The following is a 72,089-nucleotide window of genomic DNA, read 5'->3' as shown; positions in this document are numbered from 1 at the left end:
TCTTTTCTCTCTTTTCAATGATATTCAATGTTTCCTCCAAAAAATGATATTTTTTCATTCAAATCCTCTTGATCTTTCTTCCCAATTGATTCTTTAGCTTTCTATAATCTTTAAAGTGGCTGGAGAAAGAGTTTTGATCGTTGGAGCCCTTGAAATAGCTATTAGATCCAAAAACTAATTGTTAAAAAAGTATAGAAAAATTAGTCGTTATAGCCTGTCCTATATCACGAGTCAACTCGATTTTTTTCGAAATCGACTCGATTTCATTTTAAGTTGGCTCGATCTCAGACATGCAGAATTTAGCTTTCTGCTCTACAAATGAAGTCGGCTCAAATTTTTTTCGAGTCGGTTCGAACCCATGCTAGTCTTCTTCCAACATGCCAGAGTCGACTCCAATCTTCCTAAGGTCAACTCCAATCTTTTGAAACTTAAAATATATTATTTTAATGCCTATTTCAGTGAAGGGGTCAGCTTCTTTTGCTCTAGGATCGACTCTACTAAGTTTGAATTTGAATTTTTCTTCTTTGAAGATCTTGATTTAGTAAATTTTGTAAAGAACTTTTTTAAAGATTATTTTTTCAATTTTAACACTTGAAAAGACCTACATATATTTGTGAAATACATGATTAGTATCATTTATACTTAATATTTTGAAATCATCAAAATCAATCATAGGGTCAATAATTTTTTCTTTTTTGATGATGATAAAACTTTGAGTATATGCGTAATAAAAATAAATAATATATTTTAATATATTTTATCAAAATATATCATGAAGTACTAGATTAAATATATAAATGCACGGTTCATGAATGTTCTCAATTAATCTTTAGTTCATTGCACATATTTCATATACTCATTTTAAATTAATATCTCAATTCAAATCAATGAGTATTAATATTTTATTTTAAATATTAATTTATTGAGTTTCTTAAATATTAATCTTTTAAGCATATACTCAACAATCCTCTCCTCTTTTTTGATAGCATCAAAAAGTTCATGGGAAGGATAAAAAAATATCATCAAAATCAACAAGATATAAGAATGCATCAAAATAAGAGGTGCATCAAATTCAGAAAATTAATTCAAATGAATCATCTCCCCTTTAAAAAACTTATATTTTGATTTAAAATATTCTTAAAACATCGCTTCCTTTTCAAAAATTAGCTTGAATTCAAATACTAAAGGCTCTCCCCCTTTTTGAATAAATATGACTCTTTAATTCGATTTTCAAATAAGTACTCTTAAATTTTAGGAGGAATAGATCTTTTCAAAGATTTGAGCGGAGAAATCAAGCATAACATACATATCAATATTCATTCTTTTTTTTTTCTTAATGAATTTCAGCTAATTAAGTTCGAAAAAGATATGTATCGAAAATATATCGAATAAGTTAAAAATAGTATCAAAGCAAATGAAAGTCACTTTTTCAAATTCATTTTTTGAATATAAATTAGTTTGAGACAAATGACATTATAAAGATTTTTCAAGGCACATCAAAAATTCTATATTATATTCAAATTTTCAAATGAGTTTCAAAATTAGAAGTATGTATCAAAATTAAATTTTTTGGAGTAAGAATATATTTTAAATTCACTTTAACTCCAATTGATGGTTAAAAATGATTAATCAATCAAATCATATAAATCAAATGGGATAAGCATATGAAAGCTCAAATTGAAAAAAATTATAAAGCAATTGATTGAGAATTTAAGGATACAATTTATTTTACTTAACTTGAATTAATTAGTATTTTTAATCAAATCAAGATAATATGCAGCAAACACCTCTCCTCCTGTTTTGAGATTAAATACTAGAAAAATAATTTTTTTAATATTTCAACAATATATTCTTCTCCTATTTTTCATAATTAATGCTAGATAAACTCGCTTTTAACTTTTCTCCTCTTTTTTCATTCAAATTAAGCATATTTAAAATAAATTTAACTTTTTAAATTTAGATTCTCACCTTCAAATGCATTTTCAATTAACTAATCATTTTTTCTTTTAATGCTTTCTCCCCCTCCATCTTTCCTCGTATTCAACATAAATTTAACATTTAAGTATAGATTCTTTAAATTTTAAATTTAGATTTTTAAATTCAAGAGCATTCTCAATTAAATGATTATTTTTTTTCTTAATGTTTTCTCCCCTTCTGTTTTGCAAGCTAAGCCAATAAAATTAAATATCGTAAAAGTGTAAGTATCAATTGAGTGAGCTAAGCATCAATTAAGCCAAATATCAATCCAACCTAGCATTTACTCAAGTAGACACTAAATTTTTAAAAATTTATTTTTCATTAATTTCAAAGATGTTTACAAAGAGTATTTACAATGATAACAAATATCAAAAATATCAAAAGATGTGAAATATACATCTATCAAAAAGATTTTCTGTTCAAATTCAGATCTTCTTTTTCATAAGAAATATCACTCAATTAAGTTTAAAAAAAGTATGAAATTATTTGAATTTGTCTCAAATGGTATCATATCAAGAATATATCAATGAAAAATAGATTTGAGACAACATATTCAATTCTTTTATCAAAAATAATGTAATAAAATATAAGACAAGAATGATATCATTGATACCAAGAGTAAAAATTTTTTTAGAAAGAAACTTTTTGATACCAATTATGAAAAATTTTTGAAAAAAAAAATTCTCTTGATACTAGTTGTTTTAAGATTCAAATCAATTGACAATTTTCTTAAAAAAATTCTTGATACCAATCAAAGATTTAAAAGGAATATTTATCAAATTTATTTTTTTATAATAATCAAATTCATATTTTAAAGTTAAAATCTTTCAAATTCAACTTGATATCAATTATTTTAGTTTTGAATTGATAAAGATGAATCCATTCAAATCAAATAATTTTGAGGATATAGAATGATAAATTAATTTGAATTGATATCAGCAAATCAGTTAGGGCAAAATCATAAAGAGATTTCAGTTATTCTTCAAAAAGATCATTTCTTCATTTTCTTAAGTGATATCAAGCAATTAGGTTTAGCAAGGGTATGTATTTTTGAATTTTATATATAATCAATATGTTCAATGTTCAGATTAAGAAACATACTCAATGTAAGTAGTAATAAATCATCAAAATTAATTAATTAAATAGAATATATTCAAAAAATATTGATGGTATGATGTAAAGAAAAGTTTAGCTTTTACCAATAACATCACCTATCCATTTTCATTCCCAAGACATCCATCTATAAAAATTTTTCTCTTTTCATTCCATTGGATCCTTGGTATACCTATAAAAATTAGTTTTTAATCTTTGGTACCCAAGTCATCTTGGGTCTATGAGGATTAGAGCATATAGTTTCTTTTGAAATCCAAATTTATTTGATTAATGTGTGGCCAATTTTTTTAGTATTATATTTTGAAATTTTATTGCCAACTTTGTTACATTTAAAGCATTTAATAGAGTGATTTTTAATTGAAACTTTAGTGAACACGTTCTTTATAAATTTTTATTTTTTCAAAAGATTATAGTCAATTCCTGCTTTATTGAAAGCAGTCTTTTGATTGTTTAATATTGTTTGAAGTTTTTGAGATCCATAAGTGAACTTTTCAAGTATAAGCTTCAAATTTTCAATCTTTTTTCTTAATTTTTCATTCTCTTCTACTAAGAACTTTTCAGATTTCAATAATATTTCTTTCTCAGTAGCTAAAGAGTTTTTTCTTTAAAAGATCTTTTTCTAACAAGATTTTGCTCTTTTCACCAGCTAAAAGAAGATTTGATTTTTTAAATTCTTTATTTTTAAGCCCTAGTCTTTTAAATTCATCCATTAATTTATGAATGGCTTTTAATAATTTATCAAAAGAAAAGTTGGAAGAGTTTTCAGAATTTACCTCATCTTCATTGACCATGAGGTAATAATTTACAATACTTTTTTTTTCATTTTTCTCATCTTTGCCTTGCTTCCCCTTAATAATTATATTCTTTCTCCTTTGCTTCTTCTTTTTCTTCTTTTCATCCTTATGGGCCAAGAGACATAAGTTAGGGATGGCTTCCTTATCTTTTTGGAAGCTTGATTCTTTTCTTTATTTTGCTTCCTCAAAAATTATTTTCAATTTCTCTCAAATTTGTTTAACTGAAATACATAAAGAAATTATATTAAACTCATTAATATTTAAAGAATAATAGAGTATATTTATGGCCTGAGCATTAAGTTGGGCCATTTTTTTATCATGCTCGATAAATGTATTTGAGGTGTGTGAGTCATCAATTATAATCTTCCATAAGCTATAATCATGTACTTGTATGAAGATTTCTATCCTAGCTTTTCAATAGATATAATTAGAGCTATTAAAAAGCGATGGTCAATCTATAAAATAGCCTTTAACAAGCAAGGGCTCAAATTGGGTTGCCATGATCTTTTGCTCTAGATCACTAGGTTAACAACCAATGTTAGAGCATGCGCTCTAATACCAATAGTTGCCCAGAAAGGTAGCAACCTAAGAGAGCGGGTGCATTGAATTTTTTTAAAAATTATAGTCAAATTAAACTATAAACAATTATGTACTTCAATTTTAGCTATCTTAAGTGATTGTGAAATATATGCAATAGTATTGCAGTAGAATTGAGATAACAAAAGTAAAGTAAGAATGTAAAGCAATAATTAAAAGCAAGCATACAAAGCACAATGCAAAGATAATGATTTTTTTGTGGTTTGGTGCAATCGCATACCTACATTCATTCTCCAAATTTTTTTAAAAAATTTTACTATAATCAGTCTGATTACAGTCCATTTATTTTTTGAGGCTCACAAATAAATTCAGTTGATTTTTCGAGATCACCAACCAAAATCTTACACCGATTATTTTTCGGACTTACAATCAACCCAGTTGATTTTATGGGCTCACCAACTAAAATCTATAATGTCCAATTTTGAGCTTGGACAGACTTAATCTTCAAATTTTATTTTTCTAAAGAAATTTATAAAGAAAATAAAATACAATGTATGAATTTTAGCACAAACAAAAAATAGAAAAGATGAACTCTTTTAAGTCCGAAGAAGTTGCTGATCAATTGCACAAAAAATATTTCAACTTCTTTTGAATGATGCTTGAGAGGATGTGAAAGATGATGGAGAAGATTGACCTTGAAAGCTTACTGAAATCTGTGCACAAAAATTCTCTCTTTTCTTTCTTTTCAATGATATTCAATATTTTCTCCAAAAAATGATATTTTCTCTTTCAAATCCTCTTGATCTTTTTTCCTAATTGATTTTCTAACTTTTTATAATTTTGAAAATAGCTAGAGAAGGAGTTTTGATCGTTGGAGCTTTTAGAATAGCTATTAGATCTAAAAACTAACCGTTGAAGAAGTACAGAAAAATTAGCCGTTATAGCATGTCCCGTATCACGAGACGACTCGATTTTTTTTTGGAGTCAGCTCGATTTTATTTTGAGTCGGCTCAGTCTTAAGTATACAGTATTCAACTTTCTATCCTGTAAATAGAGTCGGCTCGAATTTTTCTCGAGTTGGCTCGAACCCATGCCAATCTTCTTTCAATATGCCAAAGTCGACTCCAATCTTTCTGAGGCCAACTCCAATTTTTCTAAAACTTAAAATATATCATTTTAATACCTGTTTTAGTGAAGGGGTCAGCTCCTTTTGCTCTGAGGTCGACTCCACTAAGTTTAAATTTGAATTTTTCTTCTTTGAAGATCTTGACTTAGCGAATTTTGTGGAGATATTTTTCAAAAATTATTTCTTCAATTTTAACATCTGAAAAGACCTACATACATTCTTGAAATATATGATTAGTATTATTTATCGTCAATATTTTAAAATCATCAAAATCAATTATAGGATCAACACTTGATCTTTCCAGCTCGAAACTTTGAGCCAAAAAGCAAAAAGAATGGAATACTGAGATTGAAATCTTCAAAAGTCAGCCTCAATGATGAATGACTCCTTGCTCCCAAGACCAAAGAAATCTCCAAATCTCCACACAAGACTCCCCGGCCTATGCGGTTTGGGATCCTGATGCTCGGATCATGAGGCAACCTTGGCGGTGGTCCGAGGATCCTCTTCTGACTCAAACCAGAGAGCAGGTAGTCAAGAACCCCAACCGTCTCGGCAACTTTTGCCTCAATCCTCACCACCAAAAGATATTTTGAAATAGAAGAAAGGGTCGAAGGGAACAAACAAAGAAGAAGACTGGAAAAAGAAAGAAAGGAAATCAACTGAAACTGAGGAAGGGATAAGAAAACCAACCAAAAAAATGGGGGCCTTGACTGAAAAAACATCACTAGCACTAGAGAAAAAGATGGTGCACATGGCAACAGAGATACCTTTGATGGACTTGAAGCTGGGACACTGGGAGCGGACAGCGATCAAAAAAGATGAAAAAAGGTGGGAGAGCAGGCCTTTATATATAATTTGTTGATGGTCCAGATCAGCCCTCGAGCCATCGGATGTCGGCCATGTGGCATAAATCAAGACCATCCAATTAGGCGACTCTTCGATGTACCACTATTCTGATCCATCCACGCAAGTTGATCCACGTGAAAATAGCATTGGGCCAATTGACCTAGGATAGATGGTAGCCTGTGACTAGTCAAACCACAACCATTGATTCTCAACCCTCAAAGTCGAAATAATGATCTACCTCGAGCTATCCATCCCTCATAAATGCTTCAGGATCCACGAAGTGCCAAATCTCTCCAAATAATTAAGGCACGACTCATGAAGTGACTTGCCAAATTGATATCGAATTTCATGAAGCAATGCAATGATTCACCTAGAGACCAGACAACTCGAACTCATTAGTTTAGACACACATTGAGAACATTTTCAAAGACTACTACTTCCTTCATCCGAGACAAATATCTTGGACTTAGAAGTGGGAGGCAAATGTTATGAGATCATACTATCTCAGCTCCTATCCTCAGACATACTCTTCAGATCAACTGAAATATCAAGACAGACTCCAAGAAATTAATAGATATCATCTAAATATCCTAATGATAGAGGGGATAGCTTCATTGGGCTTCATCCTCGGCCATATGCTGAGGATATCGATGTACTGCCATTGACCTTGAAACTGGCCCAATGCCGAAGACTGCAACTGACCAGTTGCCAAGATCGTCATGGATAGCCAGAAGGCAGTAATCCTATCAGCTCCCATCCGACCCCCCAACTCGGATGGCTATCGATCTCAAGGTCGGGATCTTGCCAACCACATAGGATGACTTTTCATGATCGACACCGATGAGGACACATTTAGACCAAAACCTCGGCTGTATACTAACCTTAAGTCACCGACCTATTTAGCCACGTGGTCCACCATAAAAAATTTTTCAATGAACTGTCAGAACATGGCCATTACCTATGATTGGCAACCTCGGACATGCAAATTTTCAATCCTAATGGCCTAGCAGACCATGGCCTAGTAGGACAGCCAACTGGGTTCAGTTACAACAGGTTATGACTCTGTCTTTACATAAAGAGGTAACTTGGAGACCCTCGAGGAAATGACAATACAATACTAAGCTCATACTCTCCCTCTTCTACTATTCTCAAGCTCCGAATGACAAATATCAAAGGGTCCCCAACCGAAGAACCCTCGGTGCGTCTGGACTTCTCTTGCAGGTCTCAGTTGACGACCCAGTGGATGCTGAAGGGTCCCCCTCTTCTATCGTTGCGTCAAGACTCTGGTCGATGCTGGAGTGGTCGAAGATGGTGGCTGGTCTGAGCATCAGAACGTCAACTGTGATTTGCCAAAAATATCCATATGCACCAAGGGTTCTCTGGTGGGGGATCCTCTGATACTTAAGTCAGTCGGAGATTGAGAATAGTAAAAAAGGGAGAGTATGAGCTTAGTATGTATTGCCCTTATCCTAAGGGTCTCCTCATTATCTTTTTATGTAAGCCATTGTGTAGGTCGATAGGCCAGATCATGATCTATTAGGCCATTAAGATAGGGATTTTGCAAATTAAAAATTGTTAGTTGTGAGTAGTGGCCACATTCTAACAAAACTTCTTGGTGGTGGCCTACAGGGCTGGGCAAGCTGGTGACCTGAGATCGGGACACAATCGAGGCCCTGGTTCGGATGTGTCGTCATCGATGTCGGTTGTGAAAAATCATCCCATGTAGTCTGTAAGGTTCCAACTTTATGGTTGGCAAGCATCTGAGTCAGGGGGTCGAACAGGAGCCGATGGCATTATTTCCTTCTAGTTCTCTATGGTGGTCTTGACGAGTCATCGGTTATGGTCTTCGGCGTTTGGCCGGTTTCAAGATCAATAGCAGCATGTCGATATCCTGGACAGGTGGCCTAGGATGAGATGCGATGAAGCTGTTCGCTCTATCACGAGGATATCCAGGTGATGTCTATTGTTTGGTGTCTGCCTCAGTATTTCAATCGATCCAAAGAGTATATTCAAAGATGAAGCACGAGAGTAGGAGCTAAAGTAATATCACCTCATAATATTTGTCGCCTACTTTCAAATCCGAAGAGTTTGTTATAATTCCAAAATGGCAGTGTTCAATGGATTTCATAAACGCAATAAATGCAACAACATAACGCATGATCTGCGGGCAATGTTTTTACTCGGAAGTTAAAAAAATAATAATAATGAAAATGACTACAGCGCTGCTCAACTTTTCATTTTGAGCAAGCAGTCGGTTGCTCCTAGAAATCCATTAATCTCGTTCAAGAGATGATAAAATCGTGTAACATATATTCATTTAAAGTATATAGTATAAAGAAAAGAAAACGTGACCCCACATACCATTAATATCAAAATTAAAAGAACCACCACCACAAAAGAGGCAGCCTACTTGGACTTACGTGCTCCGCCACCGCCAGCGGAGGCATCACCGACGGTGGCCTTGGCGACATCGCCGGGGGTGGTTCCAGGCTTGGACTTGAAATACAGAGTGAAGTAACCGATGGTGGCGATGATGAGGAATCCGCCGACCGCCATGGCGGCGGGGCTGAAGGCAGGTTGCGCCGCTGGTGGAGCACGCCGCGGGGGTGCTGCCCGGGAGGCCGCTTGGACGCCTCTACCCCCTGGGCCTCCACGTCCTCCGGCCGCATCTTGTGCGTGTCCGCGTTGCTCCACCACCCCTCAGTGTTGCTCCCGGCCATCCCCCCTCTCTCTCTCCGCTTGGACTTCCCACCCGGGGGATGGTTCTGGTGCCACGTCCGGAGGCATGCATGCATGGTGGAAGGGACACGTTGCATTAGACCTATTCATCTTGCCACGTGGCTTTAGATGAACCGAGGGGCGAGGGGTGAGTACCGTGTAGATTGGATTTATCTGGATGCATGGATGGGATTTAATTGAGAGGATCGGATGGATTTATGATCGGTCCGCCCGACATGGATCATGAATACTGAGGTATATTTTAACTGGCTTAAATTTGCTTAATATATTTTTTAATTTGCTTAAATTTGCTTAATATATTTTAATTTGCTTAAATTTTCAGGAGCTATAGATTTTGAATCTTACCATCTAATGTACTTGTTCTGGAAGGATACAGCATGAAAATAGAGCCATGCCATTCCCACAATCATGGTTGCCGTGCTAGTGCAACTACATCCCTCCTCATCCAAACAGCCTCTGTTTGAGACTTATTTTCCTCTTAATCTACCATTTTATTTATCATTATCATTATCATTTTAATTGGTAATTATTTCTTTGCCCATTTGGAGAACAGTCTTTCTTGTTCATGGAAATATCATTCATCGTAACCCATTCACTCAACACTACAGCTACTGATCGTGCAAGTCTTCAACTTTATAACCCACTATAAACTATCTCAATCTATCACATGAATTTACCTTCCCTTCGATAATTATCTTTCTCATATTTGCTATGCACCCTCTTCTACCATTTAGAATTTTCTATGCTTATTTGCAGGATATAATTTCTTGCTCAACTGTCATTACGGTTCATACATCATTTGAATCTGTAATGTTGCCATATGAACTCTAAAAGTTCATCTTTCTTCAGATAATCACAGATATCAAAACATGAGTATATTTCATCCATTTTGCTATATGTATAATGAAACCATACTAATCCATATTTAGGGAAAAGCATTACAATAATATTCCAAATTTAGGTGTTTTCCTACTTCCCTAAGTTACTATTTCAAAGCCTCTTAATTTACTCTCTCCATTGAAATCATATCTTACATAATTTTGGATCAGATATCATGGATATGCTTACCAATAAGAGCAATTTTCTGTAAGTCTTATTTAGCATTTAGCTTGCTTTTCTGATTAAACAATACCACACCATTCCCCCTTGTTCACAAAACATCTGAAGCACCAGCTTGTAGTTCATCAATAATAATTGTCAATATCTCTAGACTAATCCTAATCTTTGGACTTCCACAGCTGAAAATTTTAAGTTGGAAATAACTTTGTTTTATTTATTTCCTCAAATTTTTTAATTATAAATGGTATTTTATGTTGGTCAACTTTTGCTTATCCTCGGTGCTCAATATAGATTCAAGTTCATTCAGTGGAACGGATTCTGTAATTAGTTGAATTTGACATTTTCTTTTTGTTAACTGATGATTCTTATAAAGGGCACACTCAAAGACATACACTAGATATCTAACCCTTGGATTTCATAGAATTATACACTCAATTATGAAAGAAGAGTGCCCTATAAATCAATCGCAAGTATGTTGTGATGGAATTTTTCTTTATAATTTTCCAACTCATAAAATGATATTTATTATTTGAGGTATTGATTCATCATATTAGCTGCATTTTATTATATCTAAGATTATGATGAACTCCAAAGATTAGGGCAATGATTTTAGGAGACATGAATGGATCATGCTAATGAGACCTAAAATCCTAAAACCCTAATCTTAAACATTCCTGGTCGTAGGAGCATTAAGTCGGGGATCAATGTTTCGGATAGACTGGCACATCCTATGTATGCTCGATGGAGAAGGTGGTAGATCTCACTAGCCACTTGTGCGGGACACTAATACAAGGATATGGGTGCTCATTTGGAAAATGAGTCTACTGAATTGACTCGATGAAAGAGAACATCTTATGGAAGCCTTACTTACATGTCAAAGATGGTTCTCTAAGTAAGAGTTGTGCAAGTGATCCTTACACCTGAGACCATTATAAAATCTTATGCATATGAACCCATATTTTAGTTCATACCCAGGCATGGCATTAAAATATGTATGGGGTGTTCTGGATATGGTGGAGTGTATATGGAGGTTGTGAGTAGGTCAATATAGAATCGATCACTCCTAGTAAGAAGAGATCGCATCCTATGTATTCTCAATCCTAGATGACTTGAAAAAAAAATTTTGATCAAAAGCAGATAGGAGATTAGAAAGAGTTTCTAATACTTCTTCATTGGAGTCATCATTGGTTAATTGAGAATCGATATGAATATATGTTTGAGTTTAATATGATTTCATACTCATGAACATATTCAGGGTGCAGAGATGATCGAAGGATTGAATTGTATGGTAACTTACCACTGAAGGATATATTTGATATTTCTATCAAAATTCTATATCTTCTGGGTAGTCATGATACATTGCTAGACATCAATCTTGACTTTTAGATTTTTGATCAAATTAAAGAGTTTAATTCGATCGTCAATTAGAAAAGATTATAATTGTTGAACTCGGGTTAGCTCGATTGGACCTAAATCGATTAGATTGAAATCTAATCAAATTTGGTCAACTTGCATCCAGACCTACTGTAAGCTAGATATGGAACCCAATGGGTCACACACATATAAAAATTAGCCAAGGACCCTTTTGAAAAAGATTGATTGAAATTTTGGATTCAATCAGGGCTCCGGTAAGCATGCTAGCACGTGTGGAACCCTTGCTCTTTTGGAGGTCAATTTGGTCTCATCCCTTGCTAATTAGCTAGCCCAATTTAGTGAGTATTTGGGTCAGATCATGCCACCTAGAAGCAGCCCAACTTGGGGTGCCACATCCCATTTTAATGTCAATTATGAAGAGTCCAAGTTATGAAGGAATCTTGACGCAAAACAGGTCCTGCGTACAAGTGTTGACGTGGGCAGAAGAAAAGAGTCCTTCTGACATAGGATTAAGATGCGTGTGGCAGCCCATATTATCCTCCATCCTCTGATGCACATCTCAAAGCATGAGATGTATTTTTTCTAAAATTTTTGGGGTGGAGAAAAATTAAAAAAAGGAAGGAAGTCTCGCGCACACGCGCAGAAGTGTCGCATCTCTCTGAGATTTGGAGAGTTCTTCTCCTCATCAAATACTTTCAAAATAAAATAATTTTTTATGATAATGTTTCAAATTTGATAAGCTATTTTTGATGATTTTTTTGAAATTTTTTCAGACTTATCTGATTGCCAAACGGATGTCATAAGTTTCTCCTCATGCCTGTGCGCGCGGTGATCAGACTTTGCGTGAAAGGATGTGAGAACACATCCATCTGTGAGAATTTTTATCCACTCATTATATGTTCTGAAATCAAGATTGGATCCTCTATCCACATACATTTTTGAGAATTTTTCTGATTTGAGAAGGGATGCAAAAATATCCCTTCTCTAGTCGCACGTGCAGAGCGGGGTGCTGATCGACGAATCATTGATAAGAGTCCTTCTGTTTGAAGGAACTCTTATCTCTGATAATCAGATCAGATACACCTCTTGGATGAGGCGCATCCTTCTCTTTTGGCATCCCTCTAATGGCTATAAATTGATCGAGGCACTGGGTGTCCGAGGTAATTCAGAAAGAGTTTTTAATTTTATCTCCGTTGCTCTCTTTTCTTTCTTACAACCTATCTTAGTTTTAGGACAAGGCTTTGGAATTTAAGACAAAGTCTTATCTGATCCTAACAAGGATTGTGAGGGTCCTAAAGAAGAAGGATCAAAAATCCAAAAGAGATTTTGAGAGGATGAAGTCAGTTTTTTGGAGAAATCTGACCAGTATGAGGCTAGTCGAGTTCTAGTGTCTAGAACTCTTGAAGCAAGGTGAAGGAGCACTGTCCTTGGTTCAGTTTTCGTATGGATCACCATTGGAGGGCAGACACTTGGATGCCTTATGAAAGTTGAGATTAGTACTATAGGTATTTTTTTTATCTTAATTTATATTTATTATACTTTGATTATTATAGTCAAGGGTTTTGGGGCATTGGAGTTTCTGGTACATCGGGTGTTTTAAATAAAAATTAAACACCTAATCCTTCCGCTGCACCATCGAAATCCAACAGTGGTATCATAGCCTACTTTGATCTATATAATCAAAGATGAGAATATTGTCTTGATTATGATCAAACATGGATTTTTGGTTTGGTTCAAGTCGGGTCAAGGGTTGAATCTGATTGAACATCCAAACCCTCGCATATCTTAGAGATATGTTTTTAAATATAAAATGCATGATGCATGTATAAAATTTTTTTAGTAGCTTAGTATTTGAACTGGGTTCATCACCAGACCGTCCGATCATAAGAGCAAGTAGGGTTCAGAGATCCTCTCTTCCTATTCAATAGGGTACTCTTATGGCACGTAGGGGTACCATTGTGATTTCTTAAGAAGAAGAATCACAAAAAGAATATTTTGTATTCATGCATATTATTAGAACTTCATGCATATGTGATATACTTGAGATGCTTAGTTATAATCATATTGAATGATTATGATTTCATATTTTAGAGATATGAATAGATGCCATGATTAGTTGTTATGATTATTAAGATATAATTATAATAGTGCATCATTGTAATTGAATTAGGATGTGCTTGAGACCATTAAAGCCCTCATAAAAATTATATTAAGTCATAGTATTATAAATCAGTAGCTAACCTATTTCTTAAATCGATTAATCAATTGGTGTTTAAGGAGTGTTTCAAGTATAGTGGTTATTTAATTAGTTCCATTGCTGGTCTGGCCAATTTTATTGGGGTCTAAGAAAAGCAATGGGAGGATCCCCACCAATCTTAACACTTTTCTGATCAATTGGATTAGTTCGAATCTTGAATGAAGGTAGCTCAGTATTTAGAACACTACATATGTCTTCCTTCATGCCTAATTAATATCCTGTCAAAAATCATTATAGGTTTGTTATGATATCCATAAAGCTTGCTATGGGGATTGATGTGAGTTTGTCTTGGTGCATATTATATGCTTTACAGCATATTTGGATATGTTGCTTTATTGTGATATCCACAAGAGCAGTATTTTTTAGATATGACTGTATAGAAATGAAGGATCTGACTTAACTAAAAATACTATAGTTTGTTGTGATATTCACAAGGCTACGAGTATTTTTAGAGGCAGATTATATTGAGAGTTGCATGAAATGTAATTAGATAGATTTTTCTACTTTTGAACTCATTGAGATTTGTTGTGATATCCATAAAGCTTCATTGAGGGATTAGAGTCTCAATCCCATTAAGAAACCAGATTAGGATTTCTCGTTTACCATAGGAGCGGGCTATGGTATCCAATAAAATAATGGAAGACATAACTAGTTTAAAAGTCTTCATCTAGTTATGTATGTCAAACACGAGTGGTCTGCTTATACTATTATTTTTTATTTATACAGATTTAAGTCTGTATTATGGCTTCTTTATTTTCACTGCATAACACCATAAATAAAAATATGTTGACCGATCCAACTCTGTGGATTGGTTGAGGAACTTGCAAATAAGGTTCGAATCGAAGAAGAACTCCGATGTTCTGGATATTCCTGACCTTGGGATGGTCAGTAATAATGAGAAGGCAAAAGATATTCATATGGATATTAGCTGTTTATTTTGTGATAAATTTGGACATTGGGAGTATAATTGCAAGAATAATCTTGCAAGTTTGAAGCAGGGTGCAAGTATAGCACCAAAATATATGTATATGATACAAACCTGTTTTTCATTGAGTGGCTCAGACTCTGATATTTGGATATTAGATACCACCTGTGGATCATATATTTTTAATTTATTACAGTGATTACAGAATATCAAAGGTCTGAAAAGAGGTGACCTCGAGCTCTATGACGCAAGTGGAGAGTCCATTAGCGTAGAGGCTGTGAAAACCTGTATACTTGATTTACCTTCGGATAAAATTTTAGAATTAAAAGACTGTTATTACATACCAAAGGTTATTAGAAACATTATTCTACACCTTTATTGTAAAAACAAGATTATGAAATAAGGCTAATGAAAAAATGGATGCTCTATTTTTTTTTCTAATGAATATTATGACAGTAATTATATTGGTAATAATCTTTTAATTCGTGCACTCAATGAAAATATTTTTCATATTGAAAGAAATATGAAAAGAAAGAAAGAAGATATGAATGTCACATATCTCTGGCATTGCCATCTTGGTCGTATTATTGAGTCAAAGATTAATAAGTTATATAAAGAAAAATTCTTTGACCCATATGATTTTGAATCATTGGAAACTTATAAATCTTGTCTCATGGGTAAGATTACCAAGACTCTATTTTCTGGATATGGAGAGAGGGCAAATGAGTTGTTAGTCCTAGTACATATAGATGTATGTAGACCAATGACAACTCAGGCCAAAGGAGGATACTCCTATTTTATCACATTTACGAAAGATTTATCAAGGTTCGGATATGTGTATCTTATGAAATATAAATTCGAAGTCTTTGATAAGTTCAAAGAGTATCAATGTATGATCGAGAAACAAATTGAAAAGGGTATCGAGGTTCTTCAATCTGATCGAGGAGAATACTTATCCAGTAAATTTTTTGATCATCTTAAAAGTAAAGATATTCTCTCTGAATGGATCCCTCCTTATACACTCCAGTTAAATGGTGTAGCAGAAAGGAGGAATCACACTTTGATGGATATGGTGCAGTCCATAATGTGCTTCACTGATCTTCCAATATATTTCTAGAGATAATGCCCTAGAGACTGCCACATACATATTAAACAGAGTGCCTTCAAAGTCTGTTGCAAGCACACCATATGAGATATGGAAGAGAAGGAAGCCTAATCTTAAATATCTTAAGACTTGGGGCTGTCCTGCTTATGTCAGAAATATTTTTGGACATAAGCTTAGTGCTAGATCAGATAAGTGTAGGTTTGTAGGGTATCCTAAGGAAACTAATGGATACTACTTCTACCATCTACTGAACAAAAGGTGTTTGTTAGTAGGCACGCTACTTTTTTGAAAAATGAACTCATCCAAGAAGGAGGCAGTAGGAGGAATATTAAACTTACTGAAGTTCATGATCTATAAATCGATCTAGAAATATCAGTGGTTGGACCACAAGAAGATCCTCAATTAGAAGTACCAAGATGAGGTACATCCACAATACACACCTCCTCTCTGAAGGTCAGATAGAGTGCATCATGCACCTCTGAGATTTGATGATAATATGATCAACATCATTTAGGATGATGATCTATTGACCTATTCGAAAGTTATCATGAGTAGAGACTCAGACAGATGGCTGGAAGCCATGAAATCTGAGATGGACTCGATGTATATCAACCAAGTGTGGACCTTGGTTGATGCACCTAAGGGTGTAATCCCAATAGGATACAAATGGATCTTCAAGAAGAAGATCGGAGCAGATGGCCAAGTAAAAATCTACAAAGCTAGGTTGGTGGTGAAGGATTTCGATCAAAGCTAAAGAATTGACTATGATGAAACTTTCTCACCAGTGGTATGCTCAAGTCCATCCAGATTTTGCTTGCTATAGCAGCATACTACGATTATGAGATCTGACAAATAGATGTCAAGACTCCATTCCTCAATGGTAATCTAGAGGAAGAAGTCTATATAACTCAGCCAGAGAAATTTATCTTAAGTGGGAAGACAAATCAAGTATGCAAGCTAAAAAAATTCATCTATAGATTAAAGCAGGCTTCGAGGAGCTGGAACATCCGATTTAATATGACAGTCAAAGAGTTTGACTTTATCAAAAATAAGGATGAACCATGTGTGTATAAGAAGATAAGTGAGAGTGCTGTTCTCTTCTTGATTTTGTATGTCGATGACATACTGCTCATTGAAAATGATATCTCAATAATGCAATCGGTCAAGACTTGACTATCGAATAAGTTTTTCATAAAATATTTGAGTAAAACATCCTATATACTGGGTATAAAGATCTATAGAGATAGATCTAAAAGGATGTTAGGCTTATTCCAGTCACGGTACATAGATCTCATATTAAAGAGGTTTAATATGGAGGCTAGTAAGAGAGGTTACATGCCTACAAGTCATGGTATATATCTCTCCAAGAAAATGTGTCCTAAGACATTAGAGGAGAGAAAGAGGATGAATGAAATCTCTTATGCTTTGGCTATGGGATCAATTATGTATGCCCTGCTATGTACCAGGCCTGATGTAGCTTATGCTTTAGGTATAGCTATCAGAATTCAAGCTGATCCAAGGGAGGATCATTGGAAAGCGGATGATAACAAGTCAATATCAGGATATGTGTTTATCCTAAATGATGGGGCAGTAAGTTGGAAGAGCTCCAAGCAGCAGATAGTATCTGGCTCAATTACTGAGGCAGAGTACATCGCTGCTAGTGAAGCTATTAAGGAAGCTGTTTGGATGAAGAAATTCATCATGGATTTAAGAGTCATTCCTAAAAATGAAGGACCAATGTCACTCTATCGTGATAACACTATGGCCATTATTCAAGCAAAGAAACTTAAGTCTCATTATAGATCGAAGTACATCCTCAGACACTTCCATCTCGTTAGAGACAAGATGTTGTCCTTGAATGAGTAGACAGAAAGAACAATATAACAGACTCATTCACTAAAGCCATACCAAAGCAGCTATATAATCGCCATCTTGATTGTATGAGATATAAAGGTGATTGGCTTTAGTGTAAGTGGGAGATTGAAAGAAGAGTGCCCTATAAGCCAATCGCAAGTTTGTTACGATGGAACTTTTCTTTATAATGTTTCAACTCATGAAATGACATTTATTATTTGAGGTATTGATTCATCATATTAGCTGCATCTTATTATGTCTAAGATTATGATGAACCCCAAAGATTAGGATAATGATTTTAGGAGACATGAATGGACATGTTAGTGGACCTAAAACCTTAAAATCCTAATCTTAAACATTTCTGATCGTAGGAGCATTGAGTCGGAGATCAATGTTCCGGATAGACTGGCACATCCTATATATGCTCGGTAGAGAGGATGGTAGATCTCACTAGTCATTTTTATGGGATACTAATACAAGGACGTGGGTGCTCATTTGAAAAATGAGTCCACTGAATTGACTCGATGAAAGAGAACATCTTATGGAAGCCGTACTTGCATGTCAAAGATGGTTCTCTAAGTGGGAGTTATGCAAGTGATCCTTGGACCTGAGACCACCATAGAATCTTGTGCACATAAACCCATATTTTGGTTCATACCCAGACATGGCATTAAGACATGTATGGGGTGTTCTGGATATGGTGGAGTGTATATGGAGGTTGTGAGTAGGTCAATATGGAATCGATCACTTCTAGTAAGAGGAGATCGCATCCTGTGTATTCTCAATCCTAGTGATTTGAAAAAAGTTTTTTAGTCAAAAGCAGAAAGGAGATTAGAAAGAGTTTCTAATACTTCTTCATTGGAGTAATCATTGGTTAATTGAGAATCGATATGAATATGTGTTTGAGTTTGACATGATTCCATACTCAGAACATATTCAGGGTGTAGGGATGATCGAAGGATTGTATTATATGGTAACTTGCCACTGAAGGATATATTTGGTATTTCTATTAAAATTTTACATCTTCTGGGTAGTCATGATATGTTGCTAGACGTCAATCTTGACTTGAGTTTAATTCGATTGCCAATTAGAAAAGATTATAATTATTGAACTCGGGTTAGCTCCATTGGACCTAAATTGATTAGATTGAAATCTAATCAAATTTGGTCAACTTGTATTCGGACCTACTGCCAGCTAGATGTGGAACCCAATGGGTCACACACATATAGAAATTGGCCAAGGACCTTTTGAAATAGATTGATTGGAATTTTGGATTCAATCAGGGCTCTGGTAAGCATGCTAGCATGTGTGGAACCCTTGCTCTTTTGGAGGTCAATTTGGTCTCATCCCTTGCTAATTAGCTAGCCCAATTTAGTGGGTATTTGGGTCAGGTTATCCCACCTAGAAGCAGCCCAAATTGGGGTGCCACATCTCATTTTAATACCAATTATGAAGAGTCCAAGTTGTGAAGGACTCTAGGCGCAAAACAGGTTCTATGTACAAGTGTTGACGTGGGCAAAAGAAAAGAGTCCTTTTGGCATGGGATTAAGATACGTGTGGCAGCCCATATCATCCTCCATCCTTTGGTGCATATTTCAAAGCATGAGATGTATTTTTTTTGAAATTTTTAGGGTGGAGAAAAATTAAAAAAAGGAAGGAAGTCTCGCACACGCGCGCAGAAGCGTCGCATCTTTCTGAGATTTGGAGAGTCCTCCTCATCAAATGCTTTCAAAATAAACTTATTTTTTGTGATAATGTTTCACGTTTGATAAGCTATTTTTGGTGATTTTTCTAAAATTTTTTCAGACTTATCTGGATGCCAAACGGACGCCATAAGTTCCTCCTCACGCCTGCGCGTGCGGTGATCAGACTTCGCGTGAAAGGATGTGAGAACACATCCATTTGTAGGAATTTTTATCCACTCATTATATGTTCTGGAATTTGGATTGAATCCTCTATCCACATAGATTTTTGAGGATTTTTTTGATTTGAGAAGGGACGCGAAAATATCCCTTCTCTGATCGTGTGCGCAGAGCAGGATGCTGATCGACGTATCATTGATAAGAGTCCTTCTGTTTGAAGGAACTCTTATCTCTGATAATCAGATCAGATACGCCTCTTGGATGAGGCGCATCCCTCTCTTTTGGCATCCCTCTAGTGGCTATAAATTGGCCAGGACACTGAGTGTCCGAGGTAATTCAGAAAGAGTTTTCAATTTTATCTCCATTACTCTCTTTTCTTTCTTACAACCTATCTTAGTTTTAGAACAAGGCTTTGGGATTTAAGATAAAGCCGTATCTGGTCCTAACAAGGATTGTGAGGATCCTAAAGAAGAAGCATCAGAAGTCCAAAGGAGGTTCTGAGAGGGTGGAGTCAGTTTCTTAGAGAAATCTGACCGGTATGAGACTAGTCGAGTTCTAGTGGCTAGAACTCTTGAAGCAAGGTGAAGAAGGAGCACTGTCCTTGGTTCAGTTTCCGTGTGGATCACCATTGGAGGGCAGACACTTGGACGCTTTGTGGAAATTGAGTTTAGCGCTACAGGTATTCTTCTTATCCTAATTTATATTTATTGTATTTTAATTATTATAGTTAAAGATTTTTGGGCATTGGGATTTTCGGTGTATCAGGTGTTTTGAATGAAAATTTTAAACACCTAACCCTTCCACTGCGCCATCAGAACCCAACAAATTACTCATTAAACAACTCAGATGAGTTTGTTTAATAGATGTGTCATAATCCTATGAGTTTCTTTCATGAATGTCATAACTCATGGGATTTTATTTGTGATTACCACCTTAGCTGTGAGAAATGATTGAAAGTGATCACGCTTGTGCATTGCTTAAGTATTAAAACTACTTTAATTTAACTGTTCGGCCAAAAAGTCCTGGTTCACATAATTGCTTTTGCACCATTGTCTCTCCATTCTTTTTCATTCAAAATATATTAAGTTATTTTGGTAGGTAAACAGTGCATTTATTAACTCAGATTGTTTGGTCTTTCGCCATTCTTATCATGTATAATCTGTATTCCTGTGAAAGGAAAGCATTTTGGTGTTGCTGTCAATCTTTTGTTTGACATATTGATTCTTTTTTTATCAACTCAGATTGTTGGGTCTTTTGCCATTCTTACAATTTTAGTGTTTCTGTCATTCTTTTGTTTGACATATTGATTCTTTTTTTATCAACTCAGATTGTTTGGTCTTTTGCCATTCTTATCATGTATAATCTGTATTCCTGTGAAAGGAAACCATTTTGATGTTTCTGTCATTCTTTTGTTTGACATGTTGATTCTTTTTTCTTCTTGCGTTTCTATGAAAAATCACAACTAATGTTTATTGCTCTTGGTGCTTGATCTCTGAATTTGGCTATCGCATGTGAGTACCTCCAAATGGTCACTCTGTTTTCTTCTTGCTTTATCAGGAACAAAGTATCAGTCCCACCAAGATTACATGGAAAAAGCTAATAAAGCACGGAGCGAACGGCTCTCTGCAGGCCAATGATCTCTTAAATAATCCAATGAATGGCCTATTTGGTTTGTCACCGTGGAAGCACGTCTTTCAGTACAAGGTGACCATGTCTCTTGGAAAAAAGGAACTTGGCATTCGCTCTATCTCAAGGGAATTGGGATTTCAATTGTGGCTGAAGCAATTTTTATTTTTGTCTGATTTCAAGTTGTGGTTCTGTTCGACTGCTAATGAGAAATGGGTAAGTGATGTCAAGTTATGGTTTCTGTTCGACTGCTATTTAGAAATGAGAAAGTGAGATGATGTTGCTGTTTATATGTTGACAATGTATCCTCAAAAACGCTCCTTTTGTAACGATCTGATATCTGAACATATATGAATTGATTTGAGATTGTTTTGCGCCAATCACCTGCACAATCTGTCATCAAACATTGTCATCTGGCCTCAGACTTAATGCTCAAGTTGCAAATACTTGAGCTGGAAATTGCATAAGAACTGCGTTGGTTCTGACATGATTCTTCTGAGATATTTCTGCTAATATTGAATAATCCCTTTCCAGTTTGTTTTTGGCACAACGAATTTACCCTCCGAATGGTTTCTCCCATTGAGTTGTGACATTGGAAAAAAAAATAATAATTATATGCACTCCAGATCCATCCACTAATCATCTGCAAACAACAAGCTTATAACAATTTTTGCCTTTTAGCTCTTAATCATATTATGTCAGCAAAACACCATATTATCTGCAGTTAAGTTGCATCCGTTGGCACCTTATAATGAATTTCATAGTTAGATAATAATTGTCTAGTTTTAATAATGAGAATGTAAACATCTTTTCATCTAAAAGCATGTTAAAATCCTAACCATAACATCATAATCATAATCATAACCATTATAAAAGCAGCTTTATTTCCCAATTGTTTACTCCCATAGTAACCCTAATTAAATCTCCCTTAGAGGTTTAATCATACTAAAAAAAAAGAATCCTACCATTGTTGGACTCTGACAAGGAGCCAAACAGGAAAATTGTCCATAAAATTGAAATTTTTATGATTCTTTATGTAATAAAATATTAAAAAAGTTCCACATCTTCCAAAATACAAACTCTCAGTGATTCATTGGTTGAAGCAAAAATTAACTCGTTTAGAGTAAGAACATAACAATAATAGATAAATCTTAAACAATTTCATGAGGAAGGCATGTTACACTTAATCCACGCTATTTTTTCAAAAAGTACCCTCTATCTAAAAACTTTAGTAGCAACCAGATGCATTTACACATGCAAGTTAACTAGCAAAATAAAATGCTGAAAAATATTTGCAACAGCAACATTCAATTTCCAAAATATTTGCATATTCATCTGCAAACTGGAAAGACTCGACATGTATATACAAAACAACTAGGGACCTCTTATTACTTTGGAGTGTTCAGTGCACAACAAATTAAATGAGAAAAAATGCTTTCCTTACGCCATCCACAAGTATCTATAGGGGCATCAGTCTTCTATACTTATAAAACCACAGAAATGAGCAGAAAATAATCACACCACTCACTCCGGCGATTATGAGCACCCACTGGAATGCACCTGGTTTGCCAAATAAAGGTACATCAAAGTTCATTCCAAAAATTCCAGCAACCACACCAAAAATTGCAACCACAAATGTTGCAGTTGTCAATACTAGCTCAAATTGGATCAGCTGATTCCGAACATTGTCCTGAAAGTAGATGAACTTAGATTAATGAGTGTCTAAGGCTCATGCACCTGATAAGAGTCTAATAATATAGAGTACTGAAACCAAACAAATGACAAATTGAGTATCACAATCAGGTGTAAAAACCAATAATAGCTTAAGAGTGTAACTACCAAACAAAAGCAATTGGTTGGTGATTCCAAATATAAATGTAGTCAATGGCTACATCTGAACAGATTTCAGACAACGTACAAACCATCTAAAACCTACCACTCCAACACTAGTCTCTGAAGCAGTGTCTGACATGAAAGTGGGTCTCATAGACAAGCAGAACATGGAAAATTTGACTGTTAGATATATATTATCGAAGCTCTCTGGGCTAACAAAGCATCTGCGATTGGAGTACTCCAGCCATTTGTAGTGATTTTCTGTAGCGGCCAAGATGGTACTCCCCGATTTTATGTGCTTCCATTTGAGGGTACTTGATACCGAGCTATTTCCGGTTGCTGCTTAGTTTCATCACTCGTTATAATTTTCATTTAACATGGTACTTGAATTAGTCTAAACTATAACAAAAAACACTGATCTGTTTTTCATTAGCACCGAACATTTAAAGACCATGGAAGTCTCTTTACAAGGATTAGGCTTCATTCTGCTACTTACAGACCATGGAGAGTGATACCACTGAATTCAGGAATAGTCTTTTTGTTTCTAAAATCATTAACAATATTGGAAGAAAATGGCTAACCGACATGACAAAACAGGGGAGAAAAAGAAAAAACTCTGACATCATCCTCATTTAGCTTAAGAAAACTTTGAGATGCCAAAGAGAAAATGTTGCTAAATAGAATTTAGAGTGCTTTCAAATGAAGTTTTCAAAGAACATATCTGGAAAAAAAATATATCTTGATAACATGAAGACATGTTTCTTTTTCATTGGTCATTTGGGGGACAAACCAACCAGTGGAATATCCTTAACCGCCATGAGGAAACCAACCCCCCCCCCCAACTAAAACAAGAGGAAGAGGAAAACTAACCAGCTGGATGTTGATGAAATCTTCTGTGTCATCAATGTACTCCTTCAACTGAAAAGAGAGAAAAATGATAAGCTTTATTTAGTTGCTTTAACTCCATGCCAAACCTAAGATTAAGATGGACAAACAGAATTTGTTACCGAAGTCAGCTTGTTGAGTGTACTATCAATGACTACAAAATAAGCTTCCAACAACATTTCCAACTCCTCAATATGTTCAGTGGTGCTGTCTGAGCTTTTCATACTTTCATGCCTGCTCCTGGAAAAGCTCAAGGTCTGCTCAAGCTTCCGTGATCCAGGCGGTGAAGAAACAGGAGAAACAGGGGCAGAAACTGATACTCCAACCCCAGCAGAATTGTTTCCCAGTAAAGACTGATCACCATAGAATGATGCTTCCATTCGCATCTTTTTTTCAGTGAGATACATTTCAGCCATATCCCCATCATCATCCATTAACTGCTCTATCTCATCCCTAACCTATAAAATTTAAGTTAGCAAGAAGAAGCCACATGAGAAATGAAAAAAAAAAAAAAAAAAAAGAATAAACAGAATATGAGACGTGTGGACATACCTTTTGCACTCTCCTAGTCAGCGCAACAAGTCTGCTTTTCAAGCGGCGAACACGTTCCAAATTCAAAGTACTGATCTTTGATGTTAACTCATCTAACAAGGGGTATGCCTCGATTTCTAGTTCTGCTGCCTAATTAAGATGAAGGAAATTTAAAATATCTTCAGATCACAAATCAAAGTTGAATTGTACACATTTCAGTCAGAAGCCACACAGGTTTATTTACTACTGAATTATTTTTTAAAATTTCCCTATCCGATCCTAGTTATCCCCCCCATTGTGCAGCCAGCCCATCCTCTCGCCTGCATGCATGCACTTGCACACAGACCAAAAAAGGAAAAAAAAAAAAGAAATGCAGAAACACGAATTTTGATGCTTCTGCTCCATGAAACTCCAAAGTGATCACTAACCCTGAATACTGTGGCTCCATGCAGCCACCATGAACACGATTATACACCGATTTGTGTGGATATGTGGTTAAACACAATAACTGTATTTAGAGTGAGTAAGCACACTTTCTTGCCAATATTGTGACATTTTCTGAAATAATTCTGGTTTCATTTGCACAATGGAAGGGTAACCATTATGAAGGATTATGTGTTGGCCGCCTTTCATTTAACAATGGTCGACCTAGAAGGAACGAGCAGAAAGGAAAAGCTGATTCCATCTTTCACAGTATAGGTAGAAGGGCAAAAAAGAGGATAGCGGTTCCTCAACCACTACCTCGCAAGCTGGTAGGATGAATGTGATGGTAGATGGGCACTAACAGTCAGGATTCATGATCAACAAAACAAGCCTTCACCTTGCCTTATTTTCCTTGTTGAATTTCTACCCATGGAAGGGGCAGGGCCTCCATGACCTACGTTGTACCATGCTTGCTTGTTCCACTTGCTTTACCTTAATGCTTGCTAAGTGCCTTATTGTTTGTGTCTGTGTCACATAATGCTCAACCAGTCATGAGACTCCATGGAAAATATGACATAGCATTGTGTTGTCACCATAAATGATCCCATCCCAAGCTCTAGGGTTTCAACTATGATGGATATGAGGGCTTTGTGTTGTGAAATGATGGGATTTACAGGCTTTAGACTGTTTGCTGCCCCAAAAATATATATGTTGACAGTTAGAAAAGTAGGACATAGATGGGGAGAAATACAAGAACAAGAGGATTCCATTTTTCCCATTCGCCAACCGGAGATCATTACAACACGATCATGGCTACAGGTACTGAGATATGTTCAATCGTGTGTATTTATGGATTTTTGTTTGAAAATGTCATATCTGGTAAAAGTATGATAAGAAATTGTAATCTAAATATACAGACAAAGGAGAAACACATTCAAGCCTAGAAATTGGGGAGTAGTTTAAATCTAGGATATATGAATGGCTAGATTAATTCAAGCCTGTTTTTTCTGGTGTTGAGAGCTGCTCTGATTACAGATTAGCAACAAATATGAAAGGAAAAGCAAAATAGTGGTGTTAGAGAAAAAGCAGAGAAGAAGTAGGAGAGAGGAGACAGAGAGGAAAGGCAAAAAATGTCAAACTCTTGACAAAGACAAAAACACATTCTACCCTCTGTTAGAATGTTACATAGATGCTCCAAATGTTGGTTTCTTGACATGTCCAACACATGGACACTTAGGACATAAATGACCATTTGGTACATTAAAATCATCAAAGCATTATGCCATGACATATACAAGTCCACCTTTTGGTACTCCCATAAAAGAAGTTGCCACCTCTAACATAAACATGACAGTTAGCAAATGTTCTATCAATTTTACCAACTAAGAAGCCCACAATGCAGCTGATTCTTGATTAATTATATACATCCATGCAAATTACACATGCATCTATAAGACATAAAAGCATGCCCATGTTAGAGATTTCTTTTGCAAACTATAATCATGGATGGTGATGTCTAGCCTACCTGAAACTTTCTGGTTCACCCCTATCCCCATTACGGTAAACTGTTTATACTCATAACATTAAGAGATCAGTATAACCACAAGCAAGAATGAAAGAAAAATTGTTGTAAAAGTCCAAAGCTATTTAGTTAGATATGACTGAAAATTCTTCAAAACAGCTTAACTTAGAATATTTAGCTATGGAAGCTCCAAGGCATATCAAGACCAAATATCCCTTCCACAATCTTTTCTTCCAATGTCATGACATTCACAGCACTGAGGAATGAATTCTGCCCGTCACTTGTAATTATTATATGCAACCCCATTGAGTTGTAATCCATCTTCTCGCAACCAAAAAAAAAATGTCAACAAGATGGTCGATTTCCATTTACCATGCAGTATCCCACCAAACCATATTGCCTTTAAATATTTAATATTCCAAATACCTTTGAATTTAAAAGAACTAGGAATTAAATTGTTATAAAGAGAGATGAAGCAGAAAAGAGAGCTCTTGCTGCCATGAAGAAGAAGTAGAAGTAGAAGATGCAGAAAGAGAAGAAGACTCTCAATATCCAAGAAAATGCTTTACTTTATTCTCAATATCCAAGAACACTCTTACAATAACACAAACTACTCCTGCAAAATAACAAGAATTAAAAATCCCAATACTAGTTCAAATGTGGCTGCAAGGACCGCCAAACCATCCCAAATCATACGGTTCAAGGTGTACCAAAATGGATTGAACCAAAGTTCGCCAACTCGGAACCGAACCCCATGCCGGCTGACCGATGGTATGGGTCCGTACACAACTATAGTGGGCCCGAACTAACACAAAAATAAAAGTGAGGAAGAGGGAGAACCAGAGAGGAAGAGAGAAAGAGAGAAGGGGGAGGAAGAGAGCCTAGCAAAGATGCCAGCGGTAGCCATCGGAGGGTTGTAGAGGTCCTCAGAGGGCTACCGAGGCCTCCAAGGCTCCGCCCTCTGAAAGAGGAGAATAGAGATTATAATGAGATAGAGAGAAAAAGAGGGAGAGGAAGGAAAAGGCAGCAAGGAGCCCGCTGGAGGACAGCCGAGGCCACCACATGGCCGAAATCGACCCCACAATGTTCGTGAGGTCGAAATAGGGGCGAGCCGTCCCTATTCATCACATAATTTTTTTTTTTACACGATGCATAGTGAATGGGATTGCCAGCTTCAAAGTGCAATCATGTAAAAAAAAAAAATACACGATAAACAGGGATGGATCACCCCTATTTCAACCCCACACACATCGTGGGGTTGATTTCAGCCATTCGATGGCCTTCTCACCGCCTTCCCCTCCATTCATTTCTCTCCCTCTCTCTCACTCTCTCTATCTCTCTCTCTATTCTCTATTCTCCTCTCTTAAAGGGTAGAGCCTTGAAGGCCTCGGCAGCCTCAACGGGCCACCACTGACAGTCTTTCCCTCTGTCCTTTCCCTCTCTCTCTTCCTCTCTTTCCTTCTCCCTCGCTCCATTTTTGTCAATATTCCAAATTGCACAACTAAACCGCACCAATAGGCTGCCGGTACAATTCGGCGTGCCCCAAACCGTTCTGTTTGGAGCCATCTGCCGAACCTTAGATCAAGCAATTATAAGGGTGCTTCAATCAGCCGATCCAATTTTCTATTTTTTATGAAAACCCTTCCATCTCCACTCGACTCTTCTCCACCTCTCTCAGTTCAAGCTTCCTCTCCCCTTGCCCCCTCTCTCTCGATTCAAGCTTCCTCTCCCCTTGCCGCCCTCTCTCTCAATGATCTACCACTATCGAACCAGCTCTGAGGCTGATGCTAATGCAATGACAATCATGGCTTGGGTTGGGGTTTTGAACCGACACAAGAATACCTCCATCACCTCCTCCTATGGTTGTGATGGAAATCCTCATCCGCTGCCTACATCATCTTGTCCCCACCACCACTGGTCCCTATCCTCCTTTGGATCAATGTCTCTAGCTGGCCGAGTGAGTTCCCTCTCTCTCTCTCTCCCCTCCCTCTCCCTCTCCCTCTCCCTCTCCCCCCCACCCCACCTCTTATTCCAATATGCATCAGGCCTCCAAATAAGTGCCTCTCTCAAGCCATGTGAGTCCCCTCTCTGCCCCTCCCCCCTCCTCCCTCTCCCTCTCAATAGTTTCAATACACATTGGGTTGTGTGATACAATACCAAACTATTCACTAGCCAACATGACCTCTCATACTAGTTTAGTGAATCTTACATGGCTGACCTGTATGATACATGAGGAAAGAGAAGTGGAGCAAGCAAGAAGACACTTATGGATACCCAAGAAAGAAAAGCATCCATGCATGAACCTTCCCTCCTATCTATTCTCTATACCTATTGGTAAGCCTGCTCAAGGCATTGACAACTTAATTAAGGAATAATTTGGCAATATCTTTGATAATGTGACAATACAGTTTAAGTTATCATGCTATAAACCAATGTAAATCCTTCAAATTTGAGATTAGATCATCTAATCTCCAGCAAACAAACAGAAAACATGTATTGATTATATAAAAAATAAATAATTAGAGTAAAAAAAAATGAAAATCTCTGATTCAAGCATGAATTAAGGTGACAATCAGCATGAACAATATGGCATGATATGATTTACTGGCAAGCAGCACTAGTATGGTATTGGCTGCATGCTAGTGCATGTCAAGCATTAGCAAGGCATGATACATAGTATTCTAGCACCAAGCTGGGATGCAACTAACATGCAACAGTTCAATCCATGGAATATGACTTCAAGGATCCATATAAACCAGTCACTTCTGCAGTATTTTTCTTGTCCTAAAGTTCAGCACCATGTTCCTACCTAGACAGGGACAAAAATCCATCACCAACTTTATACCATTTTCTTTATACCATTTTCTCTGCTTGACCAATTTGACTTTGATGTGGATGCTTCTAACATCATTAGATGCATGGTCAAATTGCTTGTTGACAAGGTGTATGCTTGTTGTCGGAATCATGCATGATCTTCTTATTCTAGTCACAAGGACATCTTAAAAGGATGATGCACCATCCAAACTACATTGGGTAGGACCTCTGGGTAAAGTCATGTTTCATTGAAAAGCATGCCAAACAATGATGCCTCACCACAAATGAACCATAGTGGTTGTCATGCTAGCTGGTACCAGTGCTCTTTCTATTCCATCTTCAAAGTCAGTTTTCCACAAGATTTGAAGACATCACTCACCATGCTACGTCCATTAATAATCAGCCCACATAATTCTCCTTGACAAGTCACAAGGACTTAAATATGTTCATCCTCAAATGAACTAATCCTCTTTGTTGTTTCTGCATCTGTTCCACTCAATGAATACAAACAGTAACTTAACCAGCACCATGCCTAAAAAAAGATACATATAGTTATGTCACCTGTGTTACCTTTCAAGAGCAAATTCCTCAACTCCTCATTATTTGGCTAGGTCTTATCTGAAAATTCCTTCAGTTAATGCCCCTATTTCTTAGGATACATGCTCCAAACATTTCGAAACTATCCACATATCAATGCCTTACAATGGCCTTAAATCAGCCTTCTAAAGAAGTTTGAGATGCCGAAGAACCACTGGAGGTAACTCTATTTGGATATCTTGCATTATTTATTGTGGTAAATAGAAATACTCTTACAATATGTAGGGAAAAGGGGAAGAGGGCACATTTTTCTACTGCTCTGAAGAAGTAAAACTGTAAAAGCTTATCTCTCTTCTAAATATTTAAGCATCCTCTTGATCTAGCATAAGCTCCTATTTCAATAACAAGGGTCTGTCTCTGTTCTCTCTTCTTTCCTTCTTTTTCCTGTTAATTGGCCCTCCCAAAGGCTTCCAATCAAGGAATAAAGTGACAAAATAACCAAAGCATCTAGATGAATACAAAGAAAGGCCTCCAAAATTTAATTATCTTATCTAATCTCCCCCGTACAAGGAATAGAAAAACCACTATCAGGATAACAGACTAAAACACTGAATCTAACTCTTCAAGGATCCACATACATCAAAGCAAACCATCTCTCTTCAACTGTAGTTCTACCAACATGCACCCTTAACAATACAACAAGTAGTTTACTGATATGGTAGTTTTTTTCTTTTTTCTTTTTTGACTGAGTTATAGAGTTCTAGATGTAAAGGCCTCTTATATTATCACTATATAATTTCTCAACTGATAAGTATGGTCAGAGATGATACAGTTGTAAAATATTTAGACAGAGGCATCCACTTTGATTTCTTAACTGATATGGTATATGCATTTTTATCTTTTAAGTTGTAATTTGATATTACATGCGGAGAAGAATCTAAATATAAGCCATCTTTCGATCAAACTCCACTTCTATTGCAGTCTTAGTCCAATAGTTTAGCATCAGCTCCCATTTCCCCTAGCACTTGTGTTACTATGAAAATCCCCTTCAGAAATCATGATTACTAATATCAATATCAAAATACATTTATGCATTGGCAATATTTTGTGACCTTAATGATCAACAAAGTTCTCCACATGAGTTCATATTCCCAGAATAAGACTAAGTTTATGCAGTTCCTCAACTATCTCATTCATAACCATCCCCATTTCTCTCTTCTCTAGCCACTAAATATAGTATCTTGCTCCTGCTATTGACGATTACCTTCATTCATTGAAACCTGCAAACAATGTATACATCCTCAAGCCAATCTTGCATAAATTAGAAGCGCTTGTTCATGTTTTACTAGTCATAATCTCTGCTTCTAATACTTGATGGACAATCTTACGAAGATGTAAACCTGATGTTGATATGAATATTATGTTTATGTCAGTTTCACCAGTAGATTTGGTAGATTCTTCAACACTGTCTTATCTAGCATAGCACAAAAATTTTGAAAAAAGGCCTCATAGGAAAAATCTCAAACCTAAAAGAAAATCTCAAAATATCCAAGAATTCCCATAAAACGGCCCATTTCTTTTGGCTCCGGACCAGCAGGAAGAAATCCTAGAAACACACAAAAAAAAAAAAAAAAAAAAAAAAGAGGAACAATTGAAGAAACACAAGCATACCTGGGTATCGAGAAAGGAGCAAGCTGCCTCTAGGGCGACCTCGAGCGCCCGGAACTCGAAGGGGAGGTAGTCCGGGGAGGTTCCCCCGCCGGCCAAGACGTCGCCGGAGTGGGCGGCGAGGCGGCGCTGGAGCTCGACGACGTACTGGAGGACGTAGCTATCGGGGGAGTTTAGGAGGAGGACCTCTTCGGCGGTGATGATGCATCGGATCTGCTCGAGGTTGACGACGATGGCCTTCTCGCGGCCGAGGATGGTGGAAGGGTAGACGAAGAGAGGGTCGAGGAGGCGGAGGTCGCGGGCTGGGAGGTCGCAGCGCCGCATGATGGTGAACTTATCCACCTCGATCACCTGGTGGTTTCCCGTGGAGTCGACGCGGATCCACGAGCGGAGGCCCTGGCCGCGCTTCTTGAGCCCCACAAAGTCCATGCCCTGGAAGACGGGACGGCGCCCGGCGTGGCCGGAGCCGCCGCCGGCGGGGACCGACGATTCGCGGTGGTTGGAGGTCATGGGCAGGAGGGCGGAGGTGGAGGCCGAGGGCCTCGGCGGGAGGAGCCGTTCTCTGACCTCCGCCATGGGAGGCGGCGAGAGAAAGAGAGAGTTAGAGAGGGAGGGTTTCCCCTGATTAAAGAACTAGCTTCGTTTTCCGTAGGTAAGTGGAGATAGAGAGAGAAGAAGTATTGGCGGCCACCATTTATTTTGCTTATTTCCTCCTCGTGCTGGGTCTCGGCCCAGAAATGTAGACCGAGCCGGTCCAAGATTCTTTTCGCAAAAGCCGGTCTAAAATTCAATCAGGCCGACCCGGATAAATCTATGTAAGCTGAAACGCTTCGCTCGATCAGAAATTGTCCTGACTGACCCGAAATTCTTGGACAGCTTGGACCAAAGCACTCGGACACTACCTGAAAGAGTAGTAACAAAATTTTTATATAAAATTATCTTTAATTGAATATAATAATTTTTTTTGACATCATATTTTTAAATATTTTTTCACAAATTAAACGAAATAAAATTTTTTTTTTTTCTTACAATCATTTTTTTAAATAAATAGTTTTTAAAAATTATCAAATTACATCATAATCTATAAAATCTCAATTAAATGAACCCTAATAGTAAATACTAAATAATCTAAATTGAAATTTATGCACTAAAACATAGCTATAGCTTGTAGATCAATTTTAAAGGAAACATTGTTTTTTTTAGTTAAAAGAAAACATTGTTGATAAATGAACTACAACGAGAGAGAATTCGAGCCACGATCAAGCCGGGTTCCAGGCTCGGGCTTTGAGCCAATAGTCAGGTTTGGACCCCGGCCGGGTCAAAATGAAACCAAGCCCTGCCCAAAATTTATTTAGATTTTATTTTTACGTCCAAGCTCGAGCGATCAGTGTCGAACCTGGTCCGAGACCCAACCCTAAGCCGGCCTGGCCCGAGGGGTCTTGAACTGGAAATGTAATAAAAAATAGATACAAAGCCAATGACGTGACTCACGGCTTGGCCGGTGGTCCCACTGCAGTGATTTCGCTTGTTTGGGTTGTGAGACTTTCTTGTGGTTTCTTATTGTCCCAATATCGCTGTTCATAGAGCTTGAATTTAATAACTTGATTGTTTGCTATTAGACCACATGAATGGAGGATTGTTTTTATATGTTTTGTTGTCCAAATGTTGCTTTCATAGAGCTCCAATATGATAGGTATTCATTGACACGCGCATCCAACTACATGTGGTGTTTTGCTGTTGGAAAATTACAGCTCAATTCATGGAAAAGGATGGCGTGAGATGCTCCTGAAGATAGGCAAAGAAACTTCCACTTCCTACAAAAAAATATATATATATATTAAAAAAGAAAAATAAAAAGAAATGTAAATTAAAACTATTAAATGGAATAACTAATAAATAGAGAGAAGTAGATATTTGGTGGTTGTTTGAGTAGCAGCAGGCATGATCCATGTATATATATATATATATATCTGATATGAGAGTAATAGTGTTTAACGAATGGCTGTGATATTTTATGATTTAATACAAATCTTTATTACTATTTCTCTCGCAAACAGAGAGCATGCCAGACAAAGAAGAAACAAGACTAAACTAATCAATAGAAATGGTTGCATAAGGATTTTCTCAGTCAAATGGAGAGTTGATATTATATTAGCAAAGAATGAAGAATACAAGACTGAAAATATCAATATCCTTGCATGATCATAGCAGAACATCAAGACTAAATGGAATAAGTGAGATAACCATCCATCAGTTTGCCTGGTGAATTATTTCAGGTAATGTTGATGTTAATGTTTCCGCTTCCTAGAAACTAAACCTAATTATCAACATTTTTCAGGCAGTCTTTTGAATTGATTCATTTTCTCATTAACAGATCCATCAGTATAAGCAATCCTGCAGCTGTGAATCCCTCTAAGCCATGCGCATCATTTTGCTGGCCAGTTTCTTCCCTCTGGGAGATTTAAGTGAATCTAGATAATGTAGCCAAAATAATGTATCGCCAGTCCCAATTGTTCTAAACACTGCAGTCAGAATTAATCAATTTTAACATGAGCACCTTTAAAGATCAAAAAAGAAAGAACAGAGATCTCTGTCACAGTCAACATATTCAATGGCATGATGAATATAGCTACATAATGACTTAATATAACATCCACATTTTTGCGCATAATTAACCTTTTCTTTTTGGTATCATAATAATATTTATTTTAATACTTTCTAAATATATCTAATAACATTAATACGTAACAGCTAATAGAGGGTGCAGTAATAGCATATTATCAGACAATAATTATAATTCATCATTACTGCCATGACAAGTCATAATGGTTTAGGCATGAGCAATTATTTGTGCTTTAACTGATATTATTGGACCCAGGATAACTAGAGTTATATATCATCATGATTGCTCCTGGCCAAAAAGAGGTCTTATCTCACCAATGATGCAATGGGCCTGCGGGATTGTTTCCTACCGTACGTGTTCATAAATGAATTCATGCAGCGTTCAATGTTACCCAGAACAGGTGGAGACAGCTATCTGTTTTTGAGGCAAACCTGCCATATACCTGAAAGTGAGTCAGCTTCTGGGCATTTTATGACGAGACGGATCCAACTGCCAGTATATCCATTTGATCTGATTTTATCTAGTATATCATGCATACTGCTGGTGGCATAAGAACATCAGTTTGAGTGGTTGACATAGTATGATGCAATGACATGGCCCTGCTTCTAATTAAACCATAGAATGAATTATATCAAATATTACCAATAGCTAGGTGTTACCACTGAGCACTGTCACACTGTAGGCATCCAACCAATTATGATAAAATATTTGGAAAAAAAAAATAAAGGGTTCTTCACATTCTCTTTGATGCAATAACCATGATGAGAACAAGTTTTTCCATCGCCAATCAAACTGTGTCAGATTAGAAGAGGTACTAAGATGCATGGCCGCAATCATCTGACCACTTAATCTTGGCGAGTATACAAAATTGACGAGCATTAGAAGCCTTGGTATAATAACACTGCCTCCCATCACTTGAGCCCTTCATTGAGGCCTGGTGGCATTCCTAGGCTTTGGGCAAGATTGCTCATTCTCTCTTTCATGGCCTGGAAGGAATTTGCATGCAATTGTTTAGCCTAATACATGTAAGAAACTCAAACATTGGACCTTGGATTACAAGGCCATTGGTCTTACCTGGACACTTTTTTGGTGCGCATCCTTGTATGCTTCAGTTACTAACAAAGAGAGCTTCTGCAGAGATAATATAGAGGATGAGAATTCTGAGTTCTTAAATTACACTGGTAGAAGAATATCTAAGAAAATGTTTCGCAGTGAATATTCATAATATTAAATTGTATAAACTTTTGAAGGAACATCTCGTCCAAATTGGTGTCAATTTCATGTCCTGGATAACATGATGATGTGGTGAGATATCCCCATCTTGAAACTAGTTCAGATATATACTGAAAAATATTATATCTTCATTTCATCAATGATATCATGTTAAATTAGTTATATAAATAAAAAAATGCCTGACAAATAAAGACCTGGCTTTCAAGACAAATGTTGAGAAAAGGGAGTTGACCATATAATAGAAGGATGGTGCTATTTTACAAATGGCGGCACATTTAAGGATATGCACAATCGGCTGCTTTTTCCTCGTGCCATCACTGTCACTGGCTCACTGACAGGCTGGTGGCAGCAAAGAAATGAGGAAAAGTGCATCAACAAATGGCTCTAAATCCCTGGTGCCCTATCACAAAAAATGTATTCCTGTACCAGAGCAGAGAGTCATTACCATCTTATAAGTCATGTCCCGTCTAAATGGAGTTAGTTATGGAATTTGAAGAATTAAATTAAGAAGGCTACATCGTGTAAAGTCTTACTAATGGCTGTCAACCTGATGTCAACCCTTTCTACAGTTTTTCTCATAGTAGTTCACATCCTACTTGATAAACAAGATACAATAGAAATTTGGCAATTACATGTGTGATTAGATGCTCATATCCTGAGACTAGTGTAGGCAATATGATAATAAAACCTATACATACATAAATAAACATGCATATTAAATCATAACTGTAATAAGCATAAGTGGGTTCAAGTACGTTAGTGTGGAAGCAAGACACAAACAATTTCAGGTCAGAAGCACATCAAGGAATATGATTATAACAATAATAAACTGCCATAAAAATAATAAAAACTGCTCATATAGTTGTTGCACTGCTTAAAGGGTTGGATGCTACATACCTTCTCAAAAAATGATAAAATAATGAATGGCACATTTCTTATTGAACAAGAATGGTTCTAACATGATAGTGTTAAATAACTTTTGTTTTACAAAGAGGTCATGATTTCAGGTAGTGGGTCTGGGAGTAGGAACGGGATTGGGAGTAAGACTGGAAAACAAGCACAGCACCGAAGGTAGAATATTCCAACTATCAAGGATACTAGAATGACTATGAAATGAACTGCACAATTAAAGTATTCTTATCCAGAATGTCCCTAATAAGTTCAACATGTACCAATTGATATAAATTGCACTCTACATCCTTGCTCCTAGCTGGAGTCAAAATGAAAGTTCTGAGTCTAATCCAAGACTAAATTAAAATTCACAAAATTGGCAAATGGATCAGCACCAGAAAATTGCTTTAACTTTTAAACCTTATACACTAAATAAGCATATTAATAAGCTGTAACATACCAAAAATTTACAACCAGAACTTTCCATAATCAAGTTGTTGATATCATAGTATGACTTGACCACAACTAAGATTTCTCTAAAACACCATCACAACATATGGTCAAAATCGAAGTTGAGATAATTTATTTAAATGTATGCAACTAAAACTGGTAGTATCAAAATTCCCATCACCATTGGAAGATGGTGCAAAATCAGAACTTACTTCAGGCCCCAACTCCATTGCAGCTTCTGTTATTTCAGTGCGTAGAGGTTGCTGGTTTCCAGAAACTGTTACCTGATAAAATCATCAGTTGAAATTAAATGGAGAACCTATAGAGAACCTTTTTCATACTAACATGAGCATGCACTATTGGCATGAAGCTGCAAAGCATGAAACAATAGTGGACCCTGAACTCAAAATAGAAATAAGACCTGAATTCTCTACTGCAAATGCTAACATGATTACATTCTATTACATTGGTTTGACTTTATAAACATTTAACTATGAACAATTTCCAAGGTACCAATGCTAGGTCATCCATTAGTTACATACCTGATTGAACCACAAGTGCTATATAAACTATAACTAAAGTAACTTTATGGACAAGGCAATGGCAGTTATTTTGACAGAAGTTGGCATAGATTCTCGAAAAGACTCCTGATTGGATCAGGGCTAGCTACAACGATGTGCGCACACATTTCCACTAAAAATGAATGCATGTACAACAAGTACCATATCAACCAACAGTGAATCAATAGCAGTTACAATAAACAGTATGCCAAACCAGGAACATGGAAAGGAGAACAGAAGAACTAAGCTTATGCCATTATTACGCATTCAATGACCTTATATGCATATAATGCTACAAGGTGTATGATAGATATGCATAATGACAAAAGTGTGAAACAGGTTTCAATGCATTATCATAATCACATTGTTGTTTTAATATAGGCATGCATTACTATCCATATTTGCAGAGAACATGGGAACTTCAAGTGTACGTGGGAAGCCCAGGAAAGCAGTGAGACTGATCAAAACAGGCAGCATAGTAAAATATTAAATATTATAAGAAATTGACGATGAAAAAGAAATGGGAACAGAAGGTTAAGTATAAGAGAAGTTTATAAAATAACAGTCACTGGGACAATGTTTCTTTAAGGTACCAAGCATATTGATGTTGAGAGCTATTTATGGGAAAATGGTGATCAAATAGAGATCTCATCTCCTTACATCATGTTCAAAGGAACATCTTCACCAAGGCAATAAAGGCATGATTCTATGTATTAAAGACAGATGAGATTTAAGAGAATGCGTTGCAGACAAAAGAATGCTAAAAGATCTTGAATGGGCCATTGACCTATAAATTAATTTAACAAAGATAAAATAAACTGTATCAATGTGAGTGATCAATGTAAAGCATGGCATGAACATCTTGCAATATAGAATGGTAAATCTTTCCTTCTTAAATGCAGAAAGTGACTCATACAATTCAATTCTTTTCAAATCTTTAAATTGTTAAAGTTTAGTGCTTGGTAGCATGGTAAGGTACCTCTAGGCACTGCACAAGGGTTAATCATGTATATGTAGTTTCCAAATTTGTCCAAGAATTTTGAAAAGGACACCTATACCAAAGTGCTAGTATTTGAGCTGTCAAGTATTGAAGTGACATAGCCTACACCTTTTCTTCGTTTCTTTTTTGAGTTAACATCAAGTGAAATACATTCCCCTTTTTTCAAACAAGATTATAATTGCTCAGCCAATGTAGTTAATTACATTTACATACACATACATATATGCACACATAATTGTAATTAATAATTCATTTTTACAAAAGTGCCTTCATATCAGGCTTGTCAGGAGTTTGTCATGGTGGACACTCAAGACACCTAGACACTAAAATCCTGGAGCATAAAAGCTTATCGTATATCTTTTGCAGACCAACTACATTTAATGTATGGTCATAGATAAAAAATTTCCTAAGCTCGTGGGGCACATCAAACAATATACTGAGACCAACAAATGCTGCAATTTACCCACTGCATTAGGTTAGCATGGTTCAGTTTTCAGTCATGATCAAAATAAACAGCACCTGTTGGCAGACCTACCTTGATCAACTCACCTTCGCAATAACCATCAAACTCCGCTCTGTGAGACAAACAGGGATGAAAGTGAAGCCACATTTCCATGAAAAATAATAGAAAAACATTATTCAGTATCTGATGACTAATGCATACGCTGCAAGCTCCTTTTGTACACGGACAGCCTCGACTTGGACCACCATTTGAGCCTTCTTAACAGTCTCATACAGATTTTGCATGTTTCCTAATATCCCTGGCTAAAGTACATGAAGCAGATGAATAGAGTGAGTTTAACTTTTCCAAAGAAAGACCATAGACATAGAAAATGATGGTATCCATATTATTGATAGATAGGTCAAAATCTAGAGTATGGATGCTTAAGTTACAAATACATGGATAAACATCAAGACAATAACAGAGGATATGATGTTACGCAAGTATTATTTGAGTTAGGATTGTATTCTCCACGTAAGAACCTTATAGCTGACAAACTTGTACACTCAGATCATCTTCCAAAGTACTGATCTAGACTAGCATCAAAATCTTATTCACAAGGGTTGGTCATATGCAAAAACCCTATTGTAGCAACTGAGACAGAAATCAACAGAAAAAGGCCAAGAGAATTACAGGGAATAGGATTCCTTGAGTTATTTAGTATCTATCAAGGAAAGATAGTTCTTTATGTCTTGATCTGATATCTCATCATAGAATCAATACCTTACTAATAATATCTCTCTCTTTTTTTTAATAAAAGTTATTTGACCCGTATCTCAACTCAAGGCATAAGTCTTCTTAATCCTGCTTGGTACAAATTAAGCGGAATAGGATTCCTTGAGTTATTTAGTATCCATCAAGGAAAGAGAGTTCTAATAATATCTCTCTCTTTTTTTTAATAAAAGTTATTTGACCCGTATCTCAACTCAAGGCATTAACCTTTTTAATCCTGCTTGGTACAAATTAAGCTCCAATTATGCAATGACTGGGTCTTTTTTTTTTTTTCAATTAATTTCTACCAAGAGCTGAATTTATTAATACAGCCAGTTTTCCTTATTCACTGTGGTGGCATTTATTTGGGCTTCCCAACATATTCCACAATCCCTTCAAGATAAGTCCAATAATCTCTCTTTACCTAGTGCCCCTCTGATGCAATGCAAACATTATTTTTTCATTTTTGGAGAACCACTTGCAATAAATAAGAGAATAAAATATGATTCAATAGGGAAAGAAACCGAAATGGCTTATTGAATCACAAAAAAATGTACCAAATTTTATTGGAATTAAAAAAAAAGCCAAACATAAACTTAATTAAATCACAACTTATTCGAATAATAATTCATTAACAAAACAACTAACAAGAAAACAAACTTCCTAATGAGTCTCAAAATAAACACCAGTCCCAAATCTTTAGTTAGATAAGTTCAGGTTTATCGAGTGGACGTTGCAGGTTCTAGGTTAAAGATGGGTTTCAAATGGATTTAGATAGCCTTGGAGGGAAGTGGAGAACTTTGGGTTATACCTAATACCTCAGTCCAAGCTATTGAGAAGCATCAAAGTTCCTTTTAGCTGCAAGTAACTCCAACTTTCTCCTATCTGGACTGAGTTTCAGCAGCAAATCAGCACCGTGATTGCTTCAACCTATTATTCTCTACTCTGCACAACAGGGACAACAAACAAGGAGGCCAATCCAGGCTCAGGTAGAGAAGAGGAGGGCCCAATCCAGGCTCAGAATAAGGAGAGGATAACACCCAAATAGGGCTGCAAAGAGGTAGATCCAAAATTTTCTTTTGTTTTCTTTTTTTTTCTCTCCTCCTTGAAGTCGGCACCCTCCTTTTTATATCCAACGAAGTCAGTTTTCAATAGCTGACTTTTCTCCTTGAAATCTCAACAAACTTCTGGTTCAAACTCCAGGTTGTTGCTAGGATATCTCCATCAGTTGGTTGCTTAAATCTCTCCCATTTGAATTTCAAATTCAAACTCCAGATTGTTGTTAGGATATCTCTATCAGTTTGTTGCTTAATTCTCTCCCATTTGAATTTCAAAATTCAGGTAGAGAAGAACTCTCTCGAATCCAAATTTTGGTTTAGGTTTAGGAAAGGTTTAGGTGGGGTCTAGTTAACCTCAACTTATCCAATTAAAACATGGGACTGAAATTTATTAAAAGACTTACCATGAAAGCTAGTTGATGCCCGCATCATTTCCTCCAGGGTGGAAAGATCTCGATCCTGTCGAGATGGCTTCTATGTAGTTTTCGTACAAGTCATTGCGAAGACTCCGAAGTTCAGCTTCTTCCACCCAGCTACAATTTGATAATGGTCATCCTTCCCACTTAACAAAGAATCATCGAGTCACTCCTTGACGTGTAGCAGTGTCACGCACATCTACGATGTCCTCAATCTAGTCCGTAGTACTGTTGCTCGTATCGTGAAAAGACAAAGCATAGGTTTCAGTAGTTATTGGTGGATCTCCATGGAATTTATATAGGTCGGCGATGTTGAACACTAATGAAGTTGGTATGTCGGTCGGAAGTTTTAGTAAGCATTAGGCCCTAATCTTTTGATGATGCAGTAGGGGCCAAATTTCTTCCTGCTCAGTTTGCTATATGTACCAACTGAAAATCTCTCTTTGAAAATGGACCATGACAAAATCTCCTTCATCGAACACTTTCTCTTTTCGATGTTGATTGGCCACTTCCTTATATTTATGAGAAGAAACCTATAGCTTATCAAGAATACTTTGATGCATTTCCTCAATAGTTTTTAAATAAGCTTCTGTATCGGTATTGATTCTTCCGAAAAAGGATAAAGGGTTTCTATTTAGGAAGTGAGAAATAGGTCGGCCATACAAAGCTTCAAAAGAGGACTTTTCAGTTGTTCTGTTAATAGAGCTGTTATAGGCAAATTCAGCTTGTGGTAGAATTAAGTCCCATTGGTATGGCTTTTCTCCTGCTAAACACCTTAGTAAATTTTTCAGTGATTGATTGACCAATTCAGTTTGTCCATCCATTTGGGGATGGTAGGCGCTGCTGAATTGTAATTTTGTTCCCAATTTAAATCCAAAAGTTCTCCAAAAATGGCTTAAAAATTTAGTATCTCTATCTAATGTAAAAGATTTAGGAATGCCATGCAGATGTACTACTTTCTCAAAAAATAATTTCGCTACATGTGATGCATCTGATGCTTTTTGATATGGTATGAAATGTGCCATTTTTGTGAATCGATCAACAACAAAAATTGAATCTACTTTTCTAGCAGTTCGTGGTAAACCTAATACAAAGTCCAGGGTGATGTCCTCTCAAGGAGCAATAGGCATTGGGAAAGGTGTATATAACCCCATGTTTTGTTTATGGCCCTTAAAAGTTTGACAAGTCGGGCATCTCTCTACAAATCTCACAACAACTCTCCGCATCTTAGGCCAAAAGTATCTTTCTTGTACTAATCCCAAAGTCTTGTCTTGACCAAAGTGTCCTTAACCTCCGCTGTGCAATTCTTGTACCAAGTTCTCTTTAAGTAATCCTTCAAGTATACAAAGCCGTGTTCCTTTAAATAAACACCCATCCTAAATGACAATTGTTTGTTGGGTCTGTGCCTTTCTTTAAACAAGCCTTGAGGATTGAAGAAAAGTATGGATCATCCTTATACAATTCTTTAAAGGATTCAAATCCTACAACTTGTATGGACATGCCCACTAATAGGCTAGATCGTCAGCTAAGGGCATCAGCAACCGTATCAGTAACCCCTAGTTGTATTTCAAGTGAAAAGTATACTCTAGCAAGAAGGTAGTCTATTTTGCATGTCGTTTGTTAAGATTCTTTTGGGAGTTCAAGTATCTTAGTGCTTCATAGTCTGTGTTCAACACAAATTCTCTTTGAATTAGATAATGTCTCCAATGACGTAAAGTTTGGACAATAACATAGAACTCTAAGTCATATATGGAGTATCTAGTTCGTGCTTCATTCAGCTTCTCACTAAAGAATGCCACCGAATGCCCTTCTTGACTAAGGACTGCACCTATACCTATCTTAGAAGCATCACAATCAACTTCAAAAATTTTCTCAAAGTTGGGTAGCGCCAATATTGGTGCGCTAGTAATTTTGACTTTTTTGAGATCAAAACTCTTCTCGACTTCATGGGTCCATTCAAATTTTGTTGTTTTCAAGCAATCAGTGATGGGAGCAATCACAAAGCTAAAATTTCTTATGAAACGACGATAGAAGGAAGTTAGCCTATGGAAACTCCTAACTTCGCTGACTGTGGTTGGGGTTGGCCAATTTTATATGGTTTCTACCTTAGCAGGGTCAACTTTCAATCCTTCGGACGATACAATGTATCCTAGAAAGACTAAGCTATTAGTGAGGAAGGTACATTTCTTCAAATTGATAAAAAGATGATCATTTTTCAAGGCTTGTAAAATTTTTCTTAAGTGTCCTAAATGACTTTTGGGGCACGAACTATATATTAAGATATCATCAAAATAGACAATGGCAAACTTTCCTATAAAAAGATGGAGCACTTGGTTCATCACTCTCATGAAAGTGCTTGATGCGTTTGATAGACCAAATGGCATAACCATCCATTCATACAATCCCTCAAGAGTCTTAAAGGCTGTTTTTCATTCATCCCCGGGTCTTATCCTAATCTGATGGTATCCGCTCCTGAAATCTATTTTTGAAAATATTTTTGCTCCACTAAGCATATCTATCATGTCATCAAGCCTAGGAATGGAAAACCTATATTTGATGGTTATTTTGTTTATTACACAACAATCGATGCACGTTCGTCAAGATCCATCTTTTTTTGGTATGAGTGCGGATACCCCTACCAGACTAAGACTTTCTCTAATGTAGTCTTTCCTTAACAATTCTGTCACTTGTCGATGTAGCTCCTCGTACTCAAAGGGACTCATTCGATAATGAGGTAAGTGAGGAAGGGTAGCTCCCGGAACAAAATCTATGCGATGTTGGATGTCCCTTATAGGTGGTAATCCATCAGAAAGTTCTTCTGGAATGATGTCAGAAAATTCACAGATCAGTGATTGAATTTCCCTTGGAATTGTACTCACCTCAGAAACTTCTTTGCTCATCAAAACGTAAACTATGGGCGACTCTAAATCTACTTGAAATCGCTTTTTGCTAAAAGTCACTCCCCGTTCCCTTCCACCACTACGATGGTTTTTGGAGTGGTCCTTTCTTAGAATGTGGTTCCTCTCTTTGTGGGTGCAATGTGATTTTTACTTTATCCTTTGTAAATATATATGTATTCTTTTCCCTATCGTGAATGATTTTTCTATCAAATTGCCAGGGCCGACCTCATAGGATATGACAAACTTCTAAAAGAACTATATCACACCAAATCTCATCCTTATACTTTCCAACAGAAAGTTTAACTAGGCACCTATAATCAACTGGAACCTCACCACCACCCTTGAACCATGCTATCTCGTATGGCCTATTTAACTTTTCAATTTTCAAGCCTAACTTGTCGACCATTTCTTGAGCCACAAAATTTTCAGTGCTCCCACTATCTATTATCAGTTTACACAATCGTCTGCTAGATGCACAAGTTGTTTGAAAAAGACTGCCTATGACATATGTTATCGCTTGGGACCTTAGGGTTTATCATCAACTTATGCATGACAAGTGATTGTCCTTCCGTTTCATTATAAGCATCATATTCTGCTTCTAGATCAGCACCCTCAGCTTCACAATGATCATCCTCTACTTGTTCTTCCTCGTCTTCATTAATGTTTGCATCCTCATGTTCTATTAGGTTTACATGGGGGTTAAATTTTCTTAATGGGCATTCTGAAGATTTATGTCCTGTCTTCCTATATTTATAGCAAATCACTCCTGGAGGTTTAGGACCTAAGATTCCATGTTCTTTTCCTGATGATTCTTGGGCAGATTTAACTTGTATGCTATTGTTTGTCTTAATGGGTCCTTTACTTCTATCTTCAAATCCACGAACGATCAGTCTTTTTAGTTTATTTTCAACCCTAAGGGCTCGACTATAGGCTGTATCAACCTTCTAGAAGTCATAGAGGCTCAGTTCATCTTGAATTTGGGGTCGTAAACCTGCTACATAGCGAGCTATTGTCTGTTCTTCTGTTTCTCTAATGTCATTTCGTGCAAATAGTGAATAAAAGTCTTCAGTGTATTCTTGCACAGTTCTAGTTCCTTGTCTTAGGTTGTGAAGCTTTTGGAAAATAGTTTTGTTGAAGTCAAGTGGCAAAAATTTTCTTTTTAGTTTTCTTTTCATGTGGTCCCATGAGTTAATTTTTTCTTTTCCATTCCTTAGCCTATCAGATTGGACTTGTTTCCACCAAACTAGTGCATGTCCCTTCAATTTCAAGTTAGCAAATTTGATCCTTTTATCATCTGGTATTTCTTTCCACTCAAAGAATTGATCAACCTTTTCTATCCAATCTAAGAACTCCTCTGGATTTAATTTGCCCTCGAACTCACCTACGTCAATTTTAATCCCCTAATCCCACCTGTCTTTAGTCCTAAGGTTTTTGTTGTTGGGCTAATGTTGGGCATTTGTGAAATGGTTTGGGTCATCGAACTCTCCTACCAGATCTTGTGCTGGTAAAGCTCCTCTAGGTTGCCTATCACCCCTAGGTGGATTTTGGACTGTTTGGTTTCTGAATTGAAATATTTTGAGCATATTTCTAATCTCAGCCACTCTAGCTTCCAATCGATTCAATGATTGTTGTTGTTGCATGATTACTTTTTGTTGCATTTCATAGGTAGCTTTCCAATCATTGCCAAGTGGGTTTTGATTAGAATTGGAGGTTGACATGGCAGCTAATGGATACTAGATGACTCTTGCTGGTAAAAAAAAAAAATGAATATGCAACTAGGTGTGGAAATTTTCTTGAAACTAAATGCAAGCCCTGGGATCAGAACCTTGCTCTGATACCAATTTGATGCAATGCAAACATTGTTTTCCCACTTTTGGAGAACCACTTGCAATAAATAAGAGAACAAAATATGATTCAACAGGGAAAGAAACCGAAATGGCTAATTGAATCACAAGAAAATGTACCAAATTTTATTGGAACTAAAGAAAAAGCCAACATAAACTTAATCAAATCACAACTTATTCGAATAACAATTCTTTAACAAAACAACTAACAAGGAAACAAACTTCCTAACGAGTCTCAAAATAAACACCAGTCCCAAATCTTTAGTTAGATAAGTTCAGGTTTATCGAGTGGAGGTTGCAGGTTCTAGGTTAAAAATGGGTTTCAAATGGATTTAGATAAGGCTTCAAGGGAAGTGGAGAACTTTGGGTTATACCTAATACCTCAGTTCAAGCTATTGAAAAGCATCAAAATTTCTTTCAGCTGTAAGTAACTCCAACTTTCTCCTGTCTAGACCGGTTTTCAGCAGCAAATCAGTACCGTAATTGCTTCAGCGTATAATTCTCTACTGTGCACAACAGGTACAGCAAACAGGGAGGCCAATCCAGGCTCAGATAGAGAAGAGGAGGAGCCAATCCAGGCTCAGACTAAGGAGAGGATGACACCGAAATAAAGCTACGAAAAGGTAGATCCAGAATTTTCTTTTGTTTTCTTTTTTTTCTCCCCTCTTTGAAGTCAGCACCCTCCTTTTTATATCCAACGAAGTCAGTTTTCAATAGCTAACTTTTCTCCTTGAAATCTCAACAAACTTATGGTTCAAACTCCAAGTTGTTGCTAAGATATCTTCATCAGTTGGTTGCTTAAATCTCTCCCATTTGAATTTCAAGTTCAAACTCCAAGTTGTTGCTAGGATATCTCCATCAGTTTGTTGCTTAATTTTCTTCCATTTGAATTTCAAAATTCAGGTATAGAAGAACTCTCTCGAATCCAAGTTTTGGTTCAGGTTTAGGAAAGGTTTAGGTTGGGTCTAGTTAACCTCAACTTATCCAATTAAAATATGGGACTGAAATTTATTAAAAGACTTACCATGAAAGCTAGTTGATGCCCGCATCACCCTTAGACCTTGGTTAAACTTGCCCATTCCATCTCAATTCAATTCCTAAACACTATAATTAATTGGTCCAACTTCCCAGCCACTCTTATGTATTCACTTCTCACATCATATGATGTTGTTTTACAATTCATGAGCACAAAGAGTGACGAGTATTCCATCTGGTATCAATATTGAACATCAAGGTCTAAGCATATAAAAGAAAAGGTAGTCAGTACTCAAGGTCGGTGAGATATCTGATATCCATCTTTTGTCTTGAAGAATGAACAAGAAAGTAGGGTCCATGGGGTTGGGATTGGTCCCAGGTCTTCTCAATTTGCACCACACCTTGACTTGGCATACGTAATCAGAGGGCACAGAGTAACATATATAATGTAATTGAACTAAGCTAAAGACCAAAAGTATAAGAAACTAGAGGAGCAACCAAAAGGATAAGAACTATATTTAGTTATGAAACAATTAATATTGATCTCCTGTAATGGTGCATAGCACTTTGGTCCAGGTAATCTTTCATCCCTTATGCATGACTTTGTCTAAACCATCATATTATGGGCTCCGATTTGATCATACAATAGTGGTCATCCTATAGGATGTATGACTGATGAAGGTTCCACATCCAATGAGATTTGATTAGTGTGATGCATCCAATAAAGAATGTGATGAAACATTGTTCAATCACCATGAGATTTCATGATTACAGAACCAAGCCAAATTAAGTTTTCTTCTAGTTGTCAAGCTGGGCTCTTGGACAAGCTCAAATGATGTTCTTTGAGATGCCACCACCAACACAGAGGTTAGAATTAAGATTGGAGGAAAGTTCTACCTCTATAACTATGCCTACTTCTTTTCTCCATAGATGTCGCTCTTCTAATGTTTCAAATACTCTTTAATGTAGAAACATCTCTTCATCATTGACAAATATATGTCACTCTTCTAATGTTTCAAACACTCTTTCTCGGCATCAGTGACATAAGTAAACTCATCCACTCTTTTGCTTAAATATCTTTTTCTTCCTTACTAGGGGTCATGTGCTCCCTAAATCAGATTGTCTTGACATCCACTAACACAGTAAAATCATGTACAAAATCTTACAAAGAAAGCAACAGAAGTCAAAGTCCTTTTGGTGCCCCACTTGTGTCATCATGTTTGGAAGAGATCAGACATTTCTTCAATTTCTCATGTAAAGGACAGACCTTTTTGACTATATGAAGCTAGTGAGCCACTACGTCATCTTAAATCTGTAAATTAAAGCTGGCTTTGTTGTAAACTCTTGGACAGTAAGATAGAAATGGGAAGCAGAATCAGCTTCAACCAGAATCATTCCCTGACTAAAAGGCAAGCCTTCTTTCCAGTATCGCCAAGCAAATCTAGAGCAGGAGGGACTTTTCTTATTGAATTGGAGGCCCTCTTATCCTTATATAGGTGAAGAAGGGTGGAGGGTAGGGTAGAGAACTGAGGCAAGACCAAAGGGCAGAATGACCGGAGGCCGTATGGTGGGGGTTGCATTTGACACCCAGCAAAACGAGTATATCCTTAGATTACGTGGTCCTTGTCCATGCAACTAGATCAGAAACTTCTACCTACTGAAATCATCAAGTTATTTCCTTTTGGCAGTTGCTAAAAGCATTAAGCCTCTAATTTAACTATTTAAGCATTATGCATTTCATTTTAAGCATTTTCTCAAGTTGACTACCATGGTTATAGCGCCATCAGCCAATCCTTACAACTTTTTTGGATAGTTCTAGCACACCCAAGCTTCTCCCATTAAAATCATTAACAAATATTGGCCCTTGCACCCTTTGGTTGGTTCGGGCCAATATATATTCTTCAAGAAGGATGACCTCAAATTCATCTTCGAATAACCATCAGATGTTGAAAATAAAACACTCCAAACTGTCTTTGACAGGTATTAGGTCATAGAAACTTTTTAAGGCATAAGTAGAATACATGTTTCCATAGCACACTTCAATATTTAAATGTTGAAACTTTCTGATCAAAAATAACGCAATGCATTGTTTGACATGGCAAAGGTGTGTTGACTTATCTGTGGACTTGCATATATGGAAGGAGTTCACAAGAATATATAGAAGGAAGCACTTAGCTAAATCTATCATAAAATATGCAGGGGAGTTTCAAAGGATATAACTTTGTTATTCCATTGCTAGCTTGATACATCAAGTGTTAATTAGACATATCAAATGATGGATTAGTTGTGATCCCAAACATGTTGGACATTTGGACACTTTCATAACTAGCCACTGCACATTGTCAAATCATGATGTGCCACCTTTCTATGCCAGCTCCTCACTTCTAAAAACTTATATTGTGGTTAAAGTCAGGCTACTGTTCTAAGGCACTAGGCTCATTTGGTAATATAAACATAGATTTGTAAAATTTGAAGATTTTCATGATGCCAGGTTTTTTGAAGTATACTGAACCAAGTTGGATCGGACACCTAAATGGACAACTTTGAATATATTTTGGGGAAAATGTATGTATGTATGTATGTATGTATATATGTATCTATATATATATATATATATCTGTCTATTTAAAAACTAAGCTTGGGTGTTGTTTGTGATTGAAGCATCCTGGATTAAACAAATGATGCTAGCCACTGTTATGCAAATGTTACGCACTTACACTGACTTATCCACCTATCTCACAGAAATGAAGGTGCTTTCTTATGTCTCCATCATACCAAGTAAGATGCCCATCTTGTTGAGTTGCTTTTTCTTACCTCTCTCTCTATAAAAAATTAGGTCTTCGGGAAATAGTATTCGTGATGGAGATCACGAACATGCCATGGTGCATTGAACAGCTCCAGCATGGGATTTTTCTTAGATTCATAGTTATCAAATTTCTATTTTTTCTGTTATTTCCATGTATTGTTTTGTTTTTAATAGGCCTTTTAAAATCAAAGGCTAAGATTAAAAGATTTCAATTTTTAATTGTTGACTTGATGAGACCTCTTTCCTATAGCATACTGTTTATGATACTGCATGCTACAGTAACAATGAACAATAGCCGTGCCTTATTAGGAGCAATTTTGGGATTTTAAAAAACTGTCGATTTATTTACCAAAAAAAAAAAAACAGTCAGATTAGGGTTTCTGTTCTGTTATAAGAAGGGAGTATTAGGGTTTGATGAATCAGATTTTACATGGATTAGGAATTAAAGAGTCTTCGGTTTTCTTTACTCTTGAGGTGTGAATCTGCAATGGAGTTGGGAGGTCTTCAAACCCTGGATGTGATCTCTAGATCTTGAGGCGAGTGTGGTGTTGCCCTTCCTCTCCTTTTACTACTTTCTACTGCCTTCAGTTCTGCTTCTATTCTTCATTTTCCGTAACCTGGTTGTTCTGCTGTTGCTTCTATGAACCAAGCTGCAGCAGAAGCATGCTAGACCCTTATAGCATGCAGACCCAACAACAGAGAAGCTAATCCCTTGCCATTGTGCCACTGCTAGCCATCTGTGGAAGGAAACAACCACCTGTTGGGGTCTTTTTTTCAGGTCAGATCTGAGCTGGTGTCACAGTAGATCTTGTTCTGATATTGTAGCAAGCATAATGGCTTTCCATCACAACCTGTGGTTGATCTCTGCAAACCCTGACCTTGCTGCCTCGAACACCAACAGTGTCTCAAATCTGTAGTACTGCAGAATAAAATCTATTGTCACCATCTTTGTTATTCCTCCTTGAATACATCCTTATAATCCACTAACAAACCCCTCTTTCTAGCCAAAAGCACAGCTGATTGCTTTGCTATATTTTAAAAACCTAAACTTACTACTAAGCTGGAATTTCCAGCAACTCAAAGGTTTAAGCTTTGCTTGCCTAGATCCTGCAGACACTATAGACCCCTAAGGTCTAGACAGTCCTACATCAATTTGTATTTAAATTAAGCTACTTAAATACTCCATGCGCCATCTTACTTGGTTAAAAAAAAGAAACGAAATGGATATTTCCTCTTCACTACCTTGCTATGGGCAAGACAGGCACAAGAATGAAATGTAAGAGAAGAAAAGGACTGCTTAATCAGTAAGAAACATGAGGAATCCTCTAAGCAAAAGTCAACACCCAACTGCAAAATATGTTGGCTCAAAACACCACTTATGTAAAGGCACAGGAATCAATTACAAGTTAGCCTCAAATTAAATGGATAACTTCAAGCATAGGCACCTTAAGTATGACTCTAGTGGATGAGTACCAAATAATGATACAAAACAAGAACTTCAAAAATTTCTATGAACTCAAAGTCTCCTATAAAGGTAAAACTTTGCAAGTAATAAAAAAAGAAAATTAATTTAATAAACCCAATCCATTACAATCTTTTTATTTGTATTTTTTCCATCTATTCACCTCAACGTTCACCCTAGTACATTTATGTTATGTGCATGAAACTTCTTCAGTACCAATAAACAGAACCCCAATATAAAAAACCACTCAATAGCCTTTGTATCTTATTCTTTTCCATAATCCTGAGTTTCTACTACCTATACATTGAATAAAGGCACTTTAGTAACCCCTTCAGAGCATCTATCAAACATGAGAAATACAGTCAATAATATGTAATGATAAATACAAGTCCTGCAAAACATGCAAGTCTTTAAACAGTTGTCATCTAGATGATCCTATCTCCTAAAGCAGCATTAGAAGGTGATAACCAAATTTTGTGCAATGAGGAGATGGGAATTGTTTCCGACTTTCTTATAGGAAATGCATGTCCTACCTATCAGCACTCGATAGATAAGCCAAAAGAAGACATCAATAGTCACTCATGCAAAGGAACAGGTTCACAATGGCCTAGTAAAAGAGGACTTTGTCTCTTTTTGTTGCATGATGGTCCATCTAGAGGAAAGAAATAGTCAGATATCTGCAATCAGACCAGAGTGCATTTTTGATAGAGTATGAAGGTTTTTTTGATTTTAAGTTGTTTTCTAGCAATGAAATGATGGTCTTTATGCCCTTCCATGGATTTTCTTGTAGTTTTTCAATATTGCATGTCATTGCTCCAAAACCATCATCTTGCTTATCTCATATCTTGCAATAATATCAAACAGATAAAACGGAAGAACATATGAGTACTAAAAAAAAGAAATTACTTTTAAGCTATATATGTTTAAAAGAGTCTATATGAAGGTTTCAATATTCACTGGTTATTTATTGGAGGGAATAGAAGTTTCATTGTCTATGTTTATATCATTCCTATATGTAAAGCTAGCAGACTATGACCAAAAAGCATCATAAAGTTCAACAAAATATGAATGGAGCAGCAAATGGTTGGCTTGCTCACCTTTGATGGAGCATCATCACTATTCTCACTCTTCTCCTTCTTTCCTCCAAATAAACCATATACACGAAGAGACTTCAATAAGTGAGTTCTTTTGTTAAGAGGCCATGATAAAATTGGAGCACCATTTGCTTTAAGTTTATGACCTAAAATGGAGCATGCACAAATTGGTCATAGCTGAATTTTAGAATGCCTAAAATCAAGAACATAAAGGATTTTTCTTGTGTGCTGCTACAAACAATATATTACCAGTAGTTATTAGCTTTCAGACACACAAGGTGCCATGAAGATCATATGGTAACCTATGCATATCATTAAAGAATGGGAATGTCACATGAATCTATACTTATTTTCTAGTTAATCCAGATATATACGAAAAGTTCCAGGATTTGTTATATGCATGAATGAAGAGCATGCTCCCTTACACCGACACATATGCATAAGCAGAGATATATATACTTTTTAAAAGGATGCACAAAGATGCAAGAAAGCCACCACATGATAGCACATGATTATTGGATTACGATTGCTATCTTACCTTAGACCATCTAAATAGTGCAGAACATCTACTAGCTACCTCCATTATAAGCCTAAAGCATTTGCCATTCAGACTCCAACTAGGATGAGTTGGAAGGAAGGGTAAGGAGACAATCTTATAGTCAATGACTAGGGAAAGTTGACAAGTGACAACTGGAGTAGTCCTAACCTGGTCATGATTCATGAACATCTGGAGGCATGGACAAATAGCTAAGGACTCTACTTTCCTCACCAACTTGGATAGTTCTTTCATGCATCATAATTAAAATATTGAAACACAAAAACTCTAAATCATACGGAGGTTCCAGCTACAACTCTAAGCAATTCAGCTTAGTCACCTTAATCAATGTTTTCTTGTAACAAATAACAGTATTCACTTTTCCAATTGGAGACTGCTTCACTCTCATGTAAGACAGATACATAGCTCAAAGGTCAAGGTGGAAAGCCCAGCTTTAGCAATATAGTTTTAACAGAATTACCATGTAAGTTATTGCAATACCACATAAGGTCCAGCATTAACACTAAACTGCAAATGTAAGATACCTCAAATCTTTTGATTATCTCATTGAATCTTAAACTGGACCGAAACTGGTAATTCAAGCTAACCAAAATCAGTTCATCGGAATCTCATGAGCTCAGGGGAATTCCATAACCACTCAGAAAGAAGAACCACCAACAACACCAAGCCTCTAACAGAAAACGCTCATAGCCTACTATCCAAAGATTAAATCTTTTTATCATTTCAGGAATCCGGTACATGCCTAACCGCCAGAAAACAACAATATCTTTTTCAATGGAACATCTCTGAAATCTATTTTTCTCTCGAAGCATCTAGAATTTTACGCCAAAGAAGCTTCAAGCTTATGTTCTTAAATAATTTGCAATAGAGAGAAGTTAGAAATCCTATTGAACAAAGAATTCCGCGTCAAATACAAATCAAGGAAACGATTAACTTTCCATAGCAGAATCAATCGAAGAAATCGAATGCCGAGGAGGAAAAACCCTAGAAGGCGGTTGTGGGGCCGAGATGCGAGTACTCACAGAAGGGAGAGGAGGGGAAGGCGGAGGCTATCCGGTCCGTCGGTCTGAGTAGGCTGCCGGTTAAAGAGCTTGCGGACGCCATTGGAGAGAGCCCAGAGGAAATGAAAGAGGAGGAGAGAAGGCCCGAGGGGTGTTCGAAGGGGAGGCGTGAAAGAAAGAGATCATTTTGAGGCAAGATATATACCAGGATTCCCACTGCTGCCTCTTGTTGGGCTACCGCGTCTTCTGAATTCACGAGAATAACCTTAGGCTGCGTTTGATGCAATCCCGAAAGCTAGCGTGGATTTCCTTCAAAATAGATTATTATTATTAAATTATTAATAATATTAATTATTATATTTAAAATTTATAGATAATATTATAATAAAATTATTAAAAATTTTAATTAATATATTTAATATAATAATCAAATTATTGATAATATAAAATTAAATTTTTAAAATATCTTCAATAATTTTGTCCCGATATTTTTTTTTTTTTGATGAAAAATAACGGAAGTGGTATGGATAAGATGATGACTCAGAAAAATGGCGGGCCGAGGAGTGTAGAAAACTGTGGACACTGAGGGGATGAGGAGAGAGCAGCTGAGTGTGGAGCCGTGAAGGTGATGGAGACTGACATGGAGGAGTTGTGAAGGGGTGACGGAGGATAAAGGTGGAGGAGTCGAGGCAAGCAAAGGGAGATGGAGAAGCCGTGGGTCGAAGGCGCATGCAGAGGACGGTGGGGGAAGAGAGAGGGTTGGGCAATGGATTTTGTGTGATTTTTTTGAGAGATAATTTTATTCAAAATTTTTATTGCAACATTGTCAAAGAAGTGATAATCTGAATAGCCATCCCTCCGTTAGGCAATCCAGATTGCCTCTCACGAGATAATTTGAATTACCATCCAAAAAACATACCAAACGCAGTAATCTAGATTATCATATTAAATTATCAACAATCTGGATAGATTACCAGTTACCAAATGTAACCTTAATTTTTTGATCCTATTGCGATACCGTATGTAGGTTACGGTGGAGAGTGGGAATCAAATCGGGGCGAATTAGGTTCAAAATTAATGAACCAGTCTGACATGAGTTTTTTTTTTTTTTTTTTTTACCTTCTATTTTTTTCTGATTTTATGTTTAAAAAATAAATAAAAATAAGACAATCTGCTAAATTAAATTTTAATTGAATTTAAATAGTCTTACGATAGAATTGTTGTGAGCAAAGTACCATGGACTGCCAACCAACAAGACTAAATTGTTTCAAGGATTAAAGATTGAGTAAGATGGAAAGTGAGAATTCATAGCCATTAAGCAAAAAGATTGGTTAAAAATACCAATGATAATAGGTCCAGAATTACAAAAATGTGCAAAATCAAAAGTGAGAATATCGTATAATGATTATTAGAAGTATCATGGAAAATAAAAAGTTAAGAAATATTTTTACTTTTATGCGGTGTTAACTTGAGATATAATTATTGTTATGAATTTTTGTAATAATTTTGTGACCCCTCTTTGCGTCGTGAATATGAATAAAGATCATTGTATGACTACTATTCTATTAGAATGATCATTATGTAATGAAAAAAAATATGGTCATTAATATTTTCATTGTGCATCAAAATAAAATCTCTTAAAATTTAAATATAGTTTCATTCTACGAGTGGTAATTTAAGAAAACTGATCCATTTCTTTTCATTATAGATATTATTCCACGATAACCATAAAAAAGAAGCATTGTTCGTGCTATATAAAGGGTGGTCACAATTTTGGTTATAAAAGTAACTAATAGCAAGGACACAAGTATTACTAAAATATTGATCTTGGTGTCCTGTTCAAGGGAGGATTAAATTACTCATCAAAATCAAACAAAGAATATTATCTATACTAAACCGTTGAGCTTTGGAAATGAAGTGGTTCATTTACTATATTATCTATACTATACGTTAAGCTTTAGAAATAAAGCAGTTCATTTAATGTAATATAATTGGAACCTCAAGATTCAAACTAACTTCACTTTTAGGTCATTAACAATTAGTTCGGATTGAGTGGCCAATGAAAATGAAATTTTTAGTAGTTTTGATTGATTGACTGAACTCTCTCCACCATGTTAGGTTGCCATGCAAGAGTTGTCTTGTTATTTTCTGGCTAAATTTTTTCTGCCTATGGGATTTGCTAAACATTTATCGTGTAGTTATGGATAAGGATTTTTATAAAACACATAATTATATATTTGCTCATGAATATCAAAATCTTCCACCCCGCGGAACTAAAAGAACTCCTTTGAGTCTATCGAAGGATACGATTTCTTTCTTTTGGAAGTTTAAATGCTGCATTATTATCATTGTCAATTCTAGTTTCTTGAGTTCATATACTTCCCTGACATCTAGAGAGATCAATTCAGGTGACTGAGAGAGGTGATTGAGGCAAGATGACCGAAAGCAAAATAGGAAGGCCATTAATTTTAGCAAGTGATCTTAGATTTTGGAATGCCATGGTACTGCCAATTAAGTACATTTTAAACGGATTGCCATATCCCACACATCAGTATTGTTGGAGCCGACTGTATTGCACTATTGTTACTTTTTCAACTTCGCATGTGCATGCTAACATATTATTCCGAGGCTGTGGCTTGAATTTTTTTTTCTAAAAACAATGTATACCGGTAACAGTTAATTGAAATTATAATTGTGAGGATTCATCTAAATATATGTCTGGTGTTGTATCTGCTCTTTGTCGAAAAGATCAGAATGTTTGTAATTTAAATAATATTTTTTTACTACAAAAAAATTACTAATTATTGATGGATAAAATTCATTTTTATTCTGTCTCTATTCCATCTCAAAACCAGATAGAGATCATTTAGTGACTGATTAGAGATGAAATTAAGACTGTAGCAAAATGCTTCGTTGCTAAACTAGTGACAGACATTTTTGCTGTTGATAATCCATTGCTAAATTTATTTAGTGATAGATTAACGGAGCTATTTCGGCCGTTGCTAAAATCATGACACAATCCTAATAAGATGCAACGATTTGTCTCTAATATGTCACAATTCCATCGCTAAAAAAATTTTTTAAAAAATAAAATATTGCTAATCCATCGTTATGCGGTCTTTAATATAATTATAAAAACTTATTGTCTGTCGCTATTCTGATAGTATTCAGTTTCTAATATAATATATTATTCATCGCTACTTTATCACTAGTCTGTTATTAAAATTAAATATTTTTCATTGCTATGTTATCAGTATGTGGTCGTTAATATAGTGTCTCGTTAGTCGCTAGTTTGTTGCTAGTGTGTCGTTAAATATAAATATATTTTATTACTATTCTATCATTATTCTATCACTACACTATTTATCTAATATATTTATTAGTCTTTAATCTGTCACGATTCCAGCATTAATTTTGTTTTTAAGATTAGATTCTATCAACAGCCCGTCTCTATTTTGTCACTAAAATTTTTAATTTTTCTTCCTATTTTTTCCGATATGTAAAATTAATACCTGTATAACTAATAACATCCATAAGAGCAATATCCAATCTTCTATTTTCTGCGTCAGGCAATATCAATTCCTCCATTTTCACAAGATACACTCAACCATAGAATCTATAATATTTTATCCAAAACCAATAAACTATAATGTTCACAACACCATAAATATATGCAAATACACATAGAATATGTATAATGTCAAACACATATATCTAAAACATATGAAATACCCAAACAATAAAATATATAAAACAAGACAAGTGGCACATAAAAAAGCACACAGAAAACTATGAAGTGCCTAAATGTGTACCCCCTCCACCACAGCTATGTCCACTTCTATCTTTCTCTGACGCATGCTGCTTTAAAGTAGAGCCCTAAACATCATATATCCACGTATAAATATGATATAGCATAAAAAATAAAGAAAGATATAAAAATTGTATTTCTTCAACTACCTAAGGTCTAGTTGGAGTTTGAGCTGCCGAAAAAAATATCGATGGAGTGTATGGGTGTGGTGGCATCCATCCAGGAGGAGCAACCCACCAAGTAGATGACCAACGTCGTGGAGCTGTAGTCGAAGTCATATCCAAAGATCTAGGAGAATGCTCAATTGTCAATCCAGATGATGTCAGTGGTGGTTGTGGATGTATCAATTGAGACAAGCCATGAAGAATCTGGTTTATAGATTGCTGTTGTGCAAGAAGAACCTGACCTATTGAATTTTGTTGTGCTTGAATAGTTTGATTTAACTTATCCATATTCTCCTACATAGGATGCATCTCCCTCGTCACCTCATCGTTTGAATGTGGCTGCGTACCACATCCAACGATACTATTTTAAGATGATGTATTGTTGGATTTAGATGGAGGAACTAAGGTATAACCTAACCCAAACACTCTATCCTTTTTGGACGGTCCCACAACAGCCAGCCAAGCCTCCTCATCTAAAGAAAGATGGGAAGATAGGTCCTCACCAAAACCAAAAAAAAAATTCAGTATATAAACAATTAATATGACAACATATCTTATGACAGTAAATATATAAAATAGAAAAAAATAAGAGAAGAAAAATACTTACACTCACTATCTTTGCTTTCTCAGATGCAAAGGTACCATCTTTTCTCTTGTGAGTGTGTTCAAACAACTCTTTATAATAGATCGATCTGCCGAGCATCATTTTTTGTAATAATTTAAAGACTGTAAATTAATGCTCAATACTTATGAAAAAGTACCATAAAGGCAACAACAATTACTTCAAATATGTCTTCAAACATTGATCTAAACTCAGGTATCAACAATTATGGTAAAAAAAGAAATGAAAAAAAGAAAAAAGAAAATAGCTTTAATACATGCCTAGCTCCATATCATTTTGGTTTTCAGATCTATTTCATATATACAGCTTTAATATATTACCTCCACAAAAATAGGATATGTCAAGTAATGGGTTAAAGGACTTTTGCATACTTTCTGTTTATGACTTTCAGATTTCTAATCAGCATACTCAACGCATACTACGCACCAATCCAGTTGTACAGAAAATTCAAGAGTTTCATGGATGGCTCACAGTAGCTATTGATGGCATATGCATTTTGCACTCACGATGGCATAACAGAATCTATTGCTTATCACCACTAGCTGATTGTACCTTCTTCAAATACTTTAAGAACCATACAGGCAGCAACGGGAATTCATTAACAAGGCTCAATTACACTAATGCTGTTGATTCCGATCTTCTCAAGTCCTCTATTTTGTTTTGTTGCTACAATGTATTTTTTGTTACAGCTTAAATAAATATTCTATCTTCTATTTAAAAAAAAAAACATGGATCTGAAGAAGGTGTGGAAGGTTGGGATACTGATGGTGTAATTAAATACGTCTCCAAACATTGGAAAAATCAAAAACCAAGTTTGAAAATCAAGATGCTTGTAGGATAAGATTAGTGCCAAAGAGAGCTCTAAAAGTACATACCATACACCTACCATGAGTATACATGGTAGTAGACCCACCTGAGTGAATGCTCATGTCAAACTATTGACAATTCTTTGATGCAGTCTTTGACTTCTTTTGCTATTCTTTCTTTGTGCACTCTGCCACCAAGCTAGTCCATTTCTCAGCAGTCATAAAAGAGAGCCCTTTACCAATTATTTCACTCAAATCTTTTATATTATTATTTTGTATTACTCATTTTCTTAAATAGTTTAGCTTTTGATTAAGTCATCTTCCTGCAACCTTCATGAAAATCTTTTTCAATACACCTTTAGTAAGGCCAGAAGCAAATTTATAACTATCCTGTAAATATTATAGAAGCACATCAATCAGTAAAAAGTATTAAGCTAAAATCAATAAAAATAAGAATCAAGCATGTAATTACTAAACAAGTTTATTTCATACGTACAAGAAACTTATCAAACAAGAAGTTCTTCAACTCCATGGGATATATGGACCTGATACAACTATTTGGAAGGTTATCAAAAACCTTCCTTGAGATATATCATGCGATATCATCAGGATAGAATTTCTTTCCAAAATAAAAACAATACAAAAGAACCATCAACTGCCAATATGTATATTTATACAACATAGAACAACCACAAAGCCTAATTTTATTTTTACTCATGGTGCATGTGCAGGAACGACAGTCAACTCAATCCCAACTAAGACAAGCTCTTCATCATCTTCGGAGATCGATTCTAGTTCTCCTGGTGCTATGTTTGCGTTGCTATAGGTGGTGCTGTGTCTCGAGTTACCTCTGGTGGTGGCACCGTATCTCGAGTAGCATTGTCTTGGGTTGTCTCTAAAATTTTATGTCTGGAGGTGCATTGTCTTGGACTATCCTCGATGGTGTTGTGTCTTGAGGTGCATTGACTATAGTTGTAGATGCCGTTAATCCGGAGGTGTAGTCTTTTAAGTTGTATTTTTATCCAAAATATAGGTATTTATGACATTTTGCATTCATGTCATGACAAATGGTTCTATAAAAAGAGTTAACAAATAGTATCTTACCATAAGGTATGAAGTCCTCTTACTATATCTATTATTATTTCAAGTTCTGAACCATACATAATGAGATCTCTTAATTCATCTGCTAGAGGCTTATTAGTGTATTATACTTAGATATGCTGCTAGAGATTTATGCATCACCAATGTAAAGATCGGTTCTTTTAACTATGGTTAAGTGCTCAAAGTTTTATAGTATCTTGATTCTTTCGATAGTCATATAATATCTTGATTACATGCTTCAATTATTTCTAAAAGCAGTTTTTAATTCAATAAATACCATACCATATTTATCATCAGCAGAATATGAGAAATAACATGCATGCCAAATGCAACTCACAAGCTATGTGGTTAGATGGAGATCATCGTAGAGATCCATCTCCAGATTGATGTTGATCACCCCCTTTCGGCGTTTGCGTATAATATTTTGTGATCCCCCTTTTTGGAGCCAACTTTCCTCTTTTAGAATTCTTCAAACTCTTCAAACGCCTCATATTATTTTCTGAAACAAACATCACATTTAAGATAAATTGTCATAAATAAACATTAGCATTTAATATATAAAAAAAACATCATGAAAACTCATATAAGTACATAAAAACTAAAGAAAATAATTTTTAAAAAAAAACACAACATTATATATCTAGACATTAAACAAAATTAATATCATCGTCACTGGGAGCATCTGGTTCCAACTCGACATTGTCCCCCGTCTCACCATCATCACGATCATGTTGGAGCTCTTCTTCCTCTTCTTCTATATCCTCAACCTTGTCTCCATCATCAATATCATCAACATATCTTAACACCTCTCTTGGATCAACTTCTTTTGCTTGATCTTCATCATTAAGGATTATGGCTTCATTAAGATTATCATCCATGGCAGAATCAATGTGAGATGGTCCTACTTCGTCATCTTGGCAATAATCATCATCTTTTGATCTCTCTTCCATGGACTCATTTTCGTATATCTCATTGGGAAACAATTTGGTTTTCACTTTACAAACAGCCCACCAAGTATTTCTTTCTTTATTCTTTGAATTCGGATACTTGGTGTAGTACACTTGTTGCGACTGGCTTGCTAATATGAATGGCTCATACGTATTCAATTTTGACTTGTGATTAACATCAACAATGTTGTACTTTTTATCAATCCTAACTCCTTGTGAAGGGTCAAACCAATGACATTTGAAAATAACTACACGATTACCATGTCCAACATAATCCAATTCCAACACTTCTTCCACAATGCCATAGTAATCTAATTCATTTTCATTCCAACACTTCTTCCACAATGCCATAGTAATCTAATTCATTTTCATTATAATTGTTTCCCTGATCACAAACACCACTATTATTTATCCTCTTATTCTGCCCATAAGCACGGGTGTGAAATCGATAACTATTCACTATATAACTATTGTAACATCACACTTCTTTAGAAGGGCCATAGATGAACTTTTGAACTTTTGGGTTTTGAATTTCATTTCTGTTGGCCTAAAACAGAAACAGCAGTATAACAAGCTTCAGGATCATATTGTATCATTTCATTTGAATAAATTAAATTATGTAACTAAAACTTACAAGCTCTTTTATCCACTGTGGGAAATGCAGTTCATGCATTTTCTCAACCTCAGCATCAGTAATGAAAGGATTATTTTATCATAGTTCATTATCAAATTCTCTAGCAATTTATACGAAAACAACCTTATTAACATTCATAAACCAGTACAAATAAATAGCTATATGATTAGAATGAGTAAATATAAGATGGATTGAAAACTTACTCAATATAAGTTTCAACCTCAATGCAATTTAGGAGAACGTATAACTCAGCAGCTCGTATCTCTTCATCTGACAAATACCATTTCCAACTTCTCTCTAATGGATGACCCGAATATGTGAATATAGATAAGCGATCTTGAATATCAATATGTCCACCATCATCATTTCGAGTGACTTTAGTTCGTCGGGTTTGAATATGAGGTTCGAAATAAAGTAAGCAAAAATTAAAAATTTCTTCAACTATATACGCTTCGCTAATAGAACCTTCGACCTTAGCTTTGTTGCGAACTTTTTTCTTTAATTCATGCATGCACCTAAAACAATAAGCATAAAGGATTAATTAATTCATACTTATTATGACATGTATGAAATAAAGAATATAATGATAGAGAGATTTACCTCTCAAAAAGATACATCCATCTATATTGCACAGGCCCTCCTACCTTTGCCTCATACGGCAAATATATGGTTAGGTGCTCCATTGAATCAAAAAATGTAGGAGAAAATATTTTCTCTAACTTACAAATTATCTCTATCATACTTTTCTCAAGCAATTCCATCTGACTTGAAATTCAGAAATACATAAATATCTGAAGAATTGACTGAGCTCAGTCAATGCCCCCTATATTGGCTTAGGTAGTAGATCACGAAATGCCAAAGATATCAACCTCTGCATGAATACATGACAATCATGACTTTTCATACCGTGTATTTTGCCCTCATCCATATTTACACCTCGAGCTATATTAGAAACATATCCATCTAGAAACCTCAATTGTTTAACCCACTCACACACATCCTTAATTTGGTTTTGTGCTAAGACAAAGGATGCCTTGGGTTTAACCAATTTGCCTCCAACTTCTTTTAACTCAAGTTCCGATCATTTGCAGAACTATTTTAAATCACAACGAACTTGCAAAGTATTTTTTGTCTTGCCTTTAATGTCCATCACAGTGTTAAAGACATTATCAAACACATTCTTCTCAATATGCATAACATCCAAATTGTGACGAATGAGGTTTGTGGACCAATAGGGCAACTCTCAAAATATATTTTAAGCCAATTATGCTCTGTCCCAAACTCATTGAATTTTTGTGGACCACTCTTAGTACCAAAAGTGATTTGATCAAACTGTTCTACTCTAGCTTTCACTTTCCTTCCAGTCAATCAAAGTATAGGACCTTTTTTCTCCATAGTGAATTTAGTAAATACATCTTTTTATTTTTGAAATGTATGATTGGAGGGAAGAAATCGCCGATGACAGTCAAACCAACATGACTTCTTACTGCCACCCTTTAGGGTGAAAGACTTGGTATCTCTCATACAGTAAGGATATGCAAGTCTATCATGTGTGCTCCATCCTGATAACATCCCATAAGCAGAAAAATCATTAATTATCCACATTAGTGCAGCCTTCATGTTAAAATTTTATTTTCGATGTGCATCAAAAGTGCAAACACCCTCATTCCACAACATCTGTAATTCATCGATTAATGGTCTTAAGCAAATATCTATGCTTTTACCAGGTGACTTTGGACCAGGAATGACCAATGTTAGGAACAAATTACATCTATCTATGCACATTCTAGGAGGTAGATTATACGGAGTCAAAAAAATAAGATAGCATGAATAAGGTGTTGAGCTTGATGTGAATGAGTTGAACCCATCAGTACAAAGACCTAATCTAATATTCCGACAATCACTTAAAAACTCAGGATGCATCAAATCAAATTGCTTCTATGCTTTCCCATCCACCGGATGCGAAATTACAGCATAATCACGCCGAACCCCTTCCTTATGCCATCTCATATGCATTGCAGTCTTGCTTGACATATACAATCGTTGGAGTCTAAAAGCAAGAGGAAAATATCATAATACCATATGTGGTACATTACATTTTTTTTTGCCCACCTCCTCATTGGACTTGAATCAAGGATGACCACATACAGAACAGTTTATTTTCTGACTATTATTTATGTAATACAACATGCAAAAATTTGGGCAAATATCTATCTTCTGATAGCTCAGTCCCAATTCCTTCACAATTTTTTTTGATTGATAGAAATCTTCAGGCAACTTCTCATCCTCAGGCAACATGCTTTTAATTATTAAAAGTATTTGATTGTAACATATCTCGCTCATACTAAACTCTGATTTCAAATTTAACAACTGAGTGACCGCTGATAACCTAGTATGCTTACTGCAACCCTCCCACAGTGACTCGTCCGCATCTTTAAGCAATTTATAGAACTTAGCAGCTTCAACAAAATACTCCCTAGCATTATTATTCAATTCAGGTATCCTCGTGGCATCTATAACCATATCCATATAAGAGTTCATACCACCTGCCACTCCTCTATCAACAGTTTTAAGATTAGACTCCTCAGATCTAGAATAAGATTCTCCATGCAGCGTCTAGATCCGATAGCCATCAACAAAGCCTTTCTTATAGAGATGAACCGTCACTTCATCGGGTATCAAGAATTTTCTATTCTTACACTTAAGACAGGGGCAAAAAAAATTTTTATTTTTCATGTGCGATGGATTAGAAATTGCAATATCAATGAACTTAGCAACTCCATTCTTAAATTCATCTGTCACCATTCCCTTATAAATCCTACGATGCATCCAACTCCGGTTCGTCATCTTTGCTTATTCTATCAAGTGATAAATAACAAAATTTAAGCAAACATATACTCAAAAATAGTATCAAAAATTAAAAGAAAAATCAAGCACAAGAACTACACAAATAAAATGTTCTTAACGTATAAACAGCCTAAGAAAACTCAAGCACAAGAACTACACAAATAAGTCGCCGCAAGTGATACCGTGGTGACGATGTTGGTCTACTTCATTGTTGAATATAATTGCAAAAAATTAATTATTCATCTTCATTCGTGGCCTAGTCTCTTGAACCTGAGCACTTAAAGTGGCAAAAATGTGGAGGAAAAAAGGCAAAGACATGGATATCATTATTATTAATTAAGTTCAATTGGCATGGCATACACCCCCTGCATCTACTGATGGTTTGCTGAACTAGATCATAACTGAGAGCCAACACAGGTTGACATGGCACTGTATGTAGAGTTCTCATGGTATGCTATGCTTAAGTTGAAACAATGCTTCCAGTAATCTTGACATGACAAGGGAAGTTCCTGGATTAATTTTTTTCTAGATGCCATTAAAAAAAAGTAAGATAAAAAAGAACAATTACACCAACAGCATATGTCAAGCCTATATAGGTTAAATGTGGTTGTTGTCTAAGAGACTAAAACATGTACTTTAATTGAACATCGTTTCTTCTGCATAAAGACAGCCAACTTCAAGAGAAGTTTACAGTTTCATGCTTATAGGAAGTCCCAATGAAAAAATCAAAATGTATATCAGTTCCATACCTATAGGAAGTCCTCCTTCCCCACAGATCTCTAAAAAGGAAAATGAAATGAAAAGAAGAAAAGGGAAAGGAAAACAAATATATCAATCTATGTGGGGAAATGTATTACTTTTGATTTCTTTCATTTTTCTGGTGCTTTTTTCTTTGTTTTCATCTTAAGAACCAACTCATACCACCACAAATGACTGGAATCCCATATATTTGAGACAAAAGCCCAAAATGAAACCTAAGAAACCCCTCTATCTCTCTCAAGTGCTCTCCTTACCAAAACAATAATAATGAAATGAATAGAAAAAGAAGTGGAAAGAAAAAAGTGATCAGGGGAAAGGTCTTACCTTAAAGTTTTTCTGTCTTTCCTCTGTTTTTGTGGATTTTTCCCCTGTTTTCGTCCTGTTTTCCTCTCCCTTTTTCCATCCTCAGGAGTCCCAATCAGATGGGAGGCTTGGGGCGGCCGAATAGGGTTGGACGACGGGCGCTGGGGTTTCGTGTTGGGTATTTCCTTTCTGTTTCTATTTCTGAAAGTTTCGATCGAGTGGGAGGATGGCTGGGGTTCGTGTTGGGTATTTCTTCTCTGTTTGTGAAAGTCTCAATCGAGTGGGAGGCTTGAGCATGGGTTGCCAGGCACCAAGTAAAATTTTACATTTGAAATTCATATCTAATTTATTTTGAACCATTGCTAAGATAGAATTGACAATCAAATCGAATTAAATTAGATATAAATTAGATCAAAAATTTATCAATTCTAATTCAATCTATTTATATTAGTAAAATAAAAATTTTAATTTGAATCCAATGTGATCTAATCTGATCCATGTAATCGATTTATTAAATAGATCAAATTAAGATATATACATAGATTTAATATGTTAAATCGATTTGGATTTAATGGATTTAAACATATTAAGTAGATCGGCTTAAATACAATAGAAATAGATTAAGCACATTTCAAATAAATTAGTGATCCAGGATGACCATCTGATTTAATGTGAATCATTTTGGCCACTATGGATTAATGATCTAGGAGGATCGTTGGACTTGGTGAAGCTATTGGCTCGTAAACTGGAAAAGTCCAACTCCATTAGATCACTGACTCATCAATATTATTGAGCATGTTATCTTGAATTCGACAGATGTTGTAGGAGCTGAAGTGGCTACTATCTATCAAGATTGATAGGGCTGTCGGCTATCTCATCATCGAGAAGCATTTCAAATCAGAATAGTAGAACTTGTGGTATGCTCTTTGCTGGTTGAAAAATTTAAAATTTAAGATGATTAAGTTAATTAACTTAATTTAAAGTAAACTAAAGATAGTTTTAAATTATTTTTAAAGTAATTTTAAAGTATTTAATGTATATATGGTAAAAGTACAATAAATGATTAATAATTTTAGATAAACCAATCTCAAAATAATTGATTATGATTAAATTTTATGACATTAATTGATTTATCTTAAAAATTTTAATGCATAAATCACATAATAGACAAGCAAATTAACATGTAATAAAAAATAATTTAATTTAAACAAACCAATTTAAAAACTTGACATGATTAAATTTGATGATACTAACTTATTTCTTTTGAAATTTTTAATGCATTAATTACATAATTAATAGATGTCTCAAAGTATAATAAAGAATAATTTAAAAAAAATAAATCTAAAAATAATTATCAAAATTTAAACTTCCATCTCTATTCTACTTGTATTCCGCCCCTGTTGCAAATAAAAAATAAAGATCTGTCTCTCTACTGTCGCTCAGTCATTGCTACACAACTATTGTTCTCAAAATACAGTTATTAATTTATCGTTAGTCCCTCTCTAATATTTTGTTTGAGAATACATATCTCTTGATAAATAGTCGCTGTTCAGTCACTAAAGGAAAACTATTCGGGACATATAATATGTCGCTAATCTATCACAATATCGTTGCTACATGTATCACATATTTATCCATGATCACTCTCTATACTATCTCAAAAAGATATTATATCGAGAACAACATCCGTCTCTACTTAGTCCCTATTCCATCTCTCTTTTTTCACATCATTGTCGCTATTCTGTCGCTACGCTGTTACTAATATTGCATAAGAATTATGCATCAATTTTAGCAACTGATGCATATCCATCACAATTTCATTGCTATATAGCGGTCATTATTCCATCATAAATTTGTCGCTAATTCACCTGCGAGTGCTATAGCGACAATATTTGAGTGTTGTCACTATGTTGTCGCTGTTCCATCTCATCTTTATCAAGACAATATCGCTATTCTATCGCTATGCCGTTACTAATATTACGTGATAATTGCATGCCAATTTTAGTGACTAATGCATATTCGTCACAATTCCGTCACTATTATGAATCATATAGCGGTCATTATTCTATCATAAATCTATTGCTAGATCACCTGCAAGTGCTATAGTGATAATGTTTGAGTGTTGTCACTACGTTGTCGCTGTTCCTTCTCTCATTTATCAGAAAAGTATCGCTATTCTGTCACTACGTTGTTACTAATATTATGTAGCAATTACACGCTAATTTTAGCGACCGAAGCATATCCATCACTATTCCATCGCTATTATGAATCATATATCGATCATTATTCTGTTACAAATCTGTCGTTAGATCACCTGCGAGTACTACAATGGCAATGTTTGAGTGTTGTCACTATGTGGTCGTTGTTCCGTCTCTCCTTTATCAGGAAAATATCGCTATTTTATCGCTACATCGTTACTAAAAATATGTGAAAATTACACGTCAATTATAGCGACGGATATTTTTCTGTCCATATTTCGTCGCTATTGTAAATTTTATAATTGTTATGAATCCATCACGAATTAGTCACTAATGCACCTACAAGTGTTTCAGCGACAACTTTTATATTTTGTCACTATGTTGTCATGATTCCATCATTATTAGCAATGGCATACCAACTGATCTTGGACATTGCTAAATGTCTGTCTCTAAACTGCCAGATTTTTGTAGTGTCTTGACTAGTCTTTTTTGGATAAGATCCCACATTATGATGGATAATATTAGAGGACATGGTCCATGATCTTTATGGATTAGAAGATACTGCAAATATGAGCCTATTTGAATTGCTTATATGCTACTTATAGTATTTATGATTGGATTTAAATAGATTTAAATACTTGATAAAAATACTAGAGTTTAAAGGAAAAGATACGTAAGAATCCATGCAAGTATATGATTCAACTTGCATGACTAGAATAAATAATGTTTTATGGAGCACAGATTCTCTATAGTATGTGTGCCGCATCATAGGATATGGTATATCCATAGATTGCTAATATCGCATGACGGATGGTCGTACATAAGCATGGCCACACCACATGCATTGTTGAATGGCCGGTGTGCACACTCTTGCGGTGCAACACACACCACAAGGATCCATGCTCTATTTTATGGGCTCATTAGCAATGATTCTTGGCTAAAAAATATTTAAAAAAAAAAATCAAGTTCGATAATGATAGTTTCCATGTGTTTTATATTTGCCAGCCATTATTATTATGATAGACCCACTTGATGGAACTTTTCTTTCTTTTTTTTTTTTTTTTAGTAAGACAGATTGTTCATACAACTCTAATATGAATACAGCCAGAAAGATTTTTAAAAAAAATCACAGAATGTCAAAAGAAGGTCCGCCATATCAGTCCATACAATCCCCCTAGTATACTTAACCATATAAGAGGCCATCTAGTCTATAGTACTGTTAGTCTCATGGTAAATATGAAGGATATCAATGGAAGAGCAGTCCCATGCTAAGCACCATATGTCATGAATGAGTGGGTCTAACCCACCACCTTCGGTTGCTCCAGCAGCCAAGCTATCACGGTGGCCGAGTCCCCCTCGATCACCAATCTCTCCACTCATAGCCTCAATCTGGTGAAGGTAATGCCTGCCCAAGATACCTGCAATTCCATTGTTGGGATAGTGCGATCGATGAGGTGACCCCACCAACCACCACAAATCTAGCATTGGGATTATAAATCATGAATCTCATCCCTCTCCTACTATCTCTAATGCTATCATCGAAGTTGACCTTGAGATAACCTGGGATAGGACCTCCCATGTGATGAACACTAGTGGGTCACTATTAAAGCAGCCAAGGAGTCTCAGGTGTCCTAAGTAGTCAAAATCGAATCAGTCGATGAGCAATGCATGATCTCTGTGGTATGTACCATCACCCTCTCCAAGGTGAGTCTCGTCGCTGCCAAGTCACCTCAAAAAATGCTCCAGTTCCTAATCTACCAGATGTAACAAATAATACAAACAACTCTGATTCCCATGGCCCTAGATAAATCAGAGTCCATACTCCTTTGGAGAACCTCCAAAAAGACTTGAGCTGGCTCCACGAGAGTAGCAGTCACTGAGAAAAGCCCCCCATCCTCCATACCCATCAAGCTTTAGGGCAAATAAAGAGGATTTGATCCACAGTCTCCTCCTCCATGTCATAACCAGGGTAGAGAGGTACATACCTTTGGCTCACAAAACTACTCTAGTTGGAAGGTGGCGCCATGCCACCTTCCAAGAGAATAAGTTGACTCTTGAATTAATATGAAGCCTCCAAATCCAAGCTCCATCTAATCTCCTAGCCAAAGTCCCTCTATACATCTCATACAAGTCATTGGTCACCACTCTCAGTATACAAGCTGACCCCCACACTCTCACATACAGACCAGCATACACGAGCACCACAATGGATAACATCGTCTCCACCAAATTAGTGCCAAAAAGGTGAGACACTAGATCAACTTTTCATCCTCTCCCCCCAAGCTAGAACAAGTCATAGACATGCATCAAATCCATGGTCTCCATGTTCACGATGGTGGGCCATCAACTCAAGGGCAGCTCAGTAATCCATGAGTCCCAAAAGAGGTCAATCAACTACCTATCATTCATAAGTCATTTGACTCGGGCAAGCACCATATAAGCTCGAGAGCATATCTCCTTTCACATGAAGAAGTGCTATCAAGTAGGCTGAATATTAGTGCTAATAGTCCACGAGCTATATCTAACCCTCATCATTGTACTCCAAATACAGTCTAGCTATAACAAGAATCTAGTAGTATGTCTGATAATCAGAGCCTCGCATCTCATCACTAGAGACTAAATATCCAATCCTTCATTCCTAATCGACCGACTGACCACATCCCCAGTCAAAAGATAAATATCACCCCCACCCCAATGAGACCCCCACAAAAAAACTCTTTAAGTGCTGCTCAAACTTTATTAGCATGGTCTTTGGTAGAACAGTGTTTGGCATCATGCAGCTTGAAACTAAGTTAAGCACTGATCTCACCAGTGTGACTCTATCCATCATGGAAAGGCATCTGGCCTGTCAGCCCTCAAGCCACCCCTGGATTACCTTTTCCATCCCAAAATACTTAGCCCTCCATAGTCTGTGCCTTGTGATGGGAACCCCGAGATAATGGCAGGTCCAAGTTTACTCCACAATCTCTAATTGCTCTCTGACCACCTACCTCAACTAACCCTTGGTCTTCAAGCTGAAGTACCAAGCAAACTTGAGCAGATGCACCTTCTACCCAGACGCTCCTTAGTATTCCTCCAAAATTTTTCTGAAGCCGGTGGCATTCTGAGCAAAGGCCCGACCCACCAAAAGATAATTATTTGTAAAAAGAAGATACAAAATTAGCCTAGCTCCTAGGGCAGGCTCATAAGGGTCTAAAGCCCGCTCCATGGTAACCCCTCATAGAGCCCTAGACAAGGAATCAGCATAGAGGATAAAAAGATAGGGAGACAGAAGATAATCTTGGTGAAGTCCAATAATAGTCTGAAAATAATCCAGAGGAGTGTGGTTAATCAAGATCATGAAGGAAGGTGACCCAACATAATCTATTTGATCCACTAACTATGGAACCCAAAGCTCTCTAGCATATCTACAAAAAACTGCCAGCTGATCTGATCATACGCCCTCTCTATATCGAGCTTAATGGCCATAAGATGGCAACAAATTGGGGCTCTCTATAGATCATGTATAAACTCCTTTACAATCATCATATTATCGAAGATGCTGCATTCTTTAACAAAGGCACCCTACTTCGAATCGATCCACTTAGAGAGAGCTGGCTTTCTCCTACCAAACATAATCTTTGCACAAATCTTGTATAGTTAGTGTAAAGGTGGATCAGTCTGAAGTGACTAGGCTCTGAAGTATCCTATTTTTGCAGAAGAAGGGCTATAAAAGTCCTCTTTCAAGCTTCCAACATTGATCCCAAGGTAAAGAACTACTGAACGGTCTCCACCACCTTGTTTCGAATAATCATCCAATACCACCTGAAGAAAAGGAATGAAAACCTATTAGGCAGGCGCCTTATCCTCTGCCACGGTACAAAAGGCCCTATGAACCTCATCCACTAACACCAGACCAATCAATGCATCATTGTCCTACACCTAGACCTGCTCAGTAGGAGAAGAAATGATAGAGAACTCACCTCCACCAAGCCGCTTAGTCCACCTCACTTGAAAGAATCAAAATATCTCCTATCTGATGTCCCCCTCACCCTCCATCCAATATCCCCCATCATCCCTCAACATTCAAATTCAGATCCTCTGCTTTCTGATAATAGTCAATTGATGAAAAAATTTAGTATTTCTGTCACCTTCTCTAACCCATATCTGAAACTTTTACCTCTAAAACACCTCCTACTGACATAATGGAGAATAATGCATAGCAAGCCTCCTCCGAAGCTCAACAAAGTCCATCTTAGTCAACCCACCCTTCTGATCCTCCTTTTACTGAAGCTTAGTGATGGCAGCCTCGATGTCGTCCTGCTTCCTAAAGATATCACCAACCTCCTCTTAGTTCCACCATCGGAGTCTGTATCTTGTTAGCTCCAATCTTTGGATGATCTAATACATCACATCACCACACATCGACAGC

General features: G+C 36.1%; 3 protein-coding genes, 1 long non-coding RNA gene and 1 pseudogene across 6 annotated transcripts; all 5 read right to left on the bottom strand.

Annotated features, from left to right (window-relative positions):
* Positions 1-8,725: 8,725 nt before the first annotated feature.
* LOC105049878 (uncharacterized) lies at positions 8,726-9,280 on the bottom strand (annotated as a pseudogene).
* Positions 9,281-22,483: 13,203 nt separating this feature from the next.
* Positions 22,484-32,141, bottom strand: LOC105049877 (magnesium transporter MRS2-1). The gene is made up of 5 exons (XM_019852596.3): positions 31,411-32,141; positions 24,465-24,593; positions 24,035-24,370; positions 23,898-23,945; positions 22,484-22,884 (listed from the first exon to the last, which is right to left on the bottom strand). The coding sequence occupies exons 1-5, from the start codon at positions 31,981-31,983 to the stop codon at positions 22,654-22,656; spliced, it is 1,317 nt and encodes a 438-aa protein (XP_019708155.1). The 5' UTR covers positions 31,984-32,141; the 3' UTR covers positions 22,484-22,653.
* Positions 32,142-34,633: 2,492 nt separating this feature from the next.
* On the bottom strand, positions 34,634-53,678 carry LOC105049876 (nucleoid-associated protein At2g24020, chloroplastic). Its single transcript, XM_010929657.2, has 7 exons — positions 53,511-53,678; positions 51,936-52,078; positions 38,829-38,929; positions 38,700-38,739; positions 36,817-36,888; positions 35,105-35,161; positions 34,634-35,016 (listed from the first exon to the last, which is right to left on the bottom strand). The coding sequence occupies exons 1-7, from the start codon at positions 53,590-53,592 to the stop codon at positions 34,942-34,944; spliced, it is 570 nt and encodes a 189-aa protein (XP_010927959.1). The 5' UTR covers positions 53,593-53,678; the 3' UTR covers positions 34,634-34,941.
* Positions 53,679-57,105: 3,427 nt separating this feature from the next.
* On the bottom strand, positions 57,106-65,773 carry LOC140859612 (uncharacterized). 3 transcript variants are annotated; one of them, XR_012143153.1, is made up of 4 exons: positions 65,502-65,773; positions 60,328-60,489; positions 57,447-59,279; positions 57,106-57,365 (listed from the first exon to the last, which is right to left on the bottom strand). It is a non-coding gene; the product is annotated as an uncharacterized lncRNA (long non-coding RNA). The 3 variants fall into 3 exon arrangements; XR_012143154.1 differs by having other exon boundaries at positions 57,447-58,153; XR_012143152.1 differs by having other exon boundaries at positions 57,447-60,489.
* Positions 61,771-62,332, bottom strand: LOC140859640 (uncharacterized). The gene is made up of 2 exons (XM_073261623.1): positions 62,172-62,332; positions 61,771-62,086 (listed from the first exon to the last, which is right to left on the bottom strand). Exons 1-2 carry the CDS (start codon positions 62,330-62,332, stop codon positions 61,771-61,773), a joined length of 477 nt encoding a protein of 158 aa, XP_073117724.1.
* Positions 65,774-72,089: the final 6,316 nt, after the last annotated feature.

The sequence above is a fragment of the Elaeis guineensis genome, chromosome 8, assembly GCF_000442705.2.
Source record: "Elaeis guineensis isolate ETL-2024a chromosome 8, EG11, whole genome shotgun sequence".
NCBI lineage: Eukaryota > Viridiplantae > Streptophyta > Magnoliopsida > Arecales > Arecaceae > Elaeis > Elaeis guineensis.
This window is presented reverse-complemented; position numbering and strand designations above follow the sequence as displayed.

Coding starts and splice junctions, on each gene's coding strand:
- LOC140859640 (XM_073261623.1), bottom strand. CDS start 62,332: ATGGAATTGCTTGAGAAAAGTATGATAGAGATAATTTGTAAGTTAGAG. Junction 62,087..62,171: donor TGGATGTATCTTTTTGAGAG/GTAAATCTCTCT, acceptor TTATTGTTTTAG/GTGCATGCATGAATTAAAGA.
- LOC105049877 (XM_019852596.3), bottom strand. CDS start 31,983: ATGGCGGAGGTCAGAGAACGGCTCCTCCCGCCGAGGCCCTCGGCCTCC. Junction 24,594..31,410: donor GCTCCTTTCTCGATACCCAG/GTATGCTTGTGT, acceptor CATCTTAATTAG/GCAGCAGAACTAGAAATCGA. Junction 24,371..24,464: donor TGACTAGGAGAGTGCAAAAG/GTATGTCCACAC, acceptor TAAATTTTATAG/GTTAGGGATGAGATAGAGCA.
- LOC105049876 (XM_010929657.2), bottom strand. CDS start 53,592: ATGGCGTCCGCAAGCTCTTTAACCGGCAGCCTACTCAGACCGACGGAC. Junction 52,079..53,510: donor CTTCCCCTCCTCTCCCTTCT/GTGAGTACTCGC, acceptor GCTCCATTTTAG/GTCATAAACTTAAAGCAAAT. Junction 36,889..38,699: donor GCGAAGGTGAGTTGATCAAG/GTAGGTCTGCCA, acceptor TGATTTTATCAG/GTAACAGTTTCTGGAAACCA.